Below are 72,089 nucleotides of genomic sequence, written 5' to 3'. Positions count from 1 at the left end.
TGAGGATAGTTTTGTAGCGTGGCCTAATTTGAATGAAGGTGATGAGAATTATAAACGGTGACACCAACAAGGGAGAGGCACCCGAGCAGGCAGCCTAGGAGCTGCCCTAACTCACCCAGGAGGGCCTTGGTCTTCTGCTCCTGTCTGGTTCAAAAAGCAGTTTCCTGTCCATCTAGCTTAGTGAAGGGCCAGCAAGTCACACATGGCACCTCCACCTCAAGTGGCAGAATTTAGCACACGTGACCCTAGACCTTTCGCGAGTCACTTTGGTCTCTTGGATTTTAGTGGCTCTGAAGCGAATACCACACTATTTTGAACAGTATCTCTACTTCCTGCCTGTTCAGACTGAGTCTCCTCACTTTGTTCAGAGGCTGCTTTTAGACATCCATGCAACACTACGTTAGAGAATTTGAGGTTTAATCAATAAAATTGACCAGGAAAGAACTCAAAAGCCACGCTGCCTGCTTCCATGCTTGATTCACTGGGCAGACACTTAGTTCTCGTCTTGTGTTTGATCTACAGACTCTGTGCAAACTGTAACTTTTCCTTCCTGCATGAAATTTTAAATTCACTCTTGCGTTATGTTCTGTGGGCTGTGGGGTCACTGTGGCCATCAACTCCTGAAGCACAGGAATTTTATCTGAGAAGCGCCTTAATGAAGATTGCATCAGAGGTCAGGGTGTTATTTCTGTTCATCTTCTACATGTTGGTACCCTGTTCCCAAATGGGTGCTCTGATGCACACTTACAGTCTCCTCATAAACATACTACACATAGTTTATAATCAGGCTGCTGCCAAGAATAGGTTTTTTTTTGTATAAAGGAAATGTATTTCAGGAGGGATTTTCAGAAATGTGAGAAACAGTTGTCTAGTGAAAACACACACACACACACACACCTGTTAAGTATCTCCTAAGAAGCTGGTTCTATTCTAAGAAAACTATGTCCATTAGCTCAACTCCCCTGAAACCCAATGTGGTACGTTCTATTTTCTTCCCATTTCGTGCATGACAAACTAATGCACAAAAAAATTAAGTGACTTGGCTTACTTAGTTTACAAAGCTGCTGCCGCCGCCGCCGCCACTGCTGCTGCTAAGTCGTGTCAGTCATGTCCGACTCTGTGCGAGCCCATAGACGGCAGCCCACCAGGCTCTCCCGTCCCTGGGATTCTCCAGGCAAGAATACTGGAGTGGGTTGCCATTTCCTTCTCCAATGCATGAAAGGGAAAAGTGAAAGTGAAGTCGTGTCAGTCATGTCCGACTCTTAGCAATCCCAAGGACTGCAGCCCACTAGGCTCCTCCATCCATGGGATTTTCCAGGCAAGAGTACTGGAGTGGGGTGCCATTGCCCTCTCCCTCACAAAGCTAGTAAGTAGCAAAACTGGGATATTAATACTAAGCAATCTAGCCAAAGATGACACCCTCAACTGTTTCACCATCCTGGCTCAGAATTTGTCCTGCAAGCATAGAACCTAGCTGGGAATCTCAGACCCAGCTTTGTGATCTTGAACAATTCGCTTACATGATGTTCAGTCTCAGCTTCCTATCTGTAAACTGGCTAACAATAATGCCTACCCTTCATGATCATTCGGAGGAGTTAAAATAAGCATGTTTTGCAAACTGTAAAGTGCTATGCAGATGTCATCCGTCAGTTGTGGATACAGCGCACAAGACACATTGTGTCCTTCCTACTTTGTTCTTCTCTATTGCCCTGACTCCATCCCATAATGCACGGGGTGCATAAAAACACATACTATTTAAAGTCTCACTTTTTTTTAAGTCTCACTTTCTTGCAACCAGTGAAGTTGCTCAGTCATGTCCAATTCTTTGCTATCCCATGGACAGTCGTCTACCAGGCTCCTCCATCCATGGAATTTTCCAGGCAAGAGTACTGGACTGGGTTGTCATTTCCTTCTCCAGGGGATCTTCCCGACCCAGGGATTGAACCTGGTTCTCCCGCATTGCAGGCAGACGCTTTACCGTCTGAGCTACCAGGGAAGCCCAATATTTAAAGTGGTAATTTCTAATTAAATAAGTCTAAGCAAAAAAAAAAAAAAAAAAAATAAGTCTAAGCAGACCTCCAAATAGCTTCCTAAATCATGATGCTAACCACTAATTAGTGTCAGGATGCATCATTTTGTCACAGAGAAAATGAGGAAATAATGTCAGAGCAGTGGGAACAAATTGTGCCATCTGTTTATGAAAAATACATGCAACCCAGAGTCCCGTAGATCTAAATGTTAAGTCAAAAGAATATTAGTTAATATTAGAGATATTGGAGTTTCCCTGGTGGTTCAGTGGTTAAGATTCCACGCTCCCAATACAGGGGCATGGGTTGGATCCCAGGTCGGGAAACTTAAGATCCCACATGCTACATGGTGCAGCCAAAAAAAAAAAAAAAAAAAAAATTAGAGATATTACCATCATAAAAGTAATGACATGGATTAGGACTGGTATTCTGTACTGTTAGTGCATAGACTCGAAGTGCCTTCAATCATTTGAAAGGGGGTGGGGCTTCAACAGAGCAGAGGCGCAGTGAGGAAGTGAGGTACCAAGTGGGATGGGCTGTGGGCATTGACTCTGGATCCAGAAGCCCAGGTACAAGTCTTGCATCCATCCAAAAGCCACTGAGGGTCTACAGGTGCCAGGCCCTGTCAGGTAGGTACTAGAGACACAAAAGCGCATAAAGACATGACTTTTGCCTTTCTGGAACTCTCCTGCTCAGCCACTGACCCATGTGACCTTATCCCAGTCTTTCCTTCTTACTAAGAAAAGCCCTGATTTTCATATCAATACAAGGAAGCACATAAAGAATCAGAAGTAAAGTTACCCTTTAGAGTTCATACGATTAATTGGAATAAAACTTTAGATTTCTAATTCAGTGTTTTCTGCAACTGGATCTCATTATTTCTTCTGCACTTTGCAGCACTGTTGTATTTCTTAATTTGGGTATGATATGCAAAGATACAAGTGATTAACTTTTCTCATATTCTGCTATGGTTTACCTTTTATGGCTATATCATTTTTTTCCCCCCAAGATTAACACAGCTACTCTTTGAAAGAAATAGTTTTAAAAAAAGATAAGCCACAGACTGGATAATTTTTGCAACTATATAGCTGACAAAAGGTTTTAATCCAATTTTTAATGAACTGTAAGTGATTAATTTTTGAGTTTTCCCAAATTGTTTTCTGTGCTTACCCACTAGGGGTGCCCGGCAAGGTCTACATTGGGGCCTATCCCTTCTGTTCCTCTGAAAGATGTGGTCTTGGACAGTTCCTGGGCTGTACAGTGGAGAAAGGATAGAAAAGCAGGGAAGAGGACACGGAGGGAAAGAAAAAGCATGAACTTGAAGTTCTCATGGTTGAGGAGCACAGCTGTATCATGTGGGGCAGTGGATCGGGAAGAAACTAAAAAGGGATTTTAAAATTTATTGCTAGGGGATTTCCTGTCCCCTTCATAATATTGAGTAATGCTAGTTTGAGTTGCTTTAAAATTTTTCTTGGGTGCGGGGACTGTGTTCATTTAAGCACAGTATTGCTCTGAAATTGATTTATGAGGGTCACAGGTTTCTGGGCCTTGAACAACCGTTGCCTTCATCTTATTAGCAGTGGAAGGCTGCGTGTGGACCTTCCCAGTGCATCTCGAACATGAGCACCAACTGGGCTTTAATAGGTGAGCAATGAGCTGTAGCGCATCCGGCTGAAATCTACCAGGGGAAATGGTGTCAGGAAATGGAATCGAGTCCTCGGAACAATTGTCTTGTTAAGTACAAATGTTCCTACTTCAAAACTTCCTTCAAAGCTCAAAGTACAAGGAAAACAGAGTTTCATCTTCATGCCACCTGGTGGTAGAAACTACCAGTTCATAGGCCTGCGCTTGGGCTCTGGCTTAAGGTCTGGGAGGAGTATAGAAAGAGCGTTGTTTATTTCATATGTAGGAATTTTTCTCTCTCAATCCCCCTACCTGTATTAGGTCCCCCTCTCCCTTCCCCACCAATAGTCTGTTCTCTATGTAAGCTACAAGGATATATGTACAACGTGGGGAATATAGCTGATAGTTTATAATAACGATCAATGGGATATAATCTTTAAAAATGGTGAATCACTCTGTTGTACTCCTGAAACATATAACATTGTACATCAATTATGCCTCAGTTTAAAAAAAAAGAAAGAACATTGTTCTCATCTGAGCTAAGGAGACAGAAATCCACTACAGGACACTGACAAAGTCTGCATCATAGTTAATCCACTTTCTGTGCTTCTAGCTCTGAATTAGACATCATAGTAAACTCTCACTCTAAAAGTTTACATTCCAGAAGCTGAGTAGGGTGAGGAGAATGACATTAACTGAGAACTACTGCTTTATATTCATCCTCTATTTTTAAAATCCTTACCAGATTTCAATACAATCATGTATGTGGTGGTATCAATAGTATTTCCATTTTACAAATGAGGAAAGACTTAGCTTTAAAAGGAGTTGTAATTATCATAGTAGACATTGGGGAGGAGCAGGGAATGGGATATTTGGACTTCCTTGGTGGCCCAGTGGGAAAGAGGCTGCCTGCTAATACAAAGGACATGGGTTTGGTCCCTGGTCCGGGAAGATCCCATATGCCACAGAGCAACTAAGCCTGTGCATCAGAACTACGGAGTCCACGCTCCAGAGTCTGACAGTCGTAACTACTGAAGCCCATAAGCCCTAGAGCCTGAGCTCCGCAACAAGCGAAGAAGTCATAATGAGAAGCCCATGCACCGCAACTAAAGAGGAGCCACCACTTGCCGCAACTAGAGAAAGCCACATGCAGCAACAGAGACCCAGCGCAGCGAAAAACAACAAATTTTAAAAATCTATTTCCCTTAAAAAAAAAGGGGGGGGGGATGGGATATTTAATGATAGGATAAAAGCTGTAAACAATGGTGTCTTGGAGGGAGAGGCTTTTTTAAGCATGTGTGTTTAAAAAAAGAAGTTAATTACATGGACCTCTCGACTCTGAATTATTTTAGCTTGATAGTGTAGGAGTGATATAAATAAATGAAAATGAGACAACAGAACTGTTATGACATCCTTCTTTCCCAGTGAGGAGGGAGGTGTATCTATCAGCAGATTCTCCTTCCTTAGGATGGGTGTCATAACACGTCAGCTCTGTGCATTCTGTATACGCAACATGCGTTTATTTTTTCTCCCACTTCTTTTTGGTTCTGAATTTGCTTTTATGTGAACATGAGATCATTTTACTTAGTCAAAATAATAATTCAAAATTTATAGTTGTGCAGGATTCTACTGTTCACAGTAGCGCCTGCACTCAACAGTATGATCCTGTGTACTTAAAAATATGTTCAGAGGGCAGATCTCATGGGAATGCTTAACTCTCAGAAGTGTCATTGGTATTAATTCACAAAACATGAGAAAACATTGAGACCACTGTATGTAAGGTACATAGTAAAATATTTCTGTTTCCCAAGTAGTGTTTTTTTGTTATTATAATTTATGATTTTTATTATTTTACAACTAATTGTATTGCTGGGAGAAAGTAGTCTGTATATACAAAAGTGTGAGTCACTCAGTTGTGTCCGACTCTGTGTGACCCCATGGACTGTAGCCCACCAGGCTCCTCTGTCCATGGGGTTTCCCAGGCACGAATACTGGGGTGTGTTGCCATTCCCTTCTCCAGGGGATCTTCCTCACCCAGGGATCAAACCTGGTTCTCCTGCATTGCAGGCAGATTCTTTACTGTCTGCAATACAAAATATATACAAAACCTCCCTATAATTTTCCAGCACCCCCCTGCAGATTCCAGTAAACAGAGTGGATGAAAAGTAAATAAGATCAAGTGCAAACACGGTATCCTGAGGTAACCACTGCAATGGTGAGAGGCTGCGATGAAAGAAATTAAACATGTCCTTCTGTCATTCTGACTGACTGGGATGACAGATTTTCAATTCTCTCTCTAGCTTGAGAACCTTCTTCCCACTGGGGAAGTTTAGAACAGAGGAGAGATGATGTTATTATTCTCAGGAATTCCTCTCAGAAAAGGAATTGTATTTAGGGAAAAGTATTTTGCCGGGTGAGACATTGAGATACCTGGTTTGGCAGCATTACTGTGTACAAACCCTGGGTTGGAACTGGATTCTGGAGGGAAAGGAGAAACAGACAGAGGGACAAGACAGAAGACAGCCTGCTCTGACATCTCCCAGTGATATCCTTCCTCCCATATAATCTTCAGTACATTCTCCAAAAAAAAAAAAAAAAAAAAAAAAAGGAAGGAAGGAAAAAATCACCCCAAATCTAGAAATGATTGTCTGGGGCTTCCTGGTGGGACTAGTGGTAAAGAAAACAACTACCAATGTAGGAAACATGAGAGATGCGGGTCTGATCCCTGGGTTGGGAAGACCCCCTGGAAGAGGGTAAGGCAACCCACTCCTGTATTCTTGCCTGGAGAAGCCCCCAAAACAAAAGGACAGAAGAAAATGTATGGAGGTGATGGAAAGAGAGGCCTGGCAGGCTACGATCCAAGGGATCACAAAATGTACGATACGACAGAAGCGACTTAATACACACTCACATGCCTGGGGCAAGGGGGAAGAGTACTTTTGAAGTCAGCATCCAGGATTCATGGACAAGTGGAGAGGCAGGAGGGAGTAAGCCATTCACAGCTATTATGAGAATGAGTTTCATAATCTCAGGCTATACATTGGCTGTTTGAGCACAATTTAACCAGAGTGCTTACAAAAGGCAGCTTCCTGGTTGTATTCTTTCATTCAACAATATTTACTAGGGGCCTACAAAGAGCAGGAAGGCTGGGGTCATCTCTGCCTCAAGAAACCACGGAAAGAAGTACAGGCCTGACTTTGAATGTAGGGGAAGAGAGGGGAGGGAGATGTAAGCTGATCACAGCTGGGGCAGCAAGGAGAGCTTCCTCCTTGAGCACTTTCTCCCCAAAGACTCTAAAACCATTCTCCAGCTGATGTAGGTAGAATCATATATGCTAAAATCAATCTCTTAAGACAGTATGTGATGTGATAATTTTTAAGACTACGGTGAAAGGAGCTTGAGGACGGAGAGCGTTGTACAAAGGTGGAAAATGTGCGGCATTGGGTTATTGGAATATTCTCCTAGCATCTAAAAGGATGCCACGCCATGCCATCTGTCGTATCGAACTCTTGCGGCCCAATGGACTATAGCCAGTCAGGCTTCTCTCTTCATGGGATTTCCCAGGCAAGGATACAGGAGTGGGTTGCCATTTCCTTCTCCTGAGTATCTTCCCAACCCAGGGATTGAACCTGTGTCTCCTGCTTTGCAGACAGCTGAGCCACCAAGGAAGCCCATATGAAGTAGCTTAGAGTAGCAGTAGAGAGTGAGTGAAGTCACTTAGTCGTGTCTGACTCTTTGTGACACCATGGACTGTAGCCTGCCAGGGTCCTCCGTCCATGGGATTTTCCAGGCAAGAGTACTGGAATGGGTTGCCATTTAGTATTTTGGCCATGTTGCATAGCATGTGGGATCTTAGTTCCCTAAGCCAGGATAGAACCCACAACTTCTGCATTGGAAGCTCAAGTGTTAACCACTGGACCACCAGGAAATTACCCACAGCTCTTTTTTTAAAACCAGGTCTACAAGGTTTATATTGTCATTTTTTCTGTACTCTTCCTCTATTCCCTCATCTCTAGCTACACTAACTACATTGATCTTTTTGAATGTTGCCAGATCTTTCCCACCTTAAGACATTTGTAATCTCTTTCTTCTGCCTGGAAAACTCTTTCCTGCATCTTTGCCTGGCTTTCTTCTTGACTAAGTTCAGGATTCCTGTCAAGGGTCCATTCATTTTCCTTTTTTCTCACCCTTATTTGTTGTTCAAATTTCTCTCACTCCCTGGAAATGTATTATTTGTTCATTTATGATCATCTAGTTTCCCAGTGGAATGTAAGCTCCACTCAGGCAGAAACTCTATCTTATCCATTGCATTGTCCTCAGAGTATACAGTGTGTTTTCAGTAAACACTTTTAAATTAATAACCTACTGAACTGTGTGTGTGTGTACAGAAACTACAGAAGAAACTACACAATAAATGGAAGGTTCTGGCAAGCACTGGAGGATGGGATGCTTTGGGCAGATATGAGGCACTCCAGAATGCCATCAACATCATCATTCACGTGGCAATTATACTATCATTATGTGTTGCTGGAACCAAAGTCCCGTGACCAGAACAAAAGGACACGGATAACTGTGGGTTAAACACTGTTCTGTACTCTTTCATAAATACTGTCTCATTTAGTTCTCACCCTAACAAGACTGACTCTTTTTTCATCTAGGCCAGATAAGGAAAGAGAGACCTAAAAAGGTAAACTCACTTAACCAAATTCATCCAAGAACATGGTAAAGCCAGGATTTGAACCCAAGTTTTATGACTTTGAACCTATTTTTTCCCTCCTATTGCTTCTTGTTCCTTTTATTGACATACAGTTGACTTAATTCTATTAGTTTCAGGAGTACAACATAGTGATTCAATATTGTTATACATCATATGTACCATACAGCATTATTATGATATTATGGACAATATTCTCTTGTTGTTTCTACATTGCTACCAAAGTTAGGAAAGCTCATTAGGATGAAAGAGGAGGAGAGAAAGAGAGAATGAAGAGGAATCCCTGCTTGAGAATCTTCCACCCATTTCTGCATAAATCCACCCCTGTTGCTCCAGCATGGATTAAGTAGTCACTCTTTTAAATGAATTGTTGATAAGGTTCATTTAGAAAATAGTACATGCTTTCTCCCACTTTTACTGATGATGAAGAGGAAAAGTTAAAATTTTACATAACCTGCTCGTTCTGCTGTGTACCTCAGCTTGCTCCTTACAAAGTCTGGATCATATAGGTCACATTGCCTTAGAAAGTGGGGACTTAACAATACTAGGAACTGGAGCTTATCTCACTCACCCTTGTCCTGCTGTTTGCAACTGCCCAGCTCTATAAACCTACTTAACATGTCTGTCCCTGTAAAGGTCAGGCATCCCCCTCCCCATCTTGACTGCTGTTCCCAAGCTCGTGAAACCCCTTGGTTTAAACCAGCCTATTAGCAGCTAGTGTTGCCCATTATCGTCTGTCTATAAAAACTCTGTAACCCCTTTGTTCGGGGCTCAGAGCTTGAAGTGTTAACTCCTCTGGGCCTGCCGATGTGATAAACCTGAGTTCTCCAACTCTCTGAGTGTGGTGCTTGTTTTCTCGATTATTGGTTTCTGCAACGTTTCTGGAGGCCCCAGTGAGATTCCAACCATGCCGGCCCCCTGAGCCATCAGACTGGTGGCTCGGCCAGGCTGGAGAGAAGGAACCCTGAGACGAATGAGGAGGCATGCCACCTGCTGGGGTTCCAGGTTCTCTTTTGGACCAGTGTTCTGACTTTCCTGATGGCCAAGCCCCAGCTGGGCTCATTGGAGGGACGGAACAACCTACCAGGAATGGCCGCAGGATCAGGTAAGGCCACGGGGCTAGTCTCCAGTCAGGGCCTACCCCAACGGGTAGAAGAGACCGATCACCTCCTTGGAGCTCCCAGGAAGGGAGCATCAGATAGGGAGAACCGGGGACTCAGGAGAAGGGAGGCATTGTGACTGATCACCTCCTTGGAGCTCCTGGGAAGGGAGCAACAGTTAAGGAAACCTGGGGACGCGGGAGAAGGGAGGCATTGTGATAGCCTCTGAATGGTTGTGAGTGTGTAATTGCTGGCTGAACAGAGTAAGAGAAATTTTTCTTTTTGGAACTACAAAACCAATTCTTTTTGCATATGCAATTAAAAACAACTAGTTTGTTAAAAGGCCTGCCTAGGCAAAAGCTTGAAGTTAACCCTTTCCATGTCCTTGAAATACATAGCCCACTTTGCATGAGACCACAGCCTTAGGCAAATTAGAACTTCAAGCAAAGAAAAAAAAGGGGGGTCACAAAGATTTTTAAATCTCAAAAAGAAAACTATAAGATCTTTCTCTGTCTGTCTGTATTTATGTATATCTCAGTGTATGCCTTTTGTTTTTTCTGATAATATTGTTAAAGTTGTAAATGAGTTCTGAATTTATTGGCCTAAAAAAGTAACTGCTTACAAATCAAACAATTCCAAATACAAGAAAAATTAACCTAAATAAATTTCTGATTCATGTGAACTGGGAAATATTTCAATATTAAGTATCTAGTATTAATGTTTGCTAATCTAATAAGGAAAGTAGGATGTTGTTTTTAATAAAAAGAGGTATAAAAATAAAACTACATTTTATGAAAGGAAAAGAAAGTAGGTCTGACCTACACGTGGCTGTTACAAAAAGTGATTAGAAGGTTTGTGGAAAGTTTCCCTGAAGAAAAAGTTTTGTACATGGTTAAGACTGACAAAGTTAAAATAAATTTAATTAAGTTTATCTAAATGAGTTTAAAGTAAGCTGGTGCAAAAACTTAAATTCAGCCTTTCTGTTACGAGGTCATACTTTCTTCAGATGTTAAACTGCCTTTAATATTCAAGTTTCTTTACCTCTTAATTGATCTGTTCTGTATTTACCTTTGAAATCTTTTGTTAACTTTGGCTAAGTAAATAACTATTATCTCACAGTGACTTGTATGCTCCTAACTGACTGTTATAAACCCTTTTGATATTTATCGACAAAACTTCCTAAATAACTTGACTTCTAGTTATCTTTGGGATGCTTCAGAGGGCCCCTGAGACATCCCAGAGAGTTGTTAGGCTACCTGGGTTCATTGGACATGTTGAATTATGTGAGAAGTACTGTTGAAGCGGTGATAAATCTTTTCAGGTTATACTGTATGGTTGATGTTACTAATATGGATGTCCTAAAATTATGTGAAATTCATATAGATCGGATATGCCCTGATAAAATATGGTCAATTATAATTCTAGTTATCATATTCAAGTGTTATTACCAAGTTTCTTTGTCAATTGCAATAGAATCAGATTTTAAACAGGCCTTCTATGGTTTTACTCTCATGCGTTTAGAAAAATACTGCTAATTCTTCAAGATTTATGGAAAAGACTTTCTAAGATTAAGCAGATAAACAAATTTTGTTATTAACAGTAAGCTGGTACCAGACTGGAATTGGGTCTTCTCTCTGTTTAGAGAACAAAGTTTTCTTAGAATGCAGCTTTCGATAACAGATTATGAATTTCTTTGTCTTTAAGTGATTTATATTTGTTTTTAAAATCTTTTTGTTACTTTGGTAAACAGAACATTATTTCAGATTATAGTATGTGTAGACAAAGCTCATTCTGCTTCTACAAAAAAATAACCCTTCATGGTTAGACTTTTGTTATCCTGAAGTCCTTAAAACATGGCAATAGTCTGCTCCTAAATCAGGAAATTAAAAATGGATAAACAGCAGCTAAAAATCAAAGAGCCAAGGCTATGGGAAATCCAAGACAGCCGCTTGGCTTTTCCTGGCTCCCTGACAGACCTCATTTTTATTTGATGGGTTAAAGTCTTCCCTGGCTACAGTGTTAATGCCCTCACAATGAGTTCTCGGAAAAAAAAAAAAAAAAAAAAAAAAAAAAGAAGAAGAAGAATTATGTTTCACTGAATATGAAGGTCTGCTGCTGCAGTTTCGTTAATTAAAGTCTGTTCTTACTAAGACTCACTTCTGAGATAGTTCCTTGTTATGTTATATTGCTAAAAGGTTTAATTAAGCTACTAAAAAGGACAGTCTAAGATTGTTTCTAAAGCTTATCTCAGTAACCAATCTTTGGATAAAGGTCAGATGCTCCATGATGTACAACCAGGAGATTAACACTTGGCTATAATCATTTAACTGAGTCAGATGACCTGGGGTATACTGGGCTATACCCAATGAAAGTCCTTGACTGAATTCTTGCTGTGACCTTACTAATAACTGCTAGCTATATTATTTCCTATATAGTTTGTTTCAGAAGATTATTTCTTACATTACCAAATATGTGACTGAGCCTGTGATAAGATACTGATATGCAGTCCCATATGAGATCAATGATTGTAATAATGTATGGGTGTGAGAGTTGGACTATAAAGAAAGCTGAGCACCAAAGAATTGATGCTTCTGAACTGTGGTGTTGGAGAAGACTCTTGAGAGTCCCTTGGACTGCAAGGAGATCCAACCAGTCCATCCTAAAGGAGATCAGCCCTGGGTGTTCATTGGAAGGACTGATGTTGAGCTGAAATTCTAATACTTTGGCCACCTCATGCGAAGAGTTGACTCATTGGAAAAGACCCTGATGCTGGGAGGGACTGGGGGCAGGAGGAGAAGGGGACGACAGAGGATGAGATGGCTGGATGGCATCACTGACTCAATGGACATAAGTTTGAGTAAACTCCATGAGTTGGTGATGGACAGGGAGGCCTGGTGTGCTGCGGTCTATGGGGTTGCAAAGAGTCAGATACTACTGAGCGACTGAACTGAGCTGAACTGAACTCTAGATATGGGAAGAAGCAACAAGAGGAAATATTTTCCTGGACCAAGAGGCTAGTAAGACAGGTATAGTCCAGAGAGTTTTGCTACTTAGCAGGCCTGGTCTAGTGACAACATATTGAGTGGCCTGTCAATGGAATCTTTGTTAGACCTGGGAATGAGCCTTCCCAGCACCACGGGACACAATGACCATGAAATGCCCCCCAAACATAGTCAAATATGTGGCTATGAAGGGGTCCTATGAAAGTTGGCCCTTGCCAGCTGCCTCTACAAAGATTAAATCATGACCACTACAAGATGCTGACCTTCAAGAACCCCTTGAAAGAAGTTGAGGGTGGAGACAAAAAATAAGACACTCTGTGCTCTGGAAAAAGCCCAGAAAAACAGGCCTTCAGATAGTCAGATGTTTTCAGGTAAAGATTATTATGAGTCCAAATTCTTACTTTAAGTTCTGTTTTTCTTTTTCAAAGTGCTTATAGTAAGGAGCTCATCACATTGCATAAGGAATTTGGTTAAGCAAAATGAACAAGTGGAAGAATTTCTGCTCATTGAGTTATTGATGGTATCTATTGCTTTCTCTACAGAGCTAAGAGAGAGGCTAATTCTTACTCTTTGAGATGATTCACTTGTGGTTTTGGTCTTTTTAACCTCAGAACAAGCAAATGGACTAGGTGACCTTGAAGGTTACCCCATAAGCCCTCAAGATCATGCTCAGATGATAAGTCAAAAATCAAAACAAAGATAGTGGAGACTTTCAGTTGGGCTCCTCTTCTCTGCTCTGGCAGCCGTAATTAGTGCTCTCCTCTTAAGCCAGGCAGATGCATGCCAGGTTTTGGAGCGTTCTTATTTGTGTAATACTGGAGTTGGCTGCCCATGAAAAAATACAAACAGACAGAAAGGAGAAGACAAGATGAAGGGGAACTTTGAATACTTATGAATACAACTCAAATGTTGATGATGCAAGCACAATGATTATGTAACTTCATATTTGGCAGACTAACTGTCTTTCCCACCTCATAGGAGGCTTATGGACAATAGAGCATTTCTGAAGAAAAAAATTGAGGAATATGGTTTTCTTTGTGTCAGAAGTCCCATTAGTTATATGCATTATTCTGGTGGAAATGGACCATCATATTAGAATATTATGCATTGTGATGCCTGCCATGAGTCAGCTGAGCTATCTTTCATTTCAAAAATGTGTCCTTGCTCCCCATCTTCTTTCACCTGTCTCTTGATTTTCACAAGATTTCAGCTATCATCAAAACTATACACTCATTTCTACTGCTTTCTCCAGCTAAGCTCACAACTTGATTATGGGAAATCCCCACCCTGGGTATTCAGATTCATTTCTATTACATTTTTGCTTCTTTCAAGTTACTTGCAAAGGTGCAGTTGGGGAGTTACTTGGAGCCATAGCCATCAGTTTGATGAATTTCGATTGAAAAACAATCTTCCAGTCTTTTGCCCTAATCTGTTACTGACAATGCTCTCATCTTTACACACTATCTCAAATGCTTATTTTTTTTCTAAAATTTGAATACCAATGAATCCCAAAGGGGGTGATATATTTGTGAAAAAATAAGAAAGCATCTCAGTCACAGTAGCAGGGGTTATATAAATTATGATATACAGGCTCAAAGTCATGTATGCACTATCATTCACTTACTTTGTTGTTCAGTTGCTCAGTTATGTCCAGACTATTTGCGACCCCATGGACTGCATCACGCCAGGCTTCCCTGTCTTTCACTATCTCCTGGAGTTTGCTCAAGGCTGTTTACTTAACAATTATTTATTGAATCTAGGTGCCAAACCCTGTGCACATCGCTAGAGCAAAGGCAAAAGAAACTGTCTCTTTGTGGAAATAGTCTAGTGGATAGGGAAAAGCAGCAAGAAAAAAAAAAGGGTAGTAGTTATACCAACACAGTAAGTGTTAAAATAGAAGTGAGATCAGACATTGTAGTGACCGAAATACTCATCAGCAGATGGATGGATTAAAAAAAAACATGGTACCTATATACAGTGGAATATTCAGTTCAGTTCAGTTGCTCAGTCATGTCCGTCTCTTTGCGACCCAATGAATCACAGCACGCCAGGCCTCCCTGTCCATCACCAACTCATGGAGTTTACTCAAACTCATGTCCATTGAGTCGGTCCAGCCATCTCATCCTCTGTTGTCCCCTTCTCCTCCTGCCCCCAGTCCCTCCAAGCATCAGGGTCTTTTCCAATGACTCAACTCTTTGCATCAGGTGGCCAAAGTATTGGAGTTTCAGCTTCAGCATCAGTCCTTCCAATGAACACCCAGGACTGATCTCCTTTAGGATGGACTGGTTGGATCTCCTTGCAGTCCAAGGGACTCTCAAGGGTCTTCTCCAACACTGCAGTTCAAAAGCATCAATTTTTCAGTGCTCAGCTTTCCTCACAGTCCAACTCTCACATCCATACATGACTACTGGAAAAACCATAGCCTTGACCAGACGGACCTTTGTTGGCAAAGTAATGTCTCTGCTTTTTAATATGCTATCTAGGTTGGTCATAACTTTCCTTCCAAGGAGTAAGCGTCTTTTAACTTCATGACTGCAGTCACCATCTGCAATGATTTTGGAGCCCCCCAAAATAAAGTCTGACACTGTTTCCACTGTTTCCCCATCTATTTCCCATGAGGTGATGGGACCAGATGCCATGATCTTAGTTTTCTGAATGTTAAGCTTTAAGCCAACTTTTTCACTCTCCTCTTTCACTGTCATCAAGAGGCTTTTTAGTTCCTCTTCACTTTCTGCCATAAGGGTGGTGTCATCTGCATATCTGAGGTTATTGATATTTCTCCCGGCAATCTTAATTCTAGCTTGTGCTTCTTCCAGCCCAGCATTTCTCATGATGTACTCTGCATATAAGTTAAATAATCAGGGTGACAATATACAGCCTTGACGTACTCCTTTTCCTATTTGGAATATTACTCAACTGTAAAAAGAACAAAGTAATGCTATTTGCAGCAACATGGATGGACCTAGAGATAATTATACTAAGTGAAGTAAGTCAGAGAAAGTCAAATATGTGATATCACTCATGCACAGTCTAATTTTTAAAATTGATACAATGAACTTATTTACCAAACAGAAACAGACTGACAGGTATCCAAAACACACTCATGGTTACCAAAAGGGAAACAAGTCAGGCAGAGGGATAAATCAGGACCTTGGGATGAGCATAAACACAGTACTATATATAAGATAGATAAAACCAGTCAATCCTAAGGGACATCAACCCTGAATATTCGTTGGAAGGACAGATGCTAAAGCTGAAGCTCCAACACTTTGGCCACCCAATATGAAAAGACCCTGGTGCTGGGAAAGGTTGAGGGCAGATGGATAAGGGGGCAACAGAGGATGAGATGGCTGGATGGCATAACTGACTCAATGGACATGAGTCTGAGCAACTCCAGGATATAGTGAAGGACAGGGATGCCTGGTGTGTTGCAGCCCATCGGGTTGCAAAGGGTCGGACATGACTTAGTGACTCAACAAGAGCAACAGATAAGGTCTAGCACAGGGAACACTACTCAACATTCTGTGATAACCTATATGAGAAAGGGGGCTTCCCTGCTGGCTCAGACAGTAAAGGATCAGCCTGCAGTGCAGGGAGACCTGGGTTTGATCCCTGGGTTGGGAAGATCTCCTGGAAAAAGGAATGGCAACCCACTCCAGTGTTCTTGCCTGGGACATCCCATGGGGTCCATGGGGTCCATGGGGTCGCAAAGAGTTGGACAGGACTGAGTGATATCTTATCTGATAGGAGAAAAGAATCTAAAAATGAATGGAAATATATGTATGCATAACTGAATCATGTTGCTATACCCCTGAAACTAGCAACATTTAAATCAACTATGCTCCAATAAAATTAAAATTAAAAAAATAAAATATAGGTGAAAATAGTATGCTTTAAAGAATAGAGGAAATAGTAATCAATTCAGCCAGAAAACTACAGTGTCTAGAAAACTAGGCATTATAGAAGCTCATGTAGCTCTAAGAAAGAGTTTAATGATACAATGTATAGTGAATAAATAAACTTGAATTAATGCTATGGACACATTATATGACATATGGGTGAGTAGGGGAAGGTGAAGGCAATGAGGGAAGATGAAATTAATGGGTTAAAGTGGTAGATTTCTAGTGGTAGGGTTTTGTTTTGCTCTGCTTTCTCTTTAATTTTTTGTAATAAATGAAAATTTTGTAGTGGTTTAGTCACTAAGTCATGTCTGACTCTTGTGATCCCATGGACTGTAGCCTGATAGGCACCTCTGTCCATGGGATTTTCCAGGCAATAATACTGGAGTGGTTTGCCATTTCTTTCTCCAGGGGATCTTCCCAATCCAGGGATCAAGTCTGGGTGTCCTGCACTGCAGGCAGATTCTTTACCAGCTGAGCTACCAGGGAATGGAGCCTTGTGTGAAGCATTGCTTTCTAAAATGAATCTTGTCTAAATAAGAGGTGGCACAAAAACAAACTCACAGACTTCTTGTAATAGGCATGTGAGTCTGATATGTGGGTCCATCTTAGCGTCACTGAAAAGGCCCCATGTGAGAACCACAGCAACTATTTTCTCCTTATATTAGCTGGCATATGTTGTCATTAGGCAAGAAGTCTGCTGTAGAATCAATAATTCTCTGGATAAAAGGCATTAACTGCTCAACCATGGTTAATGTGAAGGATTTAATGACTAATATGATAAATTTATGGGTGATGCTAACATTTGCCCAGTTTTCTGGAGGTAGGGTTAACATTTGAATTACAGTTTAATTTATATTAATATATATTTTAATGTATAATGCCATACATTTTATTTGATGATTTATTCCTCTTTTCTTTGGACAATTTAAAAGTACCCTATGTTAGGAAAAAGATTTTGCTTTTTTTTGGTAACTGGCATTTTGAGCCTGGATAGTGGATCATTTGAATATTATCCTTGGTTCCTCACGAATAATATATTAATATTAACTCTGATTTTATCATTAAAAATCCATATCAAGCTGCACTCCAGTGAAATCTTTTCTGTCAACAACCAATTCTAAGTGGGAGCTCTTTTTCCTTTTCTTAATTTCTATTTCTTTAAACATAGATTGATAATTGATTGTTTCTTAGTATCTAAATATTTACATGTGCTAGTCTTTACCACTATACTTAATTATAAATTTCTTAAGGGAAGGTAATTTTATCTTATATCACTTACCTTTAGTACCTCACTTAGGGCTAAAAGCTCTTTATAAGAGCTTAAAAAATGCTTATTTTATTTTAAAAAAGATTGCTTTATACTTTCATAACACACACATACATATCTGTTACTTTCAATTCTAGTGGACATAGCTTTCAAAAATCCTCTTGTATAGGTATAAGTCCAATTGAACTTTTAATTTCCCAAAGTGGAATTTAATATCCACATACACACAATCGGCCAGATTCCTTGCAAAGCCATCAGTTACTTCCAAAACATGGTTCCTGCTGGTTTATACTAAATTTTATCCTAGTCCAGGACAACTTGCTGCAACATCTATAACTGGGTGAACTACATCGGCTACTCAAGGTCAAGCCTAACTATCCACATTTGCACCCACCTGTGCTCAGTCGTGTCCGACTCTTTATGACCCCATAGACTGTAGTCCACCAGGCTTCCCTGTTCATGGAATCTCCCAGGCAAGAATTCTGGAGTGGATTGCCATTTCCTTCTCCAGGGGAACCTTCCTGACCCAGGGATCGAACACATGTCTCCTGCATCTCCTGCACTGGCAGGCAGATGCTTTACCACTGCACCATAGGAAGCCTGGCAGATGTGAAAGACTTTAAGATGTGCATTTGTTCATTAATGGAGGAGCATGCTGTTCTCTGGAGAATTCCGCAAAACTCTAGCTGAAATTTAAGGGTATTCATTTTAAAGTAAAGTTCCCAGGTCATTAAGCACTTTGAGATGCGATGGTCTCTGTAGGAAGAGAGAATTTGCATCCAGATGCGCTCCAGTCTGGCTCTGTTCCTAAAAGCCGTGTGACCTGGGGCTGTTCCCTCCCCTTGTGGAGCCTCAGGTCCTGCTCATGCACAGTGGCTCAGTCTGTCCGACTGCTTGCGACCTCATGGACTATAACCCACCAGGTTCCTCTGTTCATGGAATTTCCCAAGCCAGAATACTAGAGTGGGTTGCCATTTCTTCCTCCAGGGGATCATCCCGACCCACGTCTTCTGTTTCTCCTGCATTGTAGATGGATTCTTTACCATTGAGCCATCAGGGAAGCTCGTGCTGGGCCTCAGACCCCTACCTAGAACACAAAGTTGTTTTACTAATGGATCACTAAGGACTGTCTTTGCTCAGACTATGATTCACTCTTACTTAGCTGAATACCTAGACCTAATTTTTATTGTGCACTTACTATGTGTGAGGCAATTTTTATGGGTTTGCACTATATATCAGGCTGAAACTGACTTTAACTACAATGAGGATATATTTGCTAAAATATATACACTTGCCTTGTCTGAAAGCTGAAAGCTACTGACCAGCCAGTATCTTGTTCTCTCTTCAAAATCTAAAACAAGTTGGATGCTCCTTTAATGCAGTCATTTTCCAGTCACTAAGCAAGTCATTCATCCTTAAACTGTGTTCAGTGGAGCAGCTGATACTCCTTCCAAAGGTTAGGTTTTAAAGGTGTTTATTCTAAATGGATTTAAGGAAATGAGCTCACACAAGCTTTTTTTATTTTTATTTTTCTGAAGTGGACATCAGTCTATAATTTAGTTGCTATTTAAAAAATTATACCAGTGTCAGACTTTAATTTTTGGGACTCCAAAATCACTGCACATGGTGATTGCAGCCATGAAATTAAAAGACGCTTACTCCTTGGAAGGAAAGTGATGACAAACCTAGATAGCATATTTAAAAGCAGAGACATTACTTTGCCAACAAAGGTCCATCTGGTCAAGGCTATGGTTTTCTCAGTGGTCATGTATGGGTGTGAGAGTTGGACGGTGAAGAAAGTTGAGTGCCAAAGAATTGATGCTCTTTAGCTGTGGTGTTGGAGAAGACTGTTGAGAGTCCCTTGGACTGCAAGGAGATCCAACCAGTCCATCCTAAAGGAGATCAGTCCTAGGTGTTCATTGGAAAGACTGATGCTGAAGCTGAAACCGAATACTTTGGCCACCTGATGCGAAGAGTTGACTCATTGGAAAAGACCCTGATGCTGGGAGGGATTGGGGGCAGGAGGAGAAGGGGACAACAGAGGATGAGATGGTTGGATGGCATCACCGACTCGATGGACATGGGTTTGGGTGGACTCCAGGAGTTGGTGATGGACAGGGAGGCCTGGCGTGCTGCGATTCATGGGGTCACAAAGAGTCAGACACGACTGAGTGACTGAACTGGACTGAAAAAATTATAATGTGTTAGGTTTCTATGATACACTTTCCTTGATACCCACTGTGGTAGCCTGTCTCCACGGTGACAGCCATCTAATACCATTTTCCCCTTGAAAGGGAAGGTCCACTCCTCTTCTTGCTTGAATCTGGACTGGTCCATAACTACTCTAACCAACACAGTGTAGAGAAAGTGGTATCATGTGACTTCTGAGTCTAGGTCACTCGAAGCTTTTCTACCTCCACCTGAGGCCTTCGGAATGCTCACTTTGGGGAGGCCAGCTGCCATGTAAGAAGCTCAACTGCTCTGAGACCACTATGCTGTGGAGAAGCCCAAGCTAGCCTTGTGAAGAAGTTTCACGCAGAGATGACCAATCAGGTCTCCACCAGTCCAGTCAATGCAGCCTGAGCACCAGTAAGGATGTCTTCAGACAACTCAACTTCAGCCAGAATCTGACTGCAAATATACAAGGACTCAAGCAAGTACTGCCCAGCTGAAGCTAGAACTACCAATGCATGCAAGAGAAGTGTAAATTATTACTTTAAGTCACTACATATTGGAGTGGTTTGTTACATCACTCTAGATAAACAGAAAATACAATAAGCTCAAGAGACCATAGTGGATAGAAATTTATTCCTTATATGCCCTACAGGCATTTGATTCTACTAGAGGGTTCAGATTAGGGTCAGCCCAGAATTTCATATTATTTTTTGTACTGGTTAAATGTTGGTAGAGTAGAGCATTCAAGCACACTTAGAATGCAGAATCAAAAGTCAAAAGGTCTATAGAGACCAAACTCAACTATACCTAAAGAAAGAAAGACATTGTGCCTGGGACCTCAGGTTCCAAATTAGTGCACGTGGCTGGAAATGAAGCAAACAAAATACCAAGACAGAGAATCTAAAATGGATTAGGAAGGCCATTAACCAGAAATCATAAACCACATAAATTAGCATGGAAGAATGCCTGGATGAGAGAATGATGGAAGAGAGAAAACAATTATGCTTTATGTGTAGGTAACTGACAATCTGAGTTCACAAACCCCTGCAGCTTAATTGCAGTGTCTAATTGTGAGAGTGTGTGCATGTACGTATGTGGTGGGAGAGGCCTGACAAGGAGGAGACTCATTGGGCTTTCTGCCCTGGAAGCAATAGATTTATGGTTGGGTGACTAGTTTCCTCTGGTGTCTCCCTGGAAGAGACTGCCATCCAGGCTGGTGGGATGCCCTGCCAGGAGTCTTTGTCTGAAATCTTGAGAAGTCAGTATACATGATAATGGATATTTCTAAATCTAATAAAAGAGGGACTGTCCTAAGGAATGTTAGAGCATGAGAAAAGATACTGATTTCTAGGACTTGAGAACTGTCAGATGCATGTTATTTAACATAGCTTCTAAAGGAAAATGTACTCAAAGAGTGGATTTTAAATGATAAAGTTGTCCTCTCAATAGGAGATCCTCTATGTGCGTGCGTGCATGCGTGAGTACTGAGTCACTTCAGTCGTGTCCAACTCTTTGTGACCCCATGGACCGTAGCCCACCAGGCTCTTCTGTCCATGGGATTCTCCAGGCAAGAAGACTGGAGTGGGTTGCCATTTCCTTCTCCAGCAGATCCTCTTATAGGTGATATTAAATAATTATTACAGTGTTTGAGCTTTTGAGAGGACTATTTTCCAGAACTTCTTTCTTAGATATATAACAGTGATGTGATACTGATTTTAGATACTTAACAGGAGAAGCTCAGTGAAAAGACCAGGCATGAACCAAAGAGAGTTTGAATACCACCGTTCACTGAAGAAGTACTCTGGAGGGGTATGCCTGAGAGGTAGGATAGAATGGCATTATTCCAAAAGCAACACATAAGTTGTTTTTTTTTTTTCTAACTTGTAATAGGTTTTTATCTCAAACAGCGTTATAAAGAATCATTAGCTTTATTGAGCAGCCTTCAGTAAACAGTCTGTACATATTATGGAGCCAACCAGTGGTATTAATAGGCCTAAAAGAAGAAGAAAGAGAATGAAGATTGGGTATTAGCTTCCTTTTGGGTCCTTCATTATAAATTTAACAAATCTGAGTCAGTGGGGTTCAAGGAAATGCCTTAATAACAGTATTGTGGAAAATCTTTTCTTGAGACATGGGACTTTTGGATGGTTCTTTGTTTATCATATGGCCAACTGGATTTGCTAGAATACAGCTTCTGCATTCTTGACACCCTATTCAATCAGTCAAGCATCTGTTGAGCACCCCCTGAAAGCCTAGTGCTACAAGTGCCATAAAGCAATAGTTCTAACATTAGTAGAATTAGTAGAATTCTGTAAGTCATGAGTGTAAGTGTGAGTGTGAAAGTCACTCATTCGTGTCTGACTCTTTGCAACCCCATGGACTACACAGTTCATGGAATTCTCCAGGCTAGAATACTGGAGTGGGTAGCCTTTCGCTTCTCCAGGGGATCTTCCCAATCCAGGGATCAAACCCAGGTCTCTCCCACATTGCAGGTGGATTCTTCACCAGCTGAGTCGCAGGGAAGCCCCAGAAGTAGGGGAACTATCATTATAGTTAACAAGTCTCTTTTATTTGCCGAGAAAGCAGATATAAAACAACTGCTACGTGTCCTCATAATTATTCTTCACTGCATCCTGCAAGGAACTTTACTCAGACTCTCAAGTGGAAGTCACTGCACCATGTAGTACCTAAAATTCATGTCAAACATATTCCCACCTGCCTAATCATTTTCTCCTGATGTATCAGCTTAATTCTCAGTTGAACAGTGACTAAAGCTGATGTCCGCTACAAGACAGTTCCAAATGACTTTCCTAAGATATTTTAGATTGATTGTTACACAGCAATTCATTAATTCTAGACCATAACCGTCAATGTATGTTTATACAATTTTAAAGAGTTTCTTTACAACGTAAGCTTTTCAACAAAAAAAATATCAAAAAAAAAAAAAAAAAAAAAAATAGAACCCTTTCTTCAATCGAAATCTTATTCAGGAAGGCCTGCCTCTGAAATAGATCAAAGTGAGCTGTCTGAAACACGCTGCTGGGTTCCCCTTCCCATCTTCCCGAGGCCACAGGAGCACCTCCACACAACTCCCAGGACCACATAGAGCAGTTTTGAATGGTTACTAACCTAACAGAGCTAGAGACTCGTAGAACTTCTAGGTCAGAAGATCTCTTAGAGATGATCACAAATGACAGAATACTAAATGAAGTGAGACAGAGAAAGGCAAATATCGTATGATATTACTTTTATGTGGAATCTAAAAAAGGGTACAGATGAACTTATCTACAAAATAGAAATAGAAAATATAGATAAAACAAACTTATGGTTACTGGAGGGAAAGGGAGAAGGGATAAACTGGGAGACTGGGATTGACATGTACACACCACTATATATAAAATAGGTAATCAATAAGGACCTATTGTATACCCCAGGGAATTCTACTCAATATTCTATAATGGCCTATTTGGGAAAAGCATCTAAAGAAAAGTGGCCATATGCATATGTATAACTAATTCACTTTGCTGTACACCTTGAGACTAACGCAACATTGTAAGGTAACTGTACTCCAGTAACTTATTTTTTAAATGACAGAATAGCAGAGCAATAAGAGTTTTGGAGCTCAACCGGTGATCCTCCTCCATTCACAAATAAGAAAACTGAGGCCCAGAGGGTCACAAAATACCAGGACCCTGCACCATCCACTGCCACCAGTGTCATTCCTGCTTAGTGGCAGACACGGGGTTAAAAATTAGGACTGTTGCTTTATGTCAAACATTCTTCTTATTTGCAACTCTTTTGGAGGCATTATGTACAGGGAAAATGGTAGGATCATTTGGAAAGGAATTATTTAAAGCAGAGACAATATCTAGCCAAGAAGAGGAAGTTTGAGACAGGTAGAACAAGAATGGACAAATGGATCCTATACCTTACTAGTTCCTCTTACATATAAGACAGGGAGCTATTGAATCACTATCTGTAAGAGGCTTCCAATTTGTCTACATAAAAGAGAGGTTAAAAAAAGAATCTCTATGACTTCTGCAATGTTCTGAGAAGACCAATCCAAGTGATAAGAAGTTTACAAAAATATTGATGATCGATAAATTGAAAGCTACATAAATGAGTGACAAAAAAATTGCTGCTCCATAATCACAGAGGTTACAGATGAAAGTTAGACCCTCAGCCAACAATCGCACTTATAAAAGCTTGTTTATTTTCCCTAGTAAAATTTTCATACACTTTGGGAGGGGGTGCTTGTTGCTTTGCAGGATGCAGAGCTGAGCTGGGGCACAGCTGGCCCATCCATCAGATTGAATATTACAGTGTGAGCACCACCAATATGGGCAACCCATGAACACAGATAAATGAGTCCTGGGAGCATGTGGTATAGGCAGCTTGATGGACCAATATTGTTTTTTGTCCAGCTTGAACTCACAGAGCTCAATACATGTAAATTCTCTCTTCCCTATCTTCCTTTCATTCCTTTTCTCTTTCTTTCCTAATTCAACTTATTTCAACATACGAGAAATAAGTTGTATATGTGTGTTTAGATTAACTAGATAGAAACCCCATATTTTCCCCTAATCTTTAGTAACCATTTGGATTCATATTTCTATCACATTTAAGAGAATGGCATACTCATGTCTATAAAAATTCATCCATTAGCAAACAGTTCTAATTTAGAAAGCATGACAACAGAGAAAGTGGAAGCAGACTCTCTAACTGTGCCAATTCATTTATTTTTCTTCTGTTAAAATCCACTAACACAACATTGGACTATAAAGCAATTATACTCCCATAAAAAAACACTATGAGTATATTAAGGGGAATTTTTCAAAGAGGAAAAAATTCATTCTCATCTTTGCATTAGAACTGCTCCCATTTGCCCATGTTTGCATTCAATCTGTGTCTACATTCTTAGGTATTTCTAAAATATTTGAAATCTTGATGTGTCATATAATTTTGCTTTCTATTTTGGTCACTTTGCATAATGTAAGCATCTGTCTATGCGGCTACCTGGTCTCCTTGTCAGGGTAAACAAAGCCAGCACATGTGATAGGGAGGTAGAAGGAAATGAAAACTAGTAATCTTGGTTGGAACCAAGTTTCTTTGTCTTTTGAATCTCACTGTATCAAACACGGGACTTCTCTGGTAACTCAGTAGTAAGAATCTGCCTGCCAATGCAGGAAACATGGGTTTGATCCCTGGGTCAGGAAGATTCCCTGGAGACGGAAGTGGCAACCCACCACAGAATTCTTGCCAGGAGAATCCCATGGACAGAGGAGCCTGGTGGGCTGCAGTCCATGGGGTCACAAAGAGCAGAGCATGACTTTGTGACTAAACATCAAAACTACAACATGTCAAACAGCGAGGAAATGCAAATGTTGCTGATTTCAAATTATTTTTTTTTAATTGCCCATCTGAATAAAGGGAGAATTTGAGTCCATTACATGGGTAATTTAACCAAAATGTGATGTTTTCTTTTAAAGGAAAATGACTGCATTAACCTTCCATATGAGAAATACCACTTGTATGATATCCCTCTTAGAATACTGGAATCACTTGCTTTTTATTAACCTAGCTTTTTGATACAGTGCATTGTTTTTAAAAATGAAGCACTAACCTAATCCTCTTTAAATCACTTCCTATGATGGGTTCTTGAAACCTTTGTGTTGTTTTATATACTTTAAAATGCCAGACAGAATTAAAGGGTATTATTTAAATATAGCATATTTGTGAATAGACAAATGTCGATTCATTTCTTAAGGGTAGGTATTTTTATCTGATTCATTTCTCTTTGTCTTCACAATTTCCAGCACAGGGATATACAAACAGTATATTATCCATAAAAGTTCATTGAACTAAATTGATCTTCGCTTCAAAATAATCAGTTACCAGGAGACATATCTACCTGATAAAACTAAGCTGGTTTGCAACCTAAGTTTTCAGGAGCCATTTAGGGCATGCACCATTCAGCTTCGTTGGTGGAAATATATACACTCAAATCTGAAAATCTATTACCTTGAGTAATTTTGCCATTTCAGTCATGGATTAAATCAATTAACTGATTTCTGACTCCACAAGGATTTGGATCACATGGCCTTTTATATTCTGTCACTTTGTTTGAATTCAGTTTGAGTTTCTCCATATTCGTTTACTTTATAGAGAGTGTATATTATATAAGACCCACGTCAGAAAAGAATTCCAAATTAAGCCCAGGGCCCCTGATGTATCCCCTCAGAGGACTGACTTCCTCGTAACTCCATCACCATCTGTTATATATTTGTGTGGTTACCCGATTACAGCATTTCCCCCCGAGTCTGTGATGGCCATGAGAGCAGGGGTTTCATCTGTTTGTGTATTATTTTATCCCTAGAGTTTGATACAGTCTCTGGTCCATAGTGCATATTCAAGAAAGGCAGTTGAGCAAATTACTGAAATCCAAGGGAAAACAATTGGAGCTCAGTTTTGAGGACAGGTGAAAGAACTGAGATACCAGGATGAGGAAAGGACACCAAGCAGGATGATGGCTTGCAGTGGGGGTTCGGGTAGGGGTAGAAAGGTTAGGGGTGATCTCTAAGGACTCTTGCTTAATACATCAGGGGCCTCTGAGTCTTAGGAGCAGGTGTGTGCATACCGAAGTTCTTTCTGAAAACAGGTTTGGGTTTTTATATGACTTGATTTCTGAGACCATCAAGAAGTCCAAAAATACTGAGTAGGCACGGATATGGGAGGCTTGTGTTCTGAGACACATGCAGTTAGGCTGCCTTTGCCATGTAAGAGCAAATTTCCGTGATGCACAGAAATAGGCAGTGTTTCTGAAAGTGGCCAGGTACTGGTTGCTGTGGTTCCCTCCCCTGGAAAAAGAAAAAGTTTAACCATTTGCCCAATAGCACAAGGGGCTTCCCTGGTGGCTCAGATGGTAAAGCCATTGTGGCTCTGCCTGCAATGCATGAGACTCAGGTTCAACCCCTGGCTCAGGAAGATGCCCTGGAGAAGGGAATGGCTACCCACTCCAGTATTCTTGCCTGGAGAATTCCATGGACAGGTGACCTGGTAGGCTACAGTCCATGGGGTCACAAAGAGTTGGACACAGCTGAGCCACGAACACTTTCACTTTCCAGTAGCACATGACTCTCACCTGGGTAAATTTTTTCACTTTCCCAAAAGTAAAAACCCGAGATCATACAAATTCAATGGTCAGTAAGATAGGCAGGTCAGGCATTTCTCACTGGTCTAAAAAGTTCTGTGTCCACCATGGACATATTAGATATTTGGAAAAAATTTTTTGTAGCCATCTGTTTGTAGCCATTTCAATCTAGGGCAATTTGATTGCTGTGCTTTTTAATCCTGGCCTGGTGAGGGAATAATCATATCCTGTGCTTCTCAACTTCTCTGAGGTGATGTCAGAACAAATGGAAGGTTCTAGAATGTTCCTCAGGTTCTCCTTTCTCTTCTCTCTCCCTTTCTCTTGCAATTCTGTGTTCCATCTCCTCCCCCCACCCAGAGTTTTTTTTATCTGTTTCACCATATGTCCTTGGACATGTGATATCAAATATCCCAAATTGGTGTACTTATTTTGTACATAGAAAGTTCAGTCTTTACTTCTTCCCAAAGTTTTATTAAAAGAATGTGTGTATTTGGTTGCTCATTTGTGTCCAGCTGTCTGTGACCCCATGGACTGTAACTCACCAGGCTCCTCTGTCCATGGAATTCTCCAGGCAAGAATACTGAAGCCAGTGGCCATTTCCTTCTCCAGGGAATCTTCCCTACCCAGGGATCGAACCTAAGTCTGCTGCATTGCAGGTGGATGCATTACCACTAGCACCACCGAGGAAGTCCTCAAAGACTGTGGCTGCTCCCAAATGTCCCATTGGGCTGTAGCCCTGTATTTTTTGCATGTGCTATGTTTGGGTGATTTTTGTCTGAGATTCTCTTCAGCTACTGAGGGGAGTAAAATGACAGCAAGTTGGATATATTTTGCATACATTATTTTTGCTATATTTTTAATACATCATCTTTTATTTTGATTGTAGCTTTGACAGAAATACATTTTGCAAATCCCACCTCTCCAGGGCAGACAAGTCAAAAAAGAGGAAAAAAAATCTTGGAAAAGCATCCAAAATGCATAGACAGCCTTATCATTCTGAGATAGTCAGTCCAGCCCAGTATTCCTTCTTTGTCAGATTTCCGTTAAAGCTATTAAGAATGGATTCAGTGGACTGCACTTCCTGTCTGTCTTCCTAGAAATGTAAACCCTGGTGGCATCAGAAACATATGAATAGGGACTACATGTACTGAGAAGCAATTAGCACTGAGGTTAAAAAAAAAAAAAGGATGATAAGGTCTAGGACTATCATGGGCAAAGACATTAAGATTTATTTCCAGTGTTATCTGGAGAGTTTTGCTAGCCATGCAAAGCTTCTTCTGGGAGAGTTAGGGAGGCAAAAAGCATAAGGACAGATTATATTCTTTGCAAACATTTATTAATCAAAACAGAAAACTGACTGCACAATTGAAACACAGTCACGAAATTGATTTTAAATGGGGGGGGGGGGAAAGTCACAGAAAACATGGATGCTTTGAGAATTGAAAGGAAGAAATTCTTACCTAAGATTAAAAAAAAATAATCTTTACCAGAGATCAAAATAAAGAGAGGCCACGAAAGAGAGGAATTGTGAGGAGGTTGCTTTTACAAATGACTTGGGATTGAAATAATTTATATGGCTTATATTCTGCCATTGAACGCCAAGATGAAAAATTTATAGAACTATAGAAAATGGCCTGCATTAGATCAGAACTCTAAAAAATAGAACATAAGCTCAACCTCAGGCCCAGTGAGATTTCAGTTTTATTAGGAAATACAAGTTGTCCATGAAATGCAATTTTAATCATGAAATTGATGATGTATCTGAATTTCAACAGATCCTTTTAATGACAGTCTCTTTTGCCCCAGTAGGTCTACAATGATTTCTCAAGAAAAGATGAAAACTCTCTTAGGGAACATTCCAACTACGTGTTATTTCTTTAGGGCATCTTGTCTGAAGTGAAAATTCCAAGGTATCAGGAGATAAACTCAGTTCAGGAGATAACTAGCAGACCAAAGAAGGCTAAAATGGTTTATCACCATCATCCTCCATAGTTGTATGTCTCAGAAATGCCTTCCACTGAAACTGATGGCAAAGTCTAACAGGTATTTAGGATTGAGCAAATTTAGAGAGCCACTGATCCTACTGAGCTACTGAGCTATCTCATTCATTTCACTCATTCACTCATTGCAATAATTACTTATTGAACACCTGCTATGTGTCAGGCACCGGACTAAGTGCTAGAGATGCTGAAGTGAATAGACAGACAAGACACCTGCCCTCTTGTGACTTGTATAGCAAACTTGAATTTCACTAGTCTGCTAGTTTGCAGTTAAATTCTTCTTCAAAACCAAGAACTCCTTTTTCAAACAAATTCACACAGAGAATAACAGACTCTTATAGGTTGAAGGGATCGTAGAAAAAAATCTTGGAAGCAGGTCATCTAGCCCAACTCCTTAACCTAAAAATAGATGTGAATTCTAGAATTTCTGGTCCTGGGTCTCATTGTCTTCATCACAATGAGGCCTGAAAGCCAGGAAATGATGACACGCACAACAATAACTGGAACCTAAGAAAATGCTTATAGAAGAATTGGAAACAATTGCATTGGTAGAAGAGGTAGACCAGAAAGGCAAAAAATGCAGAGCCATGTATGAGAAAAGCAAAGAAACTCTCTGCTAGCAAACAGCCTTGAGACTTCTACACCAAAAATGAGGAGTAAACCTGACTGTGGCGATGTCCTTTTAATTATTTCCCCCTCCCCCAAAAAATAACCCCACTTATCTTTATTTCTGGAGCACTGAAATGGTTCTATTGAGGGTTAAACTGAAATGCCCTGGGTGAACTCTCTCTCTGTCACTAGATACCCTTATGAATAGAACAAAAAATGTGTTGGGAAAAAAAAGAGAAAGTAAATGATTTTATCGTTTTTACAGTTAACTTGCCACAAATTAACTCATACCTATTAAGAGTCTGTACAACTGAAACTGCATACGTGACAGTTGCAGAGCAATGTATGATTTCCTAAATATTTCCTGAATATAAAAATGATCACATCTTACTTTCATAATGACCCTCTCATGGTTGGATGGACAACTACATCAATTTCTGGTCTATGGGTGAGAAGAACATTTAAGTAGAAAGTCAAAACAAATCAAGATTATAGACCAGGTTTTCTGGCTCCTGGTTTGGTCTTCCTTCCATTGTATCAACAGCAAGCTAAGGTCAAAAAGGCTCAGCAGGTGGACTCTTTCTTTGCTTATGATAACATCCATGCAATATATTCCTAGGAGCTTGGACCGTGCAGATACTCAATGCATGTTTACTGAGTAACCATTTTTATTTTGAAATCAAGGTCTTTTATTATTTAACACTGCTCCCAGCTTTCCTTACATCTTTCAGGAAAATTATCCCACCCCACACTCAACAGAGGCCTACAGAAATGGGCATACTTTCTGCAAAAAGCAATAAAACAGGGAGATACTCAAAAGGATTATTTTGAGTTGTGAAATGATGGAAAATACTAAAATTAACCTAATTTCCTTACAGTACTTCTCAGTGTTCTGCTATTCACCTACCCTGTAGGCTTAACTTACCTGCTCTTACAAAATATGCATCTATCTTTCTGTCTTATAGATGGCAAATAATATGTCTAGTATATAATGTAACCTCTCTGGAGAAGGAAATGGCAACCCATTCCAGTATTCTTGCCTGAGAAATCCCATGGACAGAGGAGTCTGGTGGGCTACAGTTCATGGGGTTGCAGAGTCAGACCAGACATGACTAAGCAATTGCGCACACATAATGTACACTATGCAAATATAATTAGGAAGGCACAGTATACATATCAAATACATGTATACATATCAAATCACAGTAAACATATCAAAGTTAAGTATAATTTGACTTTCACTACTATTCAAATTGTACTGGAGTTTCTACCTAGGGAAATAAGGCAAGAAAAAGAAACAAAAGGCATACAGATTACAAAAGAAGAAGTAAACCTCTCTTTGTCAAAGATATGATCTTGCATATAGAAAACCTAAGGAAATTCACTTAAAATAGTAGAATTAATAAATGAGTTCATCAAGGATTAAGGATATTCCTTCTTTCTTTCTTTCCATCTATATCAGTTATATTTTTATGCATTAGCAGTGAAAATCTGGAAATGGAGTTAAGAAAACAATTCCATTTGCAAGACCATCAAGAATATAATACTTAATAGAAAAGTTGATCTTAAAATTCAAGGGGCACCATCAGCAGATGAATGGATAAGGAAGCTGTGGTACATATACACCATGGAATATTACTCAGCCGTTAAAAAGAATTCATTTGAATCAGTTCTAATGAGATGGATGAAACTGGAGCCCATTATACAGAGTGAAGTAAGCCAGAAAGATAAAGAACATTACAGCATACTAACACATATATATGGAATTTAGAAAGATGGTAATGATAACCCTGTATGCAAAACAGAAAAAGAGACACGGAAGTACATAACAGACTTTTGAACTCTGTGGGAGAAGGTGAGGGTGGGATGTTTCGAAAGAACAGCATGTATATTATCTATGGTGAAACAGACCACCAGCCCAGGTGGGATGCATGAGACAAGTGCTCGGGCCTGGTGCACTGGGAGGACCCAGAGGAGTTGGGTGGAGAGGGAGGTGGGAGGGGGGATCGGGATGGGGAATACGTGTAACTCTATGGCTGATTCATATCAATGTATGACAAAACCCACTGAAATGTTGTGAAGTAATTAGCCTCCAACTAATAAAATAAAATTAAAAAAAAAATTCAAGGGGCACAAGTAGCCAAACTAATCTTGAAAAAGAAGAATAAAGTTTGAAGACTTCCTTCCTGATTTTAAAACTTACTACAGAGTAACAGGCGACAAAAGACTGGTACTCACATTAAGATAGACAGATACAATACATTGGTATTGCCATAGTGCTGAGAGTCCAAAAATAAATCCTTATATCTACAGTTACCAATTTTTTACAAAGTGCCAAGACAATTCAAAGGGGAAATAATAGATTTTTCAACAAATAATCCTGGCACAATTGGATAGGCATATGCAGAAGTTAACTCAAATGGATCATAGGTCTAAGTTTAAGTTCTAAAACTATAGAACTCTTAGAAGAAAACATAGGATTAAATCATAAGGATCCTGGGTTAAATAAAGCCTCCTTGGATACAACACTAAAAAGCACAAGTGATGAAAAACATAAATTGTACTCCATTAAGATGAAAAACTTCTGTGCCACAAACAGTATCATGAAGAAAGTGAAAAGGCAACCCAAAGAATGGGTAAAAACATTTGTAAATCATATATATCTAATATGTATTTAATCTAGACTGTGTAGAGAACTCTCATAACTCATTAATCAAAGATAAATAACCCAATTAAAAATGGGCAAACAATTTTAATAGATACTTCTACAAGAAGATATTAAAATGACCACTATGTATATGAAAGAATGCTCAACATCATTAGCCATCAGGAAAGACAAATAAAAATCATAATGAAATACCACTGCACACCCACTGGGATGGCTATAATAATAAAGACAGACAATAAACACGGGCAATGATGATGTGTAGATATGGGAGCCCTCATACATAGTTGGTGGGGATATACAATAGTGCAGATTCTTTGGGAAATAGTTAAGCAGTTCTTCAAAGGGTTGCTGTTATATAGATATACCATATGATTCAGAAATTCCATTCCTAGGGCTATACTCAAGAGAAAATATCTTTCCACACAAAAACCTGTATGTAAATCCTCATAGTACCAGTATTCATGGCAGTCAAAAGTAGAAAAGCAGAAACCCAAAAACCCATCAACTGATGAATGAAAAAATATATCTATATAAAAATTATTTTTGGTGATAAAAATAGATGAAATTTTGATCTATGTTATAACATGGATAAACCTTGTAAATGTTACATAAATTAATCACAAAAGATCATGTATGCCATGATTCCATGTCTATAAAATGTCTACCAGTGGCAGAAAGTGAATTTGTGGCTGAAAGGGGGCTGAGGCATGAGGGGAATAAATAGGAGGATGAGAGCCAAAGTGCACAGGGTTTCCTTCGGGGGTGAAATGCTAAGTTGCTTCAGTTGTGTCAGGCTCTCTGTGATCCTATGGAACATAGACCGCCAGGCTCCTCTGTCCATGGGATTCTCTAAGCATGAATACTGGAGTGAGTTGTCATTTCCTTCTCCAGGCTATCTTCCTGTCCCAGGTCTCAACCCCATATCTCCTACGTCTCTGGCATTGGCAGGCAGGTTCTTAACCGCTAGCACCACCTGGGAAGTCCCATGGGGGTGATAAATGTCTTAAAATTGATTGTACTGATGACGGTACAGCTTTATGAATATTCTAAAAACACTGAGTTGTACACTTAAGTGTATGTTTATTCAACAATTGATCAAATTGTTCTAATATTTTAAAAAGTTAAGCATGCATGACTTGTAGGGAGGTAGTTTGTCTGAGCAGTATTGAGTCAGCAACTCAGCAAAACTTTATAAGTAAAATCTCATATGGAAGTTCAATGTAGAAAGCAGGGAAAAACCCAGTTTCCCGATTCAAATGTGGGTGAAGGTTCTAGAACCTCCTCATGTAGTTTATTCTTGAGTTGGCCGGCACATCCTCAAGCACTCAAGAACCTACCTGCCAATGCAGTAGACAAAAGAAATGTGGGTTCGGTCCCTGGGTTGGGAAGATCCCCTGGAGGAGGGCATGACAACCCACTCCAGTACTCTTGCCTAAAGAATCCCATGGACAGAGGAGCCTGGTGGGCTACAGTCCATAGGGTCTCAAAGAGTCAGACACGATTAAGGTAACTTAGCTCAGACACAACTAAAGCAACTTAGCACACACACTCAAGAATATTTCTAGCTAAAGAATGGGACATTAACTGCCCTTACTTTCTTTTCAATTCTTTCTTCAATTCCCAGGAAGAACTGAAACTAGTTACACTGCTAAGGTGAAGAAGTACACACTCTGGTATTCTGCCCTGCTATTTTTGAAGTGAAGATTTCATGCCTTGACCTCTTGCAAGCTCACGTATTAGTCATCATTTCTAGAATGTGTAACTTCCTCACCACCTCCAAGTAGGATGAGGTTGCCACCCAGAAATTATAGCAAATTAATCTAAAGTCTTTATTAAATCATTTGTAAAAGCACATGAACACAGTTGGTGTCCCTGAACATTTGAAAAATTAAATTATTTTTTAGAATTAGTCTATTGAGGTAGAAGAAAATAAAGAACACTCATGAAAGGGGAAAAAAGTGACAAAAATTCCAGTGACGAATGGTTTTTAATTATAATTGCATAATAGTCTCTTCATACAAGTGCCACTTAGTGCTTTGAGAATTTCTGCCACTGATCCATTAGTCCCCTTCATACATGTTCAGGCACCCAGACTAGAGCACTGTAGAATATCAGAATATTATCTAACTGCACTCAAGTGCCTTGAATTACATCAATTTAATGGCACTCCTAACCATCTTACTATTAGCAAAAGCTGAGAGAATGAGAAATGATAAAGTCACTTCTAACTAATATTCTACTGAATATTCTAGTTTTATGCTGGGATAGAAAAGAAGTAAAATACAACAAAGGTAACATTTACTTTATGGCAATATTTTCCTTTTTAAAGTTTCTGATGATTATGAATGATGCTGCTACCAACATTTGAGTACTAATTTTTATGTGAACATAAATTTTCATTCCTCAGGATCAGACCATGGTCTACTGCATTGTAGGCAGATTCTTTACCATCTGTGCCACCAAGGAAGCCCATAATAAATTCCTAGACATTGGATTGTTGGATCACATGGTAATTGTATGTGTTGAGAAAGTCTGACTTTGAAAAATCCCAGTGACATACTTTTGTCTGTGATGGTGGTTTATTTGTTGTGTGTGTTAATATTCATAGAACTATTTGTACACTTGGAGTCCACAATTTTTAATGGAGAATTACTGAAATTTTTAATTATAAAAGTGTGTAGGACAAGTGAGGCAATAATGTATTGAAGATTTTATACTAAACAGAATTTTTGCCACCAGAGATCATGACTATGAGAGAGCAGAGTAGAGGAGCTTTGCTTTTAATCAACAGAGTAAGTCAGATTAGGCATTTTCACAAATAATGTGCAATTTCACAGCAATAGTCACAAAACTGGAGCTGTCTCAGTACTTTTTCTATTCTCAAGAGAGGCCATCATTTAGACGATGATCCCAACTTCCCAACTATGCTAGGATGAGAGATGAGATGTGAAGAAATCCTGATCTCTTAGTTTTCATTCATTCATTACTTCAATTAACAAATATATACTGGATCCAACTACACAGCACAAACTGAGTGTTTGGGATTCAATGGTGAGTGAACTGGGCTCTGAAGAAGTCCAATAATCACAACAGAAGAAGCCAAATAATCACACAAGTATTTAAGTAGAAACTGTGTTAACATTTTCAAGGGAAAAGAAAAGAACCCCCCCACTACCTCCGCCAAAAGACATCAGGGATATTTCAGGGGAATATATTTTTTTCTGAAGTTCAGAGAAGGCTTCCTCAGGGAAATAACATTTGAACTTAATTTTGTGACCAATGACCTTCATTTCCTCATTCCAATTTCCTGTTTTCTTAGCATTCCTGCTAATATCTATGAATAATAATCTTAGGGTTACTGCTTTAGGTTCCAAATGGGATCTAAAAGTATATTAAAACCTGCTAGTAGAACCAATGGTAGGGGCTTAGGCAGCACGGTGAGAAAAAGCCTGCCATTACCTTCAAGATTTCTGATGAAGTTCCCACTGTTGAGCAATATTTACACCAGATTATCTGAGGTCCAATGTGAGATGCAAACACTCTTATCCCCTAGGCTACTCTGATGCTCTGAAAAAAAGGTTTAATCCTTAGACGTGTTATCTGGGAACAGAAAGAACGTGAAGTATATCTGATAAACATGACATTTCCAATCAGAGGCAGAAACTCTTCTATTGAAAAATATCAGTCTCCATCTTATGAAATCCAGGGAAATTAGTTTCTCCATTATCTAGCAATGGATGAGCAAACCAAAGCTCAGTATGGCTAGGGAGCACTGGGTAAAGAACTATGGGAGGTGAGGGTGGGATGATTTGAGAGAATAGCACTGAAACATGTATATTACCATATGTGAAATAGATCTCCAGTCCAGGTTTGATGCATGAGACAGGGCACTCAGGGCTGGTGCACTGGGATGACCCTGAGGGATGGGGAGAGAGGTTGGAGGGGGGTTCAGGATGGGGAACACATGTACACCCATGGCTGATTCATGTCAATGTATAGCAAAAACCACTACAATATTGTAAAATAATTAGTCTCCAATTAAAATTAAAAAAAAAAAAAAAACTATGGGAGAAAACAGAGGAAAAACAGAACTTTGATTTAGTCTTCTCTACTCTTTTTGGTGAAATACAAAACTCATCTATTAAACAAACTGAAGGCAATGACAAAGAATATTATGAATGACAAATAATATAATCAGACATATTTAACCTGAATGCTAAAGAAATCCCAGCAACAGTGCTTAGAAAGTAAAAAAAAAAAGAGGCGGGGGGTTTATATTGATGTGATAGAGTTATGACAGGTTTCTAATTTATCTATTTTTTGCTTGTCTATACTTTCTAAGTTTTCATCCATAAATTATTTTTCTCTAACAATACAAAAATAATAAACATTTTGTAAAAACCTACATTATTATGGACTTCAAATCTTTAACTGCATTGATTATTTCTTTGGCTAAGTCCAGTCTACTAATTCCAGCTGAGCAATTTCAAATCCTAAGCGATGATGCTGTTAAAATGCTGCACTCAATATGGCAGTATTTTGGAAATACTGGTCACAAGACTGGAAAAAATCAGTTTTCATCCTGATCCCAAAGAAGGGCAATACCATTAAATGTTCAAAATACCACACAACAGCACTCATTTCATATGCTAGCAAGGTAATGCTCAAAATCCTTCAAGTTAGGCTTCAACAGTTTGTGAACCAAGAACTTCCAGATGTATAAGCTGGATTCAGAAAAAGTGGAGGAACCAGAGATCAAATTGCCACCATCTGTTGGATCATAGAAAAAGCAGAAGGATTCCGGAAAAACATCTATGTCTGTTTTATTGACTACCCTAGACCACCTTATATGCCACCTGAGAAACCTGTATGCAGGTCAAGAAGCAACAATAAGAACCGGACATGACAATTGACTGGTTCCAAATTGGGAAAAAAGTACATCAAGGCTGTATATTGTCACCCTGGTTATTTAATTTATATGCAGAATACATCATGCCAAATGCCAGGCAGCATGAACTCAAGCTGGAATCAAGATGGCCAGGTATACTGGCACCAGTAATATCTTATGAGCAAAACTGCATGATTTTAAACATTGAAGTGTTTTAAGCACTGTTGTCTACAGTTGTGAACTGTGCACTCTCCACAAGGACATCCATCCTGGAGGCAGGAAAGGATGGCATTTAACTTGTACAGAGGTGCCCTGTGGGCTGACAGCAAGAGAGATCCAAGCCTGAACTTGCCAATTATAGCCATCCTACAAAACTGTCCAGTGGCTCTTCCCAGCCTAGTTTGCTGGGTACATTCAGATCTACCCTCAGAATCTCTCCACCTTGATGAGGATTTGATAGAACTAGACCCAGCACAGAGCCCATACTCCTTGGGAAGGTCAGAGCCTCCTCCGACAATGCTTTCATTTTTACTGTGTCTCCTGCTGCTTCTTGTCTGCCCGGAGCCTGGCGGACTAGCTAACATTTGAAAGCAGCAAGTGTGTACTCATGTTCCACAATTATAGCCCTTTTATGGACTTCCTCATTGTTCTGGGGAGCCAAGTGGTGAATATAAACTTGAGTGGAAGAGAGAAGGCTTGTGCAAGGCAGCCAGTGTCCCAGCATGGAGCCAAAGGTTGCACCTAACAGGGGGATTGGGCAATACTCTCTCAGTCCTAATCATTAAATCAGGCCCTTGCAAGATGGCCAGGGTTGGTGGTATAAAATCTAGTAATGAATATGGTATTGCACCAGCAGTGGGCAGCCCTCATTTGTTTTGCTGCCTAGCACTAGGGCAAGATCATTGTTTATGATGGCTCCAAGGCAGTAATCATTTCACATAATGTGAAGATTTTTTTCACTCAATTTACTCTCATGCTTTGGGCTGATGAGAATAATAATGACATGTTGATTACTCGTTCCTTGACAGATGATGCTCAGAAATGCAGGGCAGTGCTCAATCCTAACCTCCTCCCCTCCGCCCGCCCTTAAACATCATAAGGCTGTGATTTGGAATCTCATTCAGTCACTCCTTTCTCATCCCAAGGTTTCTGACACCAAGAAGACCAGGACAACATATATCTCTCAGGGGCCCTCAATTCCTGCAGTCTGCCCTATGGGGATAATTTATGCTGATTTGTTTTAAAGAGACAGGCATACATAATTCATGTCCTGTGCATTGCGGCTTTTGGTCATTGAAAATACTATCTTTCTCTTGGCAGCGCTTGCAGGAACCAGCTACAATAAACATTTCATACCTCAGTGGACACTCTTTTCTCAACTAATAGGAGCCTGACTTAAATGTAGGCTCCATCATGAGAGGAATGTATTTAATGGTGAATTCAGTTGAGCATTTTCTTTCCTTCCAAAGCATAAAATGAGTTTATTATCAGTATTAATAGTTGGTTTTTCTCAAAAGGAGTCAAGGTGTGAATGGGCATGAAAAGAAAATTAAATTGAAACTCTTGGTGGTTTCATGGCTGGAGGCCAGCTGAAAACTTGAACTTAATGGCTGCTTTTGAACTAGTTGGGAGAATTTTAGTTGGGAGAAAGTACACAGATTTGAAGGGAAGCATCGGGGCTGGGCTTCCCTCCCAGAAGGCAGACGGCTGGACAAATTGGAGACTCCTACGGGTTTCAGGGGAACTGCTCAGGATGGCTGAATTTATACCTGTGAAGATTACAATGGTATTAAGTACAAGCTACACAAGGAGAGTCAGAGTGGTCTTTTAAAAGCGCAAATTTCATCAAGCTCCCCGTCTGCGTGGGTTTTCCATTTCACAGGGCTTCATCCCAAGGCCAACAAGCCCACATGTTCAGGTCTCTGCTGATGCTTCAGCCTCAGCAAGCTTCCCCCTCCCCTTCGTAACTGTGCTGCAGCTACTCAGGCCTTCTTTCTTTGTCTCTAACTGTAGGCTTGAATCCAAAAAACTCTTGCTCTCACTGCAAAAATTCATCGTAAGGAAAATCTTCCTATTTACTCTGGCAAGTTTAAGTCCTCCTGTTAAATGTGCCCATGCACAATTTTGCTCCTGGAATTGTTTGATTATTTGAAATTTTGGGGGTGTCCTTGTTGTTTGGTCACTAAGTCGTGCCAGACTCTGCAACCCTATGGACCATGACCTGCCAGGCTCCTCTGTCCATTGGATTCTCCAGGCAAGAATACTAGAGTCAGTTGCCATTTCTTTCTCCAGGGGATCTTCCCAACCCAGGGATCCTCTCCTGCAGATGAATTGCAGGCAGATTCTTTATGACTGAGTCACCAAGGAAGTCCCTGTAATTGTTTGATTATTTGAAATTTTGAGGGGTGTCCTTAAGGACTGTAAGCTCCTTAAGGGCACCTGGACCCTGATTTACAGATGTAGCCTCTGAGGGTATAATCCTTGATAAATAGTTGCTGTAGGAAGAAATGAATGAGGGCAGTGGTTCTCAAACTTTTAGGACATCATGATCACCTGGGCCGCTGGTTAAGGTACAGATTGCCTGGCCCCTGCTAGTTCTGGTGCATGGGGGTGGGACCCAAGACTTTGCATTTCTAATGACTTCCTCGATGGTGCTGGAACAACACTTTGAGAACCACACAGTATAGGGAAGCCCTTCCACAAATGTGGGCCTCCCTGGTAGCTCAGATGGTAAAGAATCTGCATGCAATGTGGGAGATTCAGGTTTGATTCCTGAGTCAGGAAGATTCCCTGGAGAAGGGAATGGCAACCCACTCCCGTATTCTTGCCTGGGAAATCCCATGGACAGAAGAACCTGGTGGGCTACCATCCACTTGGTCACAAAGATTTGGACATGACTGAGCAACTAACACTTTACTTTTTCCACAAGTGCATTCTAACCACGGGAAACCCCGAGCGAAGAGATGTGCATTCTGGATCCATCTCTGCAACTAACCAGCTGGAGGTCCTGAAGCAGTCCCTTTTATTTGGTTCCTAAGTCACTTAATTCTTTTGCTTCTTCCTTTGCAGGATCCCCTTCACAGCTCTCTTCCTCCCCTTCTACAAGGGGATATTATAACCTGACCTTTGGACTATTACACTGCTGCCTATGCGTGCTCAGTTGTGTTTGAGTTTTTGAGACCCCATGAACTGTAGCCTGCTAGACTCCTCTGTCTATGGGATTCTCCAGGCAAGAATACTGGAGTGGGTTGCCATTTCCTCCTCCAAGGGATCTTCCCAATCCATGGACTGAACCTGCATCTCCTGCATTGTCAGGTAAATTCTATACTGCTGAGCCACCTGGGAAGCCCTCAGCCTATTATAACCATATCCTAATCATTTTCTTGGCCCTGCTGCCTGGCCTTTGAATCCCTCATTGACTTTACTGCCAGTATTGAGTGCTTCAGAGGCCATCATGACCATCCCTGCCTTGATCCAAAATCTTGCTGGAGATATCAGCATTCAAGGTTTTTCACTATCTGGACTTCCTGCCCACCTGCCCCAATTCAACACAAGACTTCCCATAGCATTTACCTTATTGCTTATCATTCCTGACAGGCTATCAGCATCATGGAAGCAAGCTCCATGCTAGCCTTGTCTAACTTATATACACTTGACCCATTATGATGCAACAATTATTTGTTGCATCATAAAACATTACTGAACAGAAAGGTCGCTGAACACCAGCTTTTTCCTTCTGTAGAACACAATAATCCTAGAAGGCACTTAACCTGGGTTACTCTAAGCCAGATCTCTTTTAATCACTTTATACATATCAGTTTACTTAATCCTTGTAACAAGCACCCCCATTTTACAGATAAGAAAATTGAGGCACAGAGAAGTTAAGTCATATGTCCAAGGTCTTACATGTGGTGACTCCATGATTCAAATCCAGACATTTGGTGATCCAAGTTCATGATCTTACCTACCATGCTTTAGTGAACAGAAAAGTGAAAGTGAAAATTGCTCAGGTGTCTTCTCCGGCTCTTTCTGATCCCATGGATTATACAGCCATGGAATTCTCCAGGCCAGAATACTGGAGTGGGTAGTCTTTCCCTTCTCCAGGGGACCTCCCCAACCCAGGGATTGAACCCAGGTCTCCCACTTTAGTAGTTCAAATGATGCCTAAAATTATGTGGACTGCCAGAATACAGAATATGTTGGTGCCAGTTTGAGATACATATAATCACAGAAAAATGATTTATTATGTGCAAGGAGCTGAGACATTCTGGGGAATCAAGCATGAATGGGACAGAGGGAATAAGGCAGCCTGGTACTACAGATGGAGTCAGACAACCCACATTCCACCACTTTCTGTGCCATGCGAGCTTGGGGGAGTTATTTAGTCTTTCTGAGTCTGTTCCTCCTCTTTCAAATGGAGAAAATAAATTCCATTCCACAAAGTATCCGCCAGGGTTACACGTGAAGAATGTGTGTAAAAAACTCAGCAACATGACAAACACACAGCACCTCTTTAGGAGATGGCAGCTGACATCCTGGCCCTGCCCTTGAGCAGTTTCCAGTATATCCAGGAGACAGGAATTGAGAGTGATCCTCTTGAATTAAGAATTTAGCGACTATAAACAGTGGCCACAACATATCCAACACAGAACACCGTTATGTCTAGGGTAGGCTCCAAAAGCTATATAGCAAGGGTGGGTAACAACCAGTTAGTGAGGGAATCAAATTTAAAAGTGATAAAATTATTCACAAATGAAGTGTTTTTTTTTTTTAAACCATGCACTTACTTAATAGTTATTGAGTGCCTAGGTATTAGAAATTGCTAAGCACCAAGAGTTCAGAAAAAAGAAAATAAGGACTTCTCTGGTGATCCGGTGGTTGGGAATCGGCTTTACAGGGTAGAGGACGCGGGTTTGATCCCTGGTCAGGGAACTAAGATTCCACATGTGGTGGAACAACTAAGCCTGCATTGCAACTACTCAGCCTGTGAGCTCTGGAACCTGTGTGCCGCAGCTAGAGAGCCCGGGTGCTGCAACTACTGAAACCCATGTGTTCTAGAGCCTAAGTCCCAACTACTGAGCCTGTATGCTGCAACTAAAGAGTCCATGCACCCCGAGGAAAGATCCTGCATGTCGCAATTAAGACCTGACACATCTAAACAAATGAATAAAAATGTAACAGAAAAAAGAAAATAGTGTTTGTCTCTCTTCTCTCCAAACTGTTTTCATCACTCAGGCTATAGTTGATTTTCTGGCATAGACACCCTTGAGAATGATTAAGAATACTTATGTGAATGAGGATATTAAGAATGATTATTTTTGCTGAGTTTGGGCTCAGAGGAAACATGTCAAAGAACTTGCATATGAACGAAGCTGGAAGGCTTTGGTGGAAGTTTTTTTAATATAGACCTTCATTTAGGTAAGTACAATGCAGCCATATAAACTCTAGACTTCATCTATCTTCATCCTCTACTGTCTCAACTATCTAAACAGGACAGGGAGGCCTGGCGTGCTGTGGTATATGCAGTCGCAAAGAGTTGGACACGACTGAGCAACAGAACTGAACTGAACTATCATTAGACTATTGCAAGATTGCAAGGTGAGACCCACTGAGTCATCATTTCTTGAGAATGGGATCCAGGAATCTGAATCTTAGCAAGCATCCAAACTGTTATTCTGCCTTTGATCCATGGCCAACACATTGAGAATCACTAAGGTGTAAATTGAACACAGGCATGGTACTCCTCTGCTGCTGCTGCTAAGTCGCTTCAGTCATGCCCGACTCTGTGCGACCCCATAGACAGCAGCCTACCAGGCTCCCCCATCCCTGGGATTCTCCAGGCAAGAATACTGGAGTGGGCTGCCATTTCCTTCTCCAATGTATGAAAGTGAAAAGTGAAAGTGAAGTCACTCAGCCGTGTCTGACTCTTAGTGACCCCATGGACCGCAGCCTACCAGGCTCCTCCATCCATGGGATTTTCCAGGCAAGAGTACTGGAGTGGGGTGCCATTGCCCTCTCCAAGGGTACTCCTCAGAGCTATACAAAAGACAAAGAGCAGAAAGATGCAAGGCTTGTGGATCTACGTGGCAGGAGAAATGGTGAAGGTGCTCTGAAATTGAGAGGAAGGTGGAGGAATTTAGGACACAGAGCGCCAGCACCAGGAGGAGCTATGAAAGGAACCACATCTGTAACACAGAGTAGTCAGAAATAAGATGAAGGAAATGGCATTAGGAGAGAGGGAAAGTGACCCGAGACAGGCAAGAATAAAAGATAAACTTTAAAAGCATAGTCAAAGCTTATAATAATTAAGAAATAGCAGATTATTACTTCGACTACAGTTACTTTATAAACTTCTCTGGTTATTTTCCTACTTAAAATGAAAACTTTTTCCCCACTGTGGCCCAAATAAACCTCCCCACCCTCCACAGACACTATATATGTTCTGCATTAATTTCATCACTAGCTGATGGGAGCTACTAGCTATTTTAAACATTAAAGATAACTTTCATGGAAGTACTGTGTAGATTAAATATAACATGTAGGAAGATCTTAGAAGAATTTCTGTCAAGTAGAATAAAGAAAGGCATTTATTATTATTAATTATTAATGTGCAATTATGTGACTTAGCATTTCCTGTTAGATGGATCAAGGGTGTAAGCCAGAGAGCAAAGCATAAAGGCACAATAGTTCTGCAGCCCCTAGAGAAGAAGGAAAGTTCCTTCTGAAGGAAAGGACAAATTTCCAGTGATGAGCATAAGAATGAATCTGGAATTCCAGAAATCAGAGAGGATGACTCAAGGCCACCACAGAGCAGAAGACAGAAGTAAACCTGATCTCTAAGGAGAAGGTATTCTGACCGATTAAAATCTTCCTTATACTTCAGGCCATATCTGGCTATCACTGAAGCTGCAGGAAAGGCCAGAAATTATGGAGAAGTAGTACCAGTGGTTGGAGAAGGCAATGGCACCCCACTCCAGTACTCTTGCCTGGAAAATCCCATGGATGGAGGAGCCTGGTGGGCTGCGGTCCATGGGGTCACTAAGAGTCGGACACGACTGAGCGACTTCACTTTCACTTTTCACTTTCATACATTGGAGAAGGAAATGGCAACCCACTCCAGTGTTCTTGCCTGGAGAATCCCAGGGATGGGGGAGCCTGGTGGGCTGCCATCTATGGGGTCGCACAGAGTCAGACAAGACTGAAGTTACTTAGCAGCAGCAGCAGTACCAGTGGTAGGTGTGAACTTGGCCATGAATGATTTATGTTCAACACAAAGAGAGACATGAGAAAATGGTCTTCCTTGGGTGAGGCTTTTTCTGAGATTTGGAAGTATTATAGAAAGTTGTTGCTGTTCAATCACTAAGTGGTGTACAACTCTTTGCGACCTCATTGATGGCAGCATGCCTGGTGTTCCTGTCCTTCGCTCTCTACCAGAGGTTGCTTAAACTCTCGTCCATTGAGTCAGTGATGCCATCCAACCATTTCATCCTCTGTCATCCTCTTCTCCTCCTGCCTCAATCTTTCCCAGCATCAGAGTCTTTTCCAGTGAGTTGGCTCTTTGGATCAGGTGGCCAAAGTATTGGAGCTTCAGCATCAGTGTCAGTCCTTCCAATAAATATTCAGGGTTGATTTCCTTTAAGATTGACTGGTTTCATCTCCTTGCTGTCCAAAGGACTCTCAAGAGTCTTCTCCAACACCATAGTTTGAAAACATCAATTCTTTGGTATTCAGTCTTCTTTATGGTCCAACTCTCATATCCATACATGACTACTGGAAAAACTATGGCTTTGACTATACAGACCTTTATTGGGAATGTGATGTCTCTACAGCTTTTTAACAGGCTATCTAGGTTTGTCATAGTTTTCTTTCCAAGGAGCAAGTGTCTTTTAATTTCTTGGCTGCAGTCACCATCTGCAGTGATTTTGGAGCCCAAGAAAATAAAATCTGTCACTGTTTTCACTTTTCCCCCCTCCATTTGCCGTGAAGTGATGGGACCAGATGCCATGACCTTAGTTTTTTGAATGTTGAATTTTAAGCTAGGTCTTTCACTCTCCTCAAGAAGCTCTTTAGTTATACATTATAGAAAGTGCATATTTACTTTATCTTAATTTCCTTTTATCAAATGATGTGGAATTTTAATTAATAGACTTGATATTTACATAGTGACTAGTAAGTATAACACCATGAACCAACAGACACACTGTTATTTAAGGAACTAATTTAGAAAAAGTCTTAAAAAACTTCATAGAAATATAAAAAGCTTACTACTGCACCCAGGATAAAAAAAAGAAAAGAAAACAACTGGCCCAGAAAGACTCCCCTCCCTTATGAGCTAAATATCAGGAAATCACAAATAGGTAAAATGGGTTGGAAACACAAAATAAATAAAGCACTGACTAGCTGATGTGCATTAAGTATCTAATAGTATATATTAAGTGTGCAAAGTGTTGGTATCACAGTGACCCAGCAGAAATGTACCATTGCTTCAGTCTCAGGGAGCAAGTCACTCAGATTTTTCTCTGAAACTAATTTGTAGTATTTGGGGGCAAATTCTAACATGTTCTGACCCTACCATACATTATAAACAAGAGAGCAGGATGTAGTTTGAGAAGGTGGAGCTGGTAAGAGAAAAAGTGATGGGGACCAATCCATTAATGATGGAAGAAACAGACAATCTGTAAAAGGCAGACAAGGATTCAAAATGACACAATGAAGCCATTTAGTTCTATTTCCAAAACGTTATCAATTCATGTCCTTTTACAAATGTGGAAACAAATCAAAGCAATGGACTGAAGCATTCCTTTGTTGGCAAACTATACATGCTTCCTTTGTACCTGCAGAGACTCTGATATACATCTTGAGGTACAGGTAGGGCCTCAACTGAGGGTTGGATATGATGCCACTCATTCACAGATTACTTACTTACAAAGGCTGCTATTAAGTGAATACTGCTGTGCTAGGCACTCTTCTAGTGGCAGGGAATAGTGAAATGAGCAAAAGGAAAAATCCTGGCCTTCATTGTGCTTCCATTCCGGTGCATGTGTCAGGGGAAATCAAAGTAATGAAGATGCATAGAAAAGTTTCATGTTGAAAGTCAAGCAGGGAAAAAGGAAAGGCAGTGTTGGGGGGGAGGTGGCAATTTGAAATGGGAGGCCAAGGGCCTTGTATGAAATGACATTTGAGCAAAGACATGATGGCAGTGAGGCCGCAACTACAGTGGTATTCAGAGGAGGAGTATTCCTGACAGAGGGCACAGCAGGTGCCCACGATGGAGACATGTCTGGCCTATTTGAAAAACAGCAGAGGGCAGTGAAATGGCAACCTACTCCAGTACTCCTGCCTGGAAAATCCCAGGGACAGAGCAGTCTGGTGGGCTACAGTCCATAGGGTCGCAAGAGTCGGACATGACTGAGCACGCAAGCACCTTAGGGGCAGTGAGAACTAGAGAGGCGGAGATAGGGGAGTGAAATGAGTCAAATCATGAAGGTCTCTTTAGGCCATGTGACCTGTGTTGGATGAAAAACCATTGCAGAGTTTGGCAGGTCTTATAATTTTAAAGGATCACAAGAGATTTTAAGGTGGCAAGCACAGAAACAGGGAGCTTCAGAAGATGACCGGAATGAAGCTGATGAGAGATGACAAGGCTTGCACCAGCGTGTGGAGGTCAAGGGAAGAAGAGGCTGGATTCTGAATATATAATGAGGGAGACCTGATAAGCGGTGGGGGAAGAACAAAGAACCCAAGATGGATCCCAGACCAAATAACCAAAAGGATAGAAGTCAGTAATGCACTCTATTCAATACTGCATGCAGCTGGACTTTATCCACTGAAAAGGATTTCAATTTAGAATGGATACTACAAAGCTAAGTTTGGGGCTTCAGTGGTTATGGATTCAGTCAGTTGGAAAACAGTCACAGGATCCATCAATCTCTAAAGATATTGAACAGAAGAGGCATTGCTCTTTCAAAATCAAGCCCCCCCTCAACCCTCGCCCTGTCTCTGTTAGGAACTACTGGGACTTTTTACCTCCTATTACACTGCAGTATCAATGATGGACATTCAAATTCAACTTTTTAATATATGAGAAGACTAACATTTGGACAGCAAGGAGGTCAAACCAGGCAATCCTAAAGGAAATCAACCCTGAATACTCATTGGAAGGATTGATGCTGAAGCTGAAGCAACACTCTGGCCACCTGATGCAAAGAGCTGACTCCTTGGAAAAGACCCTGATCCTGGGAAAGACTGAGGGCAAGAGAAGAAGGGGGCAACAGAGGATGAGATGGTGGGATGGCATCTCTGACTCAATGGATATGAGTTTGAGCAAACTCTGGGAGACGGTGAAGGACAGGGAAGCCTGGAATGCTGCAGTCCATGGGGTTGCAAAGCGTTGGACACAACTGAGAGACTAAACGACAACAATAAATACTAACATGTGGCAGCTGACAAATCTATTTGGTCCACAAGCAGAGATGAATCTGGGATCATATTATTCAGAGGAAATGAGGTATCATCCGGTGATTCTTTAATCCTCTCTCCCCACGTCATTGCTGCCCACGTGGTCTTAAATATTCATGAATGGAAAGCTTCTGACCTCTTAAGAAGAACAAAATTAAAGCTATATGGACCATATTGAAATAGGAATCAAATCTTATCCACCTTTGGCTTGCCAGAGCCTACCACAGGGCCTGACATGTAGGATGCATTCAATAATGATTTCTTGGTGAAATATTTATCAGGTTTAGGGGTAGCAGGGCCAGATGTCTACCTGAACCAATGACAAATCTGAATTAAGATAGTTTGTTTTCCTAAGATATAGATGCTGTTCTAAATAGGAGTGGTGACTTAATAAAGTTGTACCTAACAGAGGTCCTCAGGGAATAGGCTTTAATGAAAAGATAAGAATGGCTTATAATGAGTATTTCAATCATTTCCGTGTTAATGTAAGCTTAGAAGCAATTTATTCTCTTGACTAGCTTAAATAGTCCATTGCAAGTATGTTTACCATACCAATTTGCTTAGCAAACATTACTTTCTAGTTGATACAAAGCTAAACTTCGACCACCCTGTCCCGGTAATGTAGACATTCTGAATCCTGAATCTACGTGAGCAATTTTGACAAGCTGAACTTCCCAGGGCCACAGTGCACTTGAGAGCAAAGAGGAAGGAGAGAGAAAGAGGTGTCTTTTTAGGAACAATGATTTAATTCATACAACCCCTTCCATATTTTTTTTTTTTTGAGTCTGATGTTTGATTCTATGATAGTAATTAATGGAATCTAGTTTAATGAAGCTTTATAGTGCTAGGTCAAGTTTTCTGCATATTCAAGCTCCTTCTTGGCTAATCAATGAGTCTTTAAAATGGGGGGAAAAAAAACAAAAGCCAATTAACTCTTCCTGGAGACTGGGCTTATATAGAGGTGTGACTTATTGGTGGGCTTGTCTTAGGTATTGGAGACACTCACTAAGTTAAATGGGACCATCACACCATGTTTTACTTTCTGTGTTTTGCATGAACTGGGCAATTGGTCTGTGCTTCTACCCACACTTCAGTAGAAGCAGATGGATTTTGATGGAGTCAGATTGCCTTCCTTGGAACCCGGGGCCTGCCACGTCCTTGTTGTGTGACGTTAGTTGCTTAACCTCTGCAGAGCTCCGTTTCCTCATCTATGCAATGGGGGCAATGAAATATCTGCTGCACAGCGTTCTTGTAGGGGTGGGATTACTTGAGATAATTATAATCTGTTCTATGGGTGTCAGCTATGATTATTGTTCATCCAGGGTTTCATGGGTCAAGTCAGGAGAGCCCTGCCAGCTCCCTCTCAAGTATGCATCAGAGCAAACTGTTCAAACCCACCTATCAAAGCAAAACAAATAATTATATGGATATATTAGAGATTCTATTCCTAAATCTACTGGGAAAAACCACACTTGGCCATAATCCTCAGAACCTTCCTTAAAATACCTGCAATCTGGTGTGTTATTGTGGCAGCCCACAGCGTGGAAGGCAGGCAGGACCTATTAAAAGTTGTTTAGAGATTAGAGCTCAGAGAACAGCTGGGTACCTTTGTTACCGGCAGGCTGCTGACTCAAAATGATGAAGGGAAAAAAAAAAAAAACCCTCACTGGGATGAAGAGAGGAGAGAAAAACCACAGAGCAAAGGGTAGGGGAAAAAAAAAAAAAAGAAACAGATTTGGCCTTTGCAAACAGATTGCTCTGCTGTCCTGTCATGAAGTAGGTGTGTGGGCATTCACAATTCCACACAGGGTCTAATCCAATTCTTCGGGGGGAAGAAAAAGAAACATGATTAAAAACCCAGGGCCAGGTGCAGACCGTTTCCTCTTGCTACTCTGCCTGAGGAGGCATTTGTTGCTCTATTTCTATTATAAAAGTGCCCACACGGCCCTCGCTAATGCCTGCCCGGCCCCACTTCAGCCGCTGGGACCACAGGAATGTTGACCACAGAAAAGCTCCCGCCGGGGAAGCGGAGGAAGATGCTGCTCTGTGGACAATTAAATGTGTGATTCACATAACTAAGTGCTCACCCCTCCAGATTCCAGGCACTCGACCCTTTGTGAATTCAGTTATAACTCACAGGCAGGTCACAGAAATATCTTCCATCTCTCACTGCCTTCAGGCATTCTCATTGGGTCTTTAAAGTAGCTTGCCGAAGGAGGCATATGGATTTTGTTAACCTCTTTTACAGGTGAAAATGCTGAGACCCTCAGTGGTCAAGCAGCCCACCCAAGGTCACAGCACTAGTGGGCGACAGATCTGGAACCCTGGAGAAAGAACCTATAACCCACTACAGAATCTATACTGACACAGGCAGATCTTGCCAGAAAACACACACCTCCAATGTAAAGATGGACACTTTGCTGTCGGAAAATTCTGCTTTGGTTTAGTCATCCAGTCCAAAACGCCAGTGATGTGAGGGGAGCAGTGAGGGAACACAAAGGATGAAGTTTAATACAGGACTTTAATCTGTCCCGTCTTCTCTACCGTGCATAGAGTAGACAGCTAATACATTGCACAGGGAGCTCATCACTGAGATCTTCAACTAGAAGGGGGTCTGTGATGACCTAGAGAGGTGGGATCAGGGGTGGGAGGGAGGGAGCCTCAAATGGGAGGGGACATTTCTATAAAGCAATTATTCTCTGATTAAAAAAGTGAAACTAAAGACGAACAAAAAGCCAACGCCTTCTACCAAGCTTCGCCTTCTCTTGGGTGAAAAAACAATCTAAGCCTGAACATTTCAGGATAGAGCACCCTTGGTAGCCTCTTGCTTTCTCTATTTTTCCAAATGAAATTTCTGCAGTTCTCCACTGGGTGGGATGAGCAATGAGTGTACTAGGAAACTAGAAAACAAGGCATCTGCAGGAGCCAGGACTACTGCATCTGATACTACAAGGCCTGCCCCCCTCAGCATTTGCTTCCACAATCCCTTGAGTTACTTACGTGGTTTCTGTTGTGTACATGAGAACAGATGTGTCTTCACTCCCCGTGCACGTGTCCGCTGGGCCCAGCCCGGTGTGTTACACTAAACAGCTGTTCATTCCTTCTTTTTTTAAAAAAAGCTCACTGAATTTTTAATGTGTCCTCAGGATTATATTTATTAGATTCTTATAGCTAAAGAATCTCAGGGATGATGCGAAGGGGGAGATGGCTCAAGAGTCTGTGCCCTCTGAAATGGGAGAGTTCTGGGGACACTGGCAATTTTAGGAGGACGATCTCAGGAGACATCCAAGACTCTTGCCCACTTGCACCCCCTCACTGCTCTGCCATACTTCAGTCAATGGTAGTAATAGACATAGAAGTAGGGGTGTAAGTTGCCATGTAACAATTTCAAAGGCTTCTAGAAAGCAAATCCATCAAGATATCAGTTATGTAATTTCATCAAATAGGCAGCTCTTTACAGGAAACTGCCCTCAGGAGGAAGCCCCCCTTCTTGTCACTTCAGCAAGGCTCTATTGTAATGAACTTTTAAACCAGGCACCTCCATACTCTGATCAACTCTAGCCTAAGCACACATTGTAAATCTTTTAGTCACACAATACCTTGCCTAACTTGTCGGCTTTTTCTGTAGATCAAAGAATTCGGTAGGAAGAATAAGTAGTAAACAGATGACCAAATCTCTTTCCTGGCTTCCCCTCCCGTATCTCATGAAGAAACTGTGTGATTAAACTGTATAAATGAGATAACATCTAAAGGACAATTACAAGAAGCTGAGGAGCCTCCATGCAGTGGGGGATGGACATGACTCTGACCCCCCATCTCAGTGATTAACTGAGGTTAACTCTCTTCTTCCCCTTAAAACTTCCATGGCCAAGCAGAATCTTTGGGGGTGGTTTTGGGGGGACACTGAGTCCACCATCTCCCCAGATTGCCAGTATTCTGATTAAAGACATCTTTCCCTCTACCAACATCTCTCTGTCTCATATTGATTTTTTCAGTGGCGAGCAGCCAGACTTGATTCAGTAACAATCATGGAAATGACTTTTTTTTCTCCTAGTTTTGTATATTTTGAGAATGGATTCCTTCCATACTGGCAAAATCCCAACCATGACATGAAAAATTTTTAAGTGCTTCTATTTCACTGGGAATTAGTACTGTTCTGTATCAGCTTGTTTCATCTATGAAATACTAATAAGCATTAAGAAATAACCAGGTTGTTGTTTAGTTGCTAAATCATGGTCAACTCCTTTGTGACCCTGTGGGCTTCAGCCCGCCAGGCTCCTCTGTCTGTGGGATTTTCCAGGCAAGAATTCTGGAGTGGGTTGCCATTTCCTTCTCCAGAGGATCTTCCTGACCCAGGGATCAAACACATCTCTTGCTTTGGCAGGGAGCTTCTTTACCACTGAGCCACCTGGGAACCCCAAGAAATAACCAGGATCATCTGCTATATCTGTTAGGAAGAGGGCAGAAGACTTTGCTGAGTGCAGTAAATTAGAGCTTAGTGTGAATTTGACCCAAGTCCTGTCTCCTTGAAAGATGATTGTTTAGCATATTGTAATTTCACCTCCATTCCCCCTTACCCTGTTGCCCCATCCACCACTTTCCTCTGGGTCATTATGGATTCTATTCTTATAAACACAATTTTAAATACCAGTCTCTCTTAAAAAAGGGCAGTTCATTTTTATGAACTTTTGTTGGTCTTCCTTCTGTGAAATGCCTTAGTGAGGGCTCCATTTGCTCTGGAGGTCTGGCGGCCCTCCCCACAGTATAGGAGCCTCTTCCTAAGCGAACCAGCTTCATTTCCCCTGTTGCTCCACCTTAAACCTGGGAGGTGTTTGTTTCCCAGGGCCAGGGCTTGTCCAGGCGTTCAGCTGCCTGCACACCAGCTGCTCCTCCACTCCCAGGGGTGCATCTTGTAACAACACAGCTCCTTTGCTGGTTGTTGAATAAGGAGAAGGGCAGATGTGAAAGGAAGAAGAAAGCTGATTATTCATTTTCTTTCCTTTGGAAATTCTGCTTGGGGATCCTGTTGCTATTTAGAATGTTCCCCCAGCAGCCCATTCCACTTAGCACTCTTGCTAGGGAGCATTTTCTGTCAATTTTCCAAAATGTATATATTCCAGGCAGTTGGTTGGAGGTTTTACCTGGATCTTGTTAACTAAGCTCAGCCTGGCTTTTCTTTGTACCCTGAGAGTCAAGAATTTTACCAACTCACAATGAACTCAAGTACCCTAATGTATGATCCTCGAAGGATGTGTGTGTGCTAAGTCACTTCAGTCATGTCTGACTCTTTGTGACCCCATGGACTGTAGCCCGCCAGACTCCTCTGTACATGGGATTCTCCAGGCAAGAATATTGGGAGTGGGTTGCCATGGTCTCCTTGGGCTTTGCAAACTAGCCTAAAACAATGATAGTATCTCTTGGCTATAGAACAGAGAATTCATCTCATCCTGGCTTGGAGAACAAGGATTTATCTCCTGGAACAAGTTCTCGAGGATGATAGCCAGTGACCTGTCATTTTTCTCTTAGGAGTTCAAAAACAATGTTTAAGCAATAATTGCTATCTTCTATTTTTCAGAGACTCCTTTTTTTCCCTCTGACTTGTTTTGGTTCCAGTCTTAAAAAGCAGTGTCATTGCTGCCTTGCAAATAGGTACCATCTTTCTGGATTCCACATGCATGTGTTTATATACAATATTTGTCTCTGTCTTTATGACTTATTTCACTCTGTATAATAGGCTCTAGGTTCATCTACCTCATTAGAATGGACTCATGCATTATTTTTTTTTTTATAGCTGAGTAATATTCCATTATATATATATGTTCCACACTGTCTGTATCCATTCATTGGTCAATGAACATCTAGGTTGCTTCCAAGTCCTAGCTACTGTAAAAAGTGCTTCACAGGGAGCTCAACCCAGTGCTCTGTGACAACCTCGAGGGGTGGGATGGTGAAGGAGATAGGAGGGGGGTTCGGGAGGTGGGGGACCTACGTATACCTGTGGCTGATTCCTGTTGATGTATGGCAGAAACCAACACAATATTGTAAAGCAATTAGGCACACACACACATACACACACAAAAGCAGAACCAAGCTGCTATTTCAGATGGATCAGTTAGAAACTGCGAATAAGCACCAGGTGCAGACTGTGGCTAGCTGTGAGCGCCTGAGTCCCTTCTCCATCCGCAGATATTGCAAACCACAGACCTAACAATATCCACGCAGCTCCGGTGCCTGCTTGGATATTGAAGTATTTTCTAAAGAAGCAACAATTTACATATTAGCTTATAGCACCTGCCCTCCAGGAAATTCAACCCTCAGGGTCTTTGGGTACAATGGCCTAAAGCTGCTTTCATTTTCCTAGTTCTTGTCAGCATACCGATACACACTCGATACGTGCTCTTTCTGTTTTATGATTTATGCTTCAGAGGGATTTGTATAGGCAAAATGGATAAAGCCATAAATTTTCTTATAGGTCATATTTTAAATGACATTGCTCTGAATTCACAACCTGTGTTCTCACTGTGGCTATCAACCTTTCTCAAAACAATTCAATAAATAATGTCAAGGGCAGAGTCTCATTTATGAAGGTCTTTCACAGTTAAGGGGACTTCTTCAGACAACTGTCATAGTGTTTCTGGTATGCATCAGCATGTAGTGGAATCCATTGTTAGTAACTATGAACTAGAAGGGTAGAATTGCTGTTAAATTTAACATAAATTGATAATTAACCACACATGCTATTATACATTACACATTCACATAATTAATGAAACTTCTACAGGGTTGTCTTCAGTTGAAGCATTTTAGTAAGTCTACTTACTAAACATCTTAGTAAGTAGTAAGTCTAAACATCTCAGTAAGTCTACTCTGAAAAACTGCATGTATTTTGGGGACAACAGTATTATTAAAATTCTAAGACTGTGTTACGATACAAAAATTGAAGTGAAACCAATCTTTCCAATGTACAGAGCTGACATCACAATAGGGGTATGTATATTCATAATGTATCATTTGTTTAGAGTTAGGAGGGTCTATATGAATGTAGAAGCTTCTCCTTATCAGCTTTTATAAATCCTCTTGCTTTGATTTCCTTATTATTTAAGTAATGAAAAAACAGGAACAGCAAAACTACACAATATACGCATCAGTTCAGTGCAGTCGCTCAGTCGTGTCTGACTCTTTGCAACCCCATGGACTGCAGCACACCAGGCTTCCCTGTCCACCACCAACTCTCGGAGCTTGCTCAGACTCATGTACACTGACATGGTGATGCCATCCAACCATCTCATCCTCTGTCATCCATTCCCCCTCCTGCCTTCAATCTTTCCCAGCATCAGGGTCTTTTCCAATGAGTCAGTTCTTTGCATCAGGTGGCCAAAGTATTGGAATTTCAGCTTTAGCATCACTCCTTCAAATGAATATTCAGGATTGATTTCCTTTAGGATTGACTGGTTGGATCTCCTTGCAGTCCAAGGGACTCTCAAGAGTCTTCTCCAACACCACAGTTCAAAACCATCAATCTTTGGCATTCAGCTTTCTTTATGGTCCAACACTCACATCCATACATGACTACTGGAAAAACCATAGCTTTGACTAGATGGATCTTTGTCAGCAAAGTAACATCTCTGCTTTTTAATATGCTGTCTAGGTTGGTCATAGCTTTTCTTCCAAGGAGCCAGCAGCTTTTAATTTCATGGCTGCACTCAGCATCTTCAGTGACTTTGGAGTCCAAGAAAATTGTCTGTCACTGTTTCCATTGTCTCCCCATCTATTTGCCATGAAGTGATGGGACCAGATGCCATGATTTTAGTTTTTTGAATGTTGAGTTATAAGCCAGTTTTTCTACTCTCCTCTTTCACCTTGATCAAGAGGCTCTTTATTTCCTCCTCACTTCCTGCCATAAGGGAGTTATCATCTGTGTATCTGAAGTTATTGATATTTCCCCCAGCAATCTTGATTCCAGCTTGTGCTTCACCTAGCCCAGCATTTCGCATAATGTACTCTGCATATAATTTAAATGACCAGGGTGAAAATATACAGCCTTGACATACTCCTTTCCCAATTTGGAACCAGTCTGTTGTTTCATGTCCGGTTCTAACTGTTGCTTCTTGACCTGTATACAGATCTCTCAAGAGGCAGGTCAGGTGGTCTGCTATTCCCATCTCCTTCAGAATTTTCCACAGTTTATTGTGATCCACACAGTCGAAGGCTTTGGCATAGTCAATAAAGCAGAAATAGATGTTTTTCTGGAACTCTCTTGCTTTTTCTATGATCCAGTGGATGTTGGCAATTTGATCTCTGGTTCCTCTGCCTTTTCTAAAACCAGCTTGAACATCTGGCTTGGAGAATATTGAGCATTACTTTGCTAGCATGTGAGATGAGTGCAATTGTGTGGTGGTTTGAATGTTCTTTGGCATTGCCCTTCTTTGGGATTGGAATGAAAACTGACCATTTCCAGTCCTATGGCCACTGCTGAGTTTTCCAAATTTGCTGGCATATTGAGTGCAGCACTTTCACAGCATCATCTTTCAGGATTTGAAATAGCTCAACTGGAATTCCATCACCTACACTATTTTGTTCATATTGATGCTTCCTAAGGCCCACTTGACTTCACATTCCAGGATGTCTGGCTCTAGGTGAGTGATCACACCATCGTGGTTATCTGGGTCATGAAGATCTTTTTTGTATAGTTCTTCTGTGTATTCTTGCCACCTCTTCTTAATATCTTCTGCTTCTGTTATGTCCATACCGTTTCTTTCCTTTATTGAGCCCATCTTTGCATGAAATGTTCCCTTGGTATCTCTAATTTTCTTGAAGTGATCTCTGGTCTTTCCCATTCTATTGTTTTCCTCTATTTTTTTTTTTTTTTTTGCATTGATCACCAAGGAAGGCTTTCTTATCTCTCCTTGCTCTTCTTTGGAACTCTGCATTCAAATGGGTATTTCTTTCTTTTTCTCCTTTGCCTTTAGCTTCCCTTCTTTTCTCAAATATAACCTTGTGAGCACCAGGACTCAGAGACCCCATAGAGACTGAGCCAATATATGCATATACTATGGTAATTTAATATTGTATCACCAGGTGTTTGATCCAGTGTGGCCATTTGATACCTATCTTTCAATTTTGCAAATTGATTATTGTTGGAACAATGCCAAAGATAGGAATGTAATTTATTTATTTAGTAAAGTGCTTTGAGACTTAGGAAACGTCTTTGCTGCATGTCAGGAAAGAGTTAAAGAATTTAAATGAGTCCCAAAGGGATTTTTCTATTGAGAAGGCAGCAATTATAAGAGAAGCCAAAGCACCACATATTAAACAAGACTATTTTGTTTGGTAGGGCTTCCCTGGTGCCTCAGATGGTAAAGAATCCTCTTGCAACGCAAGAGATGCAGATTCTATCCCTGGGTTGGGGAGATCCACAGAGAAGGGAATGGCTACCCACTCCAGTATTCTTGCTTGGAGAATTCCATGGACAGAGGAGCCTGGTGGGTTACAGTCCACGGGGTTACAGTCCACGGGGTTACAGTCCACGGGGTTGCAAAGAGTCGGATATGACTGAGTAACTAACATTTTCATTTTGTTTGGCGGGCAAAAGGGAAGTTTTTGAAAGGGAAAGCAGACAAAGATTCCATAGAAACAATATGCAGTTCTGAGGCAGACAATTCCTCTTATCAGCAATTGACTGATTAATTATTCCTTTTTACCCCAAACAGAAAGATATAGGAGGGTCCCAGGTCATGGGAAAGAAGAGGATTTATTAGAACAGGCTGACCAGATGTGATATCTAGGGTGCAAGCAGTTTTTAGCCTGGTAGCCAGATTCTTGACTAGGTTCCTGGTTGGCCAAAGCATGGTTGTCAGGAAAACCAGAAAGACTAGAATTATTAATCTAGTTCTGTAGACCTATGGCTGAGGATAGAGTTGGTAATCAATGAAGGTGATAACCTTTTGGCAAAAACTGCTTTTTATTAGAAAAGTATCCAAAGGTGGCACTTTGGGAAAGCTATGAAGAAAGATAAGTGAAGTGAGAATACATTAGCCCAACGATTGGTGCAACCTAAGCTAAACTGAGATGCCTTCTAAGTACTTAATTAGAAGGAGGAAAGTAATCCCCTCTCAGCACTGTACTGAAATAGCATGAACGGGAAAATGCAAATAGACAGGTGTGTAAGACGGAAGACAAGGTAGGGGAAAGGCTCCTTAAAAACTTAGTTTAAAAAATTCAGGAGGATGAGAAGCCAGAATATTTCTAGAAATAGGAAGTGATGACTAGCTTAGTCTGGACAAGAGGTTCTAACCAAAAATTGAACCCAGAAGTTATAAAAGTGTCAATCTCTGCAAATGAAGAATTGGTGTTTAATGAGAAAGTGATAATGCTTACTGCAAATAGTTGTATCAGGGTCTCTGCCCACATCTTGATAGATCTATGTATAATTTATTCAAGCTGCTGCTTTTCTTATTGTAGGTGAATTCCTAGAATTTTCAAGGTTCCAAATTCAAGTACTCCATTCAAATGGTGCTAATGTAGGAAAACACTGAGGTGGGTGGAACCAAATAACTTTCTGGTTATGACTGCTGACTGCTCAGGGTATGGAGGCGACTGTGAGTTGGGGCCCTTGGTGCATAAACACAAGATTTGCAAATAAATAGGGGGCCTCTCTGATTTAGATACAACTTAACAAGGCTGGGAGGTCTTCATGACTCCAAGCCACCGCTCTAGCTCCCTCTCTTCCCATTTCTTGACTCACATGTTATATTCTAGTAAGACTAAATTGCTTGCTACTTCATAAGTTTGTTTGCTATTTACTTTGCCTGGTGGGTGCCTGTTCACCCTTCAACAACTCAGCTAATATTTCACCTCCTTTCGGAAGCCTTCCTAGAGTTCCTGGACAATCTTAACTCGTCTTAATTTTGCATAAGCTTTGTACCCTACAGGCTTTTCAAAAACATTCTTGCATTTTCCCACTACATTTCGTCTGCCACATGCTCATTCCCTCTGTGGTCTGGGGACTCTGTGGGAGCGACAGTTGTGCCATGATTGCTGACATAATGCCAGCAAGGGCTCAGTGAATCACCTTGGAGTGAGTGAATGGATATCTAAGAACCCAGGAACTCAAATATGAATCACCAAACAGGGTCACCTTCAATTCTATCAACTTTTCATGAAGCATCGGCTGGGCAAACTCCTTTTTTAAATTTTATTTTTTATTCAAGTATTACTGATTTACAATATTGTGTTAGTTTCGAGTGTACAGAGAAGTGATTCAGAGTGTGTGTGTGTGTGTATGTATTATTTTTCAGATTCATTTCCCTTATTATTACAAAATATCGAGTATAGTTCCCTGTGCTATACAATGGCCCTTGTTGACTATCTATTTTATACAGTAGTGTGTATATACTAGTCCCACCCTCCTTATTTATCCCCCCTCCCTTATTTATCCCTCCGCTCTTTTCCCTTTGGTTACCAGGACAACTTCTTAAACTACATTCTTCTGTGAATGGGCGGGCAGTTATTTTATTAAGTGCCAGGTACTCTAAGTTCTTTACATGAACAGATTCATTTACAGGGTCACCACAACCTTGTGAGGTTAGCATCATCAATATTCTCCTTTTAGGTGAGCAAACCAAGGCATGACAAGGCCAAATAACTTTCCTGAGATTACACAGACAATATCTTCCCAGGTGCCACTAGTGGCAAAGAACCTGCCTGCCAACGCAGGAGACATAAGAGATGCTTGCCAACGCAGGAAGCATAAGACGTAAGACATGAGAGACATAAGGTTCGATCCCTGGGTCAGGAAGATGCCCTGGGGGAGGGCATGGCACCCCACTCCAGTATTCTTGCCTAGAGAATCCCATGGACAGACGAGCCAGGCAGGCTACAGTCCATGGCCATAACGTTGCAACAAGTTGGACACAACTGAAGGGACTCAGCGCAAACGCACGCAGCATATCAGCTGGGCTAGAACTGAACCAGGACGAGTTTCAGAGCAGAACTCTTAACCTCTAGGCTGTACTACCTCAAAGGTGAGAGGACTGATGAAGGCAGGCTTCCTTTAGCTACTTCTGGAAAATGAGCCTGCAATTTCATTTTCTAAGATGATAAGAGGCATTTTAGCCTAAGCAACCCAACATTTATAATGAATTTAACTTGAAACCACGCCAGGACAGACATTTATCATGGTTCATTTAAGTAACTGTTCATTAAGTGGCTGGGGAAAAGGAAACCACTATGAGACCAGAGGGGGCCTCTAATGAGAAAAAGAGAGGGATGTGGGAAACCAGGAATCTGAGACCCTGGGAACATACATTATAGAGAATCGCAGAGATGTGCATATGTCTATGTTCATAAATTTTAAAAGCCATGCTTATAAAATTATAATACATGTGGTAGTACAGAGGACTGCTGAGATCACAGCAAAACACTCCATCAAACAAAATCTATTTCCGAAATACACAGGTTTATTTTTTGCTTGTATTTTTTAAACACTGTGAAGGATATGCACAAACCACAGCGATATGTTAAAGCTCCCAGTTGTTTTCTGTATTCACTTCTCTTAGACACCATGGTTGCCTGCTTCCTAGCATTTTTCTTTAAATCTCTTCTGAATGAACTTTCTGACTTTCTTTTTCCTGTTCCACTATTCTTCATGATCGTGTACCATGAAATCCCAAAAAAGGAGCCTGATGCTGAAAGAAGGCAAGGTGGGGGAAAGTATTTAGGCCACAGCCTTTTAGTAGGATAAGGAAAGAGGACTTCTATAGATTAATGATTGTTTCTCCCCTTCTCAGAACTGAAATACAAGTCAAGCTACCTGCCCATGGGCCTCTGCCAACTGGACATTCATGAAGTATAATTGTCTATAAATGTTTCTCAAAGGAATAAGGCTGTGCCCTTAATTTCAAGAAATGAGGCTAATAACAACAACAACAAAAGATTAATAAGCTTGATATTTCCATTTAAAAAGTTTTTAAAGCTCTACATAAAAGTGGAAAGAGAACATCAAATTTTCCTTTAGGCAAAATGCAAGAGAACACATTACTGAATACGCATTCTAACTTATCACAGGGACACAGTTAAAGGTGGTGGGGGGGAAGGGCAGTAATAGAAAGTTCACCAGAGGACATGCCTTCTAGGCTAGCTTTAAGCATCAGGGGTGCGTGTGTGTGTGCGCGTGTGTCTGTGTAAAAGTATCAGTGCGTGCATGTGTGCTCGGTCATGTCCATCTCTTGCGAGCCTATGGACTGTAGACCACCAGGTTCCTGTGCCCTTGGGATTTCCCAGGCAAGAATATTGGAGTGGGTTGCTATTTCCTTCTCCAGGGCATCTTCCTGACTCAGGGATCAAACTCTCATCTCCGTCAAGTCTCCTGTTTTGCAGGTGGGATTCTTTACTGCTAGGGCATAATAAAAGTTTGAAAGTGGGATCCTTTATGATTCTACTGATTACGTTTAAGTCTTTAGAACCCTTTGGTAAATAGCCTCTCATCTGGGTGGACCTGCTCTTCACCAGAAGCGGAATGGATGAGAGTATTTGTGAGTTCCTGGCATATACTATATGAGTGTGTGAGGGCTAACTCAGTCACCACAGTCCTCAATTCCTGATGCCACTTGATCAGATACCACAAAGAAGTCTTTCTTTCCTTCCTTTCTTTTGACAGCAACTTTATTTACAAATATATATTCCATAGCCAAAGAAAAACCAGTTTTCACACCATTTAATTTAGAAAACTTTGAGGGAAAATATACCTGAAAGATCTGTAGGCAACAGGAATGTTTTTCTTTTACTGTCCTTGAGAGTTCTTAGAGTTCCTTAAAAAAACATGCTGACTATATGAAGCAGTGTTCCAACTCAAATGGGATAATGTGCTCTTAACACCTGAGGTTTGAGGAGACTATAGATACGTTTTACCATTATCACAGCAGGGAAATACAGAGAGAAGAAATTATTTTTATAGTAGACCTTTAGCAAAAAATTGTAAGTAGGAAAGTAATTAGTTCTTTCAAGAGCAACATTTATCTTTATGTATTGAGTTAATCCTGGAGGAGGAAATGGCAGCCAACTCCAGGATTCTTGCCTGAAGAATCCATGGACAGGGGAGCCTGGCAGACTACTGTCCATGGGGTCGCAAAGAGTCAGACACGACTTAGCATCTACACACTCCACAGGCAGAATGCAGGCCAGCTCAGAGAGCAGCCCTGAGGTTGCCAGCTTTTATGGGCTAGGTAACTTATTTATTATTATTTTCAATTAATTTTTATTGGAGCACAGTTGCTTTACAATGCTGCATTAGTTTCTATGGGACAGCAAAATGAATCATCTGTATTTATACATATATCCTCTCCCTTTTGGACTTCCTCCCCACTCAAATCTCCACACAACATTAAGGACAGTTCACTATATGTGGAATCTAGAAAAAAATGTATGAATGATCTTATTTGCAGAGCAGAAATAAAGACACAGACGTAGAGAACAAATGTATGGATACCAAGGGGGAAGGGGGTGGTGAGAGGAATTGGGACTGACATATATACACTATTTATACGAAGTATGGACAGCGCAGGTGGGAGAGAATCCACCTCCTGATACAGGAGACATAAGAGATGTGGGTTCGATCCCTGGGTCAGAAGCTCTCCTGGAGAAGGGAATGGCTATCCACTCCAGTATATTTGCCTGGGAAATCCCATGGACAGAGGAGCCTGGCAGGCTACAATCCACAGGGTTGCAGATAGTCAGACACAACTGAAGTGACTTGGCACAGTACAGCACACATGAAATAGATAACTAATGAGAATGTAGTCTTTCAATAGTATCCCAATTAAAATTTTGGTCCTTAATATACACAAATGCCAGTGCCCCATTTATCTGGCACTGAGGCCCATGAGGAGGTGCCTTTCTGCTGTCTTTTCTCTCCGGAAATACCCTCTCTGACCCTCAGCTTTGTGCCTTCTGCTACATATCAGCTCCATGGGGTCACAGATTTGCTCATCTTCACATGTTTGCTGCACTCCCAAAAAGTGGGAACTTTATGAAAACATATGCCAAGCCCGAGCGATGTGCTCATCAGCACGAGATAAGGTGAGCTATTTTATTTTGGTCCTGGGAGATTTTTCAAAACCACTTTGCTCTATTCCTTGCATTTATAGTATAAATCAAATATTGAATGATTATCTCTCCCTTCCTTCCAAACTACATTTTGCCTTCTTTCCTGTTATTTTTTTGTTGATGTTAGCAAAACAGATTGCTTCATTAAAAGTTTGATCTTTTCAATTCCTCTCCAAAGAATTTATTGCTATTGCAGCAAAGGCAAATGACTAATCATTTATCTTGAACAATATGGCTTCATGTTTGACTGGGAAGTCTTCAGAACCAAAAATGAACCTGGAAATCAGAAACTGCTGAATAGGAAGTTTCTTAGCAATAGCTCAGTGTAACTTCCTTTCCAACTTTTACTGGTTTAAAGACTGCTTGAAGTCTTTCACCTGTTGGGGGGGGATGGGGTGGGATAGGGCAGGCATCTCGTAAGACAGATCACTCTTAATTATTAAAGCACTTTTCTTTGTACTTCAAATGAAAAAATCAATTCTTTCTCCTATTTAGGTTCATGGCAATTTCTTTCTCTAATATGACATGGTGGTTTATAATGCAGCTCTTGATAACGATTCTATTGTTCTAACATTGATAGACTCCCGCCTACCTCCAACATCACTGCTCTTTAGCTACTGCCCAGTAAGTGCCAACAATTCAATAGCTCCTTTGACTGTACTGTCTCTAATCTTAAACAACATTTCAAGAAGTTTTATTCATTCCATTTTACTGATAAGAAAACAGAGGCTCAGAGAATCTAACCAACTTTCCCCAAAATGCAAAAACTAACTAGCAGAACAAGAACTTCGAACACAGGAATGCTTGGCTCCAAAACTTCATTTCCTCCCCCCCACCACAAGATAAACACTGCCCTTTTCTTGATCTCCTGCCACTACATTTCAGGCACTGAGCTGGATGCTGTAGCAATAGAGGGATGTCTGCAGTACATAGTGGGCCCTTCAGAAATGATCAATTTGGCAGGGAAGAAAGTCACACACGACAGGATCTGTGGCAAGAAGACTTCATCAAGCGAAGAATCTCATTCCCTCACCAGGTGTAATCATACCACAGCACTGCTGGTAACATTTCTTCCAGGGAACCCAAAGCCTATAGAGAGTGAAATATCAAAAAGTTTCCACTGTGGACTGCTGAAAAAATGTCACCTCAAAAGATATCCAAGACCTGCTGTGTCTGGATCTAACATCTCTTTCTTCAGACTGCACATCATTAATGACTTTCTCAGAGTTGGGAGGTGGGTGAGGCCAATAAAGACTCATACCAAAGCATTCAGGATTCCTGACTTGGGCCCAGATCAGCAGCCTCCCATGGGTTCATGAGGGGTGACGGGGGACAGTGGGATGGACAGATGGACTGTTGTCTCAATGTTCAACTTGAATAACTGAAGTGCCTGCAACCCCTCTTTATCTGAGTGCTTTGCATCTGAAATCTACTCTGAAGTGCTCTTCCTTGAGGAAAACTAATAATGCTAATAATATAGGGTGTGCTGGGTGTCTATGTGTACATGTATGTAGGACATGTGTGAGAGAGAGAGAGAGAGAGAGAGAGAGAGAGGCTAAGAGACAGTAAGAGAAATTGGCTGTTAATAAATGGAAGGTCATTATAAGAAGATTTTTAAAAACCCATCCCAAATGAGCATTCATATTAAAAAAAAATGCTCAATTCCAATTTACTGAAACTTACAGTCCATCAACCAGGAAAAGAGAATCACAGAAGAAAAAGGTAATTTAGACTTAACATAACCAAATTAGGTTATATTTGGTAGTGATGACTTGGGCCCAGAGGATTTAGGCGTTCGCTCAAGGTCACACAAATAACCAGTGACAGATTGTAATATATGAACTTTTTTCCTTCTCCTTATGGTGCCTTACCCTACAACATACAAGTTTGCAATTAAAATTACTGCAATATGGAAATGTTTACCACTCCCTAATGCCAAGTGTAAGATATACAATACATAGGTATTAACCATAAGTAGAAAGAACAGATATTTTGGAACATTCTTCTAAAAATCACAAATTACTTTAGGACCATCTCCTTTGCAGTGTCAATGAAGGGCAGTAGAAAGGAAACAGGTGTCATATTCAGAGGTGGGTTAGAAACTTAGCTCTGTGTCTTCCTAGTTGTTACGATTTTGGGTAACTTACTGAAGTTCTCTAAAATTAAAAATCAGAGACATCACTTTGTTGACAAACTTCCATATAGTTAAAGCTATGATTTTTTTTTCAGTAGTCATGTAGGGATGTGAGTTGGACCATAAAGAAGGCTAAGCACCAAAGAATTGATGCTTTTGAATTGTGGTGCTGGAGAAGGCTCTTGAGAGTCCCTTGGACTGCTAAGAGATCAAATTAGTCAATCCTAAAGGAAATCATCCCTGAATATTTATTGGAGAGACTTGATGCTGAACCTCCAATACTTTGGCTACCTGATGCAAAGAGCTGACTCACTGGAAGACTCTGAAGCTGGGAAGGATTGAAGGCAAAAGGAGATAGGGGTAAGAGAGGATGAGACAGTTGGATGGCATTGCCAACTCAACAGACATGAGTTTGAGCAAACTCCAGGAAATAGTGAAGTACAGGGAAGCCTGGCGTGCTGCAGTCCATGGCATCGCAGAGAGTCAGAGTCAACTTAGAGATTGAACAGGAACAACAACTGAACTTTTCTAAACTGTGTTCCCTCATATGCATAGTGGGGACAGTAAAATGCACCTCTGTACATGCTTCTAAAAGTTTAATTAAGTACAATGTGTGAATTACCCAGCTTAGTGCTGGTACAAATGTTAGATACTGCCTAAGCCCACCTCTTGAGAAACCTGTATGCAGGTCAGGAAGCAACAGTTAGAACAGGACATGGAACAACAGGCTGGTTCCAAATAGGAAAAGGAGTACATCAAGGCTGAATATTGTTATCCTGATTATTTAACTTATATGCAGAGTACATCACAAGAAACGCTGGGCTGGAAGAAGCACAAGCTGGAAACAAGATTGCCAGGAGAAATATCAATAACCTCAGATATGCAGGTGACACCACCCTTATGGCAGAAAGTGAAGAGGAACTAAATAGCCTCTTGATGAAAGTGAAAGAGGAGAGTGAAAAAGTTGGCTTAAAGCTCAACATTCAGAAAACTAAGATCATGGCATCTGGTCCCATCACTTCATGGGAAAGAGATGGAGAAACAGTGGAAACAGTGTCAGACTTTATTTTGGGGGGCTCCAAAATCACCGCAGATGGTGACTGCAGCCATGAAATTAAAAGACGCTTACTCCTTGGAAGGAAAGTTATGACCAATCTAGACAGCATATTAAAAAGCAGAGACATTACTTTGCCAACAAAGGTCTGTCTGGTCAAGGCTATGGTTTTTCCAGTGGTCATGTATGGAAGTGAGAGCTGGACTGTGAAGAAAGCTGAGTGCCGAAAAATTGATGCTTTTGAACTGTGGTGTTGGAGAAGACTCTTGAGAGTCCCTTGGACTGCAAGGAGATTCAACCAGTCCATCGTAAAGGAGATCAGTCCTGGGTGTTCATTGGAAGGACTGATGCTGAAGCTTAAACTCCAATACTTTGGCCACCTGATGCGAAGAGTTCACTCATTGGAAAAGACCCTGATGCTGGGAGGAATTGGGGGCAGGAGGAGAAGGGGATGACAGAGGATGAAATGGCTGGATGACATCACCGACTTGATGGACATGAGTTTGAGTAAACTCCGGGTGTCGGTGATGGACAGGGAGGCCTGGTGTGCTGCAATTCATGGGGTCACAAAGAGTCAGACACGACTGAGCGACTGAACTGAACAAACTGAACTGAAGACCAGTAAAAATGGTGGATACAAATAAATTAAGAAATGTTCATAGCAACAGTATTTACAATAGGTAGGGCAATGAAGGAACTTAAATGTCCATCAACAGAGGAATGAATAAGATGCGGTACATATAGACAACAGAATATTAGCCACAAAAAGCAATGAAACTGGTTCCTTTGCAGAGATGTGGATCGACCTAGAGATTGTCACATGGAGTGCAGTAAGTCAGAAAGTGAAAAACAAATATTGTATAGTAATATATATATATATATAGATGTGTGTGTGTGTGTGTGTGAGGAATCCTGAAACATGGTACTGAAGATCCTATTTGCAAAGCAGAAATAGAGATCTAGACACAGAGAACAAACAAATGGACACCAAGGGTGGAAAAGATGATGGGAGGAAGTGGGAGATGGGATTGACAGTATACATTACTCTGAATAAAATAGTACATAAAATTCATACATACTATGAATAAAACAGATAACTAATGAAAACCTACTGTATAGCACAGGGAACTCTATTTAATGCACTGTGGTGACCTAAATGGGGAAGAAGTCCAAAAGAGATAGGATATATATATAGCTGATTCATTTTTCTGTACAGTTTAAACTAACACAGGAGACATAAGAGATGCAGGTTCAATCCCTGGGTCAGGAAGATCCCCTGGAGGAGGGAATGACAACCCACTCCAGTATTCTTGCCTGGAGAATCCCATGGACACAGAGCCTGTTGGGCTACAGTCCATGGGGTCGCAGAGAGTTGGACACGACTGAGACGACTTAGCATGCACACATGCTGAAACTAACACAATGTTGTAAACCAACTATACCCCAATAAAAATTAATCAAAAAAGATATAAATTAATAAACCTAATAAAGTGAAAATTATAGCAAAAGATAAATGAGTCAGTGTCTGTATATTTCATATTTCCTTTTCTTCCATTTGTTTTCAATTAAAAACTCTGAAGCATTTCCTGATAATGGTTGTTCTTCACATAATGAAAATAGAAAATTCACTTCATTCATACATTTTAGCCTCCACCAGAATCACAACTTACAACCTGCCCCTTTGTCTCTTCTCTACAGAAATCAATATGCTCCTTATTGAATTGTCAACTTGCATAAAACTGTGCAGGCCAATGATAGGGTTTTGGGAGAAAAAGGTATGAAAAAGTCACTGGTACACACTGGGAGTTAGATGATATGTCTTTGACTGTCATGGGAATCTTTTTAATGCTATTTTCCTCATTTCTTTGAAATCTGTAGAGATGTTACGGTAAAGAAAGTGATATAACCAAGGCTACCATCTTTCACCCTTGAATCCCGGCATTAGCTTGTACAGGTATGAAAGGAAGCTATAAAATTCAAGGGATTTTTTTTTCCCTACACATTACATTTCATTGTTTACCTTAGAGAGAAATACACATCTTTAATCTATTTTTCAGTGTTTTGTCTTCATTTCAGAATCTCACCAGAATCTCAAGATAACGCACTCTTCATTCATATTCTATGATGAACAATATCTCACATTCTTTACCGCCCCTCCCCTTCTTTGCCTCCTTTCCTTTTCCCATGTAACAGATATTAATAAATATGTGAACAACAATTCTGAATAATATTGAGATGGGAAGAGTGATGAAGGAAATTTTACCTCCTCTCACATCAGTGGAGATGGAAATTGCCAGATACCTGGTTTAGTAGCATGGGGAGGGGTGAGGAGAGGAAATACTATAAACATTTCTACAGAAAGCAAGTACACGTCTGGGGTCTAATGCAATGTGACTTTAGTACATTTCATAAATTGAATCAAAACTGTGCCCAGATAGCACGCATGCTCAAATTGGGGCACCCTGCCTGGCCAAGCCCCTGGTGTTAATGAGATACTCTGCGGGACACCCTGGCTTCACCAATCAGACAAAGAGATGTCAGTGTATCCCTTCCCCCCAGGCATTCAAAGCTGGCACTTATTTTCAAATTTCCTTCCCACCTGGCAGGGGAAACACTTTCTCAGACACATGATAAAACTGCAGCATGGGGTGGGATAACGAGACTCTGGCAAGGACTATTTCAGAGAATAGTTGTGCTCACCAGCTGCACTGACTGTGTGCCCTCTACACACACACACACACACACACACACACACACACAATCACTCAAGAGCATTGACTACCTCTTTTTATGCCACAGTGAAGAAGGATTTTCATCTGACAAGGCTCATCCAAGAGAAATCTGTCAAGTGATATATAGCATGTAAGGGGAATGTGGTTGGGGGAGAGGGGTTGGGGATTTGGAGACTGCAACTAAAATCATGCAAACGCACATTTGCTTCATAATATTAGAAAAAGAACACTTCCTTGCTCAAAACCCAGAAAGCATAAGGAGCCCTATTCCATATTTAAAAAAACACTTCTTTATGAAAAGTTTCAACATGTACAAAAGAATGGGATAATGAGCCCCCAGGTACACATCTCCTAGTTTCAACAATGATCAAATTATGGTCAATTTCATTTCCTCTATCCTCTCCATCTCCACCCAATCCTCTTCCTTTGTACTATATTAAAGCAATCTTGACATTATTTCCTCTGTAATAATTCATTGTGCATTTTATATATATATACATATATATATAAACTCTTTAAGAGCCAATGCTATGTACAAATATACATATAAGTACAAAATAAATATATATATATTATATACTAATTTATATACATATATATAAATATATATATGCACGAAATAAATAATTCTTTACTATAATCAAATATCCATTTAGTGAGTGTTTTAATTCTCTCAGTGTATTCTTTTTGCTGTTGTTACACCGTGTTTGGATCAGGATTCACCTAAGATTCTGGCATTGCAATTGGTTGTGAATATTTATTTTTATTTATTTTATTTTCCTTTTAATCTGTAAGTTTTCCCCATTTGGTCTGAAGCAGCTTTTGAATTCTAAACTCCAGATCCTTGCACTAGGAGGTGCAAATCTGCCTTTAAAACAACCTGTGGCAACTTCAATGTCTCAATATGGAGGAATGGTTAAATAAAAAGTGGTGTATGCATTTGGTTAACTATTGTGCACAATGTAGTTGAAAGACTGCCCTCCCTGTGAAACCTAGGGCAGGTTATTTTTTATCCTCCATGTATCTGTTTGTAAAATGAGACAAAAAATTAAATTAATCAAACTCAACAAATACATATATCTCCAATCACAGTGTTAGTTATATAACACCAGAGTATACAGTTTGATATCATTAAGCAAACATTTATCATTGATAAAATGTTTGATATCATTTTAATATGTATAATACTTAGAAAATGTTAATGGGCATATTTCTGTTGTTGTTATTTAGCCACTAAGTCGTGTCCAACTCTCTGTGGCCCTATGAACCGTAGCCTGCCAGGCTCTTCTGTCCATGGAATTCTCTAGGTAAGAATACTTGAGGGGGGTGCCATTTCCTCCTCCAGTTAACCTTCCTGACCCAGGGATCGAACCCACATACCCTGCATTGGCAGGCAGATTCTTTACCACTGAGCTACCAGGGAAGCCCAGACATTTTATTTCCCCCTAAAATCATGTTAAGTTATAGCTGAGCAGTTGGTACTTCAGGGAAGCAGAGAATGGAGATTGCCCCAGACATGGTGGCATTGTAGGTCAACCTTCAGTGTCACAACAGACTTTCCTAAGAACAGTGACAATCTGAAAGCCAAGTGTGTGGATCAACAGCATGGGTTTCTACATTTTAAAGTTCCCTTTTCTTCATATCAAGAGTTTGGCCTTATTCAAGTGTTCTCCGGTTGTTTTGGCTTCAGTTTTTCAAGTGCACAGAAAATGCAAAATAGGCAACATGATATGGTAGTTCTAACCAGACAGGAAGAGGAAAGGAGCATTCCATCCACAAAGAAGAAGGGAGAAGAATTTGAGGAAGAAGGTGGGATGCTCATGTGTCCTGACTTCTCTGAGGCAGATATTTTAAAGGTTGTGGGGACTCTCCTATAGGTTGAAGAGAAAGTGTTGCTTTTTCTCCATTTGAAAGAATCTCCTCAACTCAGTACCACATCCCAAGTAATACAGGAAGGATGGTGTAAAACTGGTTGATGAAGATGGCTAGACAGATGACCTGAAAACAGTTCTGACTCCCTCCGAATACTGCATGTATGCTCCATTCTGGGGGCCTCAATGTCTCAACGGGCTCAGGAGAGTGGATGTGGGCTTTCTGAGAAGGCCAGTGAGTGAACCAGCAGAAGCCAGGCATTGGAGTAAGTGAAAACACCCGAGACCTCTTCCCTCTTTATCATAAGCCATTTACCTGCTCACTCCAACCCATTACCCACACCCCCGAAATCCCCCTCAGATGCCATCTTGGAAGGAAGACAAGGGAGGAACAGAGCTCTAAAACACTGAGCATTTATCTTTAATAAACTCAATCAACTATGGAATTATTAAACCCAACCGTGAAAGGCAGAGTTGAATTTACTATTTCACACATACAGACTGTTTAGCTGGAGAAGATCAAGCTATCATCAATTTTCAGCTTTTCCAGTTACCTACTATATTGATGAGAAAGATCAAGTTGGCTCCAGAAATTTAAAAAGCTGTATTCTCAAAAAAACCTCGAATAGCCAAAGTAATCTTGAGAAAGAAGAATGGAACTGGAGGAATCAACCTGCCTGACTTCAGACTATACTACAAAGCCACAGTCATCAAGACAGTATGGTACTGGCATAAACACAGAAATACAGATCAATGGAACAGAATAGAAAGCCCAGAGATAAATCCACGAACCTATGGACACCTTATCTTTGACAAAGGAGGCAAGAATATACAATGGAAAAAAGACAACCTCTTTAACAAGTGGTGCTGGGAAACCTGGTCAACCACTTGGAAAAGAATGAAACTCGAACACTTTCTAACACCATACACAAAAGTAAACTCAAAATGGATTAAAGATCTAAATGTAAGACCAGAAACTATAAAACTCCTAGAGGAGAACATAGGCAAAACACTCTCCAACAAAAATCACAGCAAGATCCTCTATGATCCACCTGCCAGAATATTGGAAATAAAAGCAAAAATAAACAAATGGGACCTAATTAAACTTAAAAGCTTTTGCACAACAAAGGAAACTATAAGTACGGTGAAAAGACAGCCCTCAGATTGGGAGAAAATAATAGCAAATGAAGCAACAGACAAAGGATTAATCTCAAAAATATACAAGCAACTCCTGCAGCTCAATTCCAGAAAAATAAATGACCCAATCAAAAAATGGGCCAAAGAACTAAACAGACATTTCTCCAAAGAAGACATACAGATGGCTAGCAAACACATGAAAAGATGCTCAACATCACTCATTATCAGAGAAATGCAAATCAAAACCATAATGAGGTACCATTACACGCCAGTCAGGATGGCTGCTATCCAAAAGTCTACAAGCAGTAAGTGCTGGAGAGGATGTGGAGAAAAGGGAACCCTCTTACACTGTTGGTGGGAATGCAAACTAGTACAGCCGCTATGGAGAACAGTGTGGAGATTCCTTAAAAACTGGAAATAGAACTGCCATATGACCCAGCAATCCCACTTCTGGGCATACACACAGAGGAAACCAG

The sequence above is a fragment of the Muntiacus reevesi genome, chromosome 17 (genome assembly GCF_963930625.1).
Source record: "Muntiacus reevesi chromosome 17, mMunRee1.1, whole genome shotgun sequence".
Lineage (NCBI taxonomy): Eukaryota > Metazoa > Chordata > Mammalia > Artiodactyla > Cervidae > Muntiacus > Muntiacus reevesi.
This window is presented reverse-complemented; position numbering follows the sequence as displayed.